The sequence below is a fragment of the Squalius cephalus genome (assembly GCF_949319135.1).
Source record: "Squalius cephalus genome assembly, chromosome: 14".
NCBI lineage: Eukaryota > Metazoa > Chordata > Actinopteri > Cypriniformes > Leuciscidae > Squalius > Squalius cephalus.
The window spans coordinates 8,381,091-8,453,179 of record NC_137135.1 but is presented as its reverse complement, the minus strand read 5'-3'; the positions used below and the strand labels follow the sequence as shown (position 1 = coordinate 8,453,179).

General features: G+C 39.3%; 2 protein-coding genes across 6 annotated transcripts; one reads left to right on the top strand and one right to left on the bottom strand.

The window, feature by feature from the left end:
• The first annotated feature begins 18,462 nt into the window (after positions 1 to 18,462).
• On the top strand, positions 18,463 to 37,981 carry hdac3 (histone deacetylase 3). Of its 2 annotated transcripts, none has more exons than XM_079891819.1 (15): positions 18,463 to 18,674; positions 20,864 to 20,946; positions 21,041 to 21,183; positions 21,417 to 21,498; positions 23,232 to 23,288; positions 23,422 to 23,477; positions 24,314 to 24,447; positions 25,349 to 25,429; positions 25,734 to 25,807; positions 25,883 to 25,947; positions 26,046 to 26,135; positions 27,859 to 27,917; positions 31,626 to 31,705; positions 32,280 to 32,437; positions 35,363 to 35,811. In XM_079891819.1, the coding sequence occupies exons 1-15, from the start codon at positions 18,620 to 18,622 to the stop codon at positions 35,430 to 35,432; spliced, it is 1,287 nt and encodes a 428-aa protein (XP_079747945.1). In that variant the 5' UTR covers positions 18,463 to 18,619; the 3' UTR covers positions 35,433 to 35,811. The 2 variants fall into 2 exon arrangements, with proteins under 2 accessions (XP_079747945.1, XP_079747946.1); XM_079891820.1 differs by lacking the exon at positions 35,363 to 35,811 and adding an exon at positions 37,932 to 37,981 and having other exon boundaries at positions 18,484 to 18,674.
• On the bottom strand, positions 35,983 to 69,846 carry myot (myotilin). Of its 4 annotated transcripts, none has more exons than XM_079891817.1 (17): positions 69,781 to 69,846; positions 66,183 to 66,235; positions 64,496 to 64,643; positions 62,173 to 62,229; positions 61,939 to 62,080; positions 61,421 to 61,444; positions 61,187 to 61,306; positions 60,259 to 60,415; positions 49,736 to 50,479; positions 49,241 to 49,385; positions 49,043 to 49,147; positions 45,899 to 45,936; positions 44,368 to 44,497; positions 43,915 to 44,122; positions 40,870 to 41,035; positions 39,709 to 39,842; positions 35,983 to 36,693 (listed from the first exon to the last, which is right to left on the bottom strand). In XM_079891817.1, exons 2-17 carry the CDS (start codon positions 66,188 to 66,190, stop codon positions 36,572 to 36,574), a joined length of 2,448 nt encoding a protein of 815 aa, XP_079747943.1. In that variant the 5' UTR covers positions 66,191 to 66,235; positions 69,781 to 69,846; the 3' UTR covers positions 35,983 to 36,571. The 4 variants fall into 4 exon arrangements, with proteins under 4 accessions (XP_079747943.1, XP_079747941.1, XP_079747944.1 ...); XM_079891815.1 differs by lacking the exon at positions 69,781 to 69,846 and adding an exon at positions 69,075 to 69,259; XM_079891818.1 differs by lacking the exon at positions 69,781 to 69,846 and adding an exon at positions 69,075 to 69,216 and having other exon boundaries at positions 49,043 to 49,144.
• Between the last annotated feature and the right edge of the window lie 2,243 nt (positions 69,847 to 72,089).

Below are 72,089 nucleotides of genomic sequence, written 5' to 3'. Positions count from 1 at the left end.
TTCGATTTAAATATTTACTATATCAGTTTTACTGAATGACCACGGCCGGTTATACCGAATGACCATGTCTGCTGCCCTTGACATTATGAATATTTAAGACAATAAACAGACACAAATAGCTTCAAAAGCACATTTTATTGTTAATATACACTCACCTAAAGGATTATTAGGAACACCATACTAATACTGTGTTTGACCCCCTTTCACCTTCAGAACTGCCTTAATTCTACGTGGCATTGATTCAACAAGGTGCTGAAAGCATTCTTTATAAATGTTGGCCCATATTGATAGGATAGCATCTTGCAGTTGATGGAGATTTGTGGGATGCACATCCAGGGCATGAAGCTCCCGTTCCACCACATCCCAAAGATGCTCTATTGGGTTGAGATCTGGTGACTGTGGGGGCCATTTTAGTACAGTGAACTCATTGTCATGTTCAAGAAACCAATTTGAAATGATTCGAGCTTTGTGACATGGTGCATTATCCTGCTGGAAGTAGCCATCAGAGGATGGGTACATGGTGGTCATAAAGGGATGGACATGGTCAGAAACAATGCTCAGGTAGGCCGTGGCATTTAAACGATGCCCAATTGGCACTAAAGGGCCTAAAGTGTGCCAAGAAAACATCCCCCACACCATTACACCACCACCACCAGCCTGCACAGTGTTAACAAGGCATGATGGATCCATGTTCTCATTCTGTTTAAGCCAAATTCTGACTCTACCATCTGAATGTCTCAACAGAAATCGAGACTCATCAGACCAGGCAACATTTTTCCAGTCTTCAACTGTCCAATTTTGGTGAGCTCGTGCAAATTGTAGCCTCTTTTTCCTATTTGTAGTGGAGATGAGTGGTACCCGGTGGGGTCTTCTGCTGTTGAAGCCCATTCGGCTCAAGGTTGTGCGTGTTGTGGCTTCACAAATGCTTTGCTGCATACCTCGGTTGTAACGAGTGGTTATTTCAGTCAAAGTTGCTCTTCTATCAGCTTGAATCAGTCGGCCCATTCTCCTCTGACCTCTAGCATCAACAAGGCATTTTCGCCCACAGGACTGCCGCATACTGGATGTTTTTCCCTTTTCACACCATTCTTTGTAAACCCTAGAAATGGTTGTGCGTGAAAATCCCAGTAACTGAGCAGATTGTGAAATACTCAGACCGGCCCGTCTGGCACCAACAACCATGCCACGCTCAAAATTGCTTAAAGGGGTGATGAACTGAGAAATCAAAATTTCCTTGAGCTTTTGACATATAAGAGATCATCATACTATAATAATATCCTGTAAGTTTCAGAACTGAAAACTAGTCCAATAAAAGCTTTTATAGACATCAGGCTCAGCAAACGACTCGTTTTTCAAAGTGGGGAACTATGACGTCAAAGAGGATAAAACACCGCCTCCACAAAAGAAGATCAACGCCTACTTCAACACGGCCTGTTTTGCCCCGCCCACCGATTCGCCCAAACATGCTAAATAACATAGGATGACATGATAATTGCTAAACCGGCTACTTACAAGCAATAAACATGCTGTTTACTAAATATTGTGCAGCGCCTGTTTGTGGAAGAAGACAGTCTGCATAAGCTTCCTTCGGATTCCAGCATGGTTAAACTTTATTAAATCAGTCAATCACAATTTCCCGACACGGATCTGCCAGCAACATGTAAGTAACCATGTGCATTCTAATGCCTGATCTGCGATCAGTTATTTCTGTGTAATTATTCAAGTTCAGATATTTCTCTTAAAATCGTTCAATACTGTTTATGCATCAGTGACTAAACGATCAACTTCACATCATTTCTCGTAGTATTATGAAAATAATCTTTTTTAAACTGTTATTAAATTATATACAGAAAGCGATCAAAGAACGATCCCTTTTAATCGCCCAAGCTGTCAATCAAACAGCACAGCGCGAGCCGCGAGAGCTTATCTGGACACTTGCCAAACTCGTGATGAAATAATGACACTGTTACACTAGTCAAGTCAAGTCAAGTCATCTTCATTTATATAGCGCTTTTAACAACGTAGATTGTCTCAAAGCAGCTTCACAGAGATAAGCGTATAATTTAAGGTAACAGAGATTGTTTTGGCTTTATAGCAGAGTTAAGTTATTTTCCATCTAAAGTTAGTTTTGATTGATTTGCTTCCGTCGCAACGATCATTTGTTATTAAATTAGGGGCCGCTAAGACGACACCATTCCCTCTACACAGACTTTAAACGCGAACCTGTGAGAAACGCTGATGGCGTTCACATGCGCATTTAGAATGGGTTCTATAGTTATGTGCGTTTGAAAATACGCAGGTTTGGAATTCCCTACAAGCCAAGCCTAAACAAAGTACTACACTACACAACGAAGCTCTTACTGTGTATTCACATCGTGTTTGCATTGTGATTTGGTGTAGCCTAAGCATTTGTGAGAGTGCAAAAATTGCATTGCAATGATAAGATCTTTATTCACGCGATCAACAGACTGTCTGTCATCTGCTCAGTCAGTGCTCATCATGCTGCAACCTTTCATGTGATGGAATAGATTTAAATATAATGCTTTAAACGATACTTTTCACGATTTGTTCATCTCGATAGCTGTAATAGTAAAAACGTAGTAAAAGTTTTGGAGAGAGTTCATGTAATACTAGCTATTTTATATGCAAGCATGTCAGCCAATCACAGCAGTGGGCGTTTGCACTGCAGTCTCACAGCAGACACGCCCCTTAAAACGGAGCATTCAAATCTAAGGCTGAAATCAGGCTGGGAAAAATGGCTTTTATTTATAAATTATGACAATTTTTGATGTAAAAATAATACTAACATTATAAGGGCACCCCAGGCAACATTATAAAATAATAAAACAATCCAGTTCATGACCCCTTTAAATCACCTTTCTTTCCCATTCTGACATTCAGTTTGGAGTTCAGGAGATTGTCTTGACCAGGACCACACCCCTAAATGCATTGAAGCAACTGCCATGTGATTGGTTGATTAGATAATTGCATTAATGAGAAATTGAACAGGTGTTCCTAATAATCCTTTAGGTGAGTGTATATTAACAATATTGTTATTGTTAATAATAACAATTATTAACCCCCCCCCCCCAGATTTTTTATAGCGCCAGATTACAATTTGTTATTTTATTAAACAAACTAAATAGCCCTTAAGTAATATGTTATTTATCTTATTTCCACGATGGCATGTCTTTTCTGGCGCGCTTGTTCCATGGCGGATTGCTATTATAACGGCGGATTTGCCAGACGCACACCAGGAGCGGTTCACAGCCGAGGAGACCGACATTCTCGTCAGGGCCGTAAAACACAGAGAAGTGACATTGGGGATGGAGAAACACACTCAAATTAGCTTCGGTTAAACAGGCGTATGATAATTTGGGTAGATGTGTAAGCTAGATTTATGCCTATTTTTTCACATCTTCATGGACACAACAATGATTTTCCTCATGTGTTAATATTTTTCCTTGTAATAATGTATGATTTGCAAAAATGAATGATTTAGCTGCTTCTGTGTAGATGAGACAATCAAAGTGTATGCGTTGTGCACAAGCTACATTGATTATGGCCAAGCATGCGCCCTTAAAATAGCATATGAATAACATGCGCAACACGCCTGACTGACACTAACTGACTTTAGACTAGGTTTTTCCTGGTCAGTGGCGGAATTGTTTTCTAAACCTGCAAAATAGCACCAGGGAACGTTTGCGCCAGAACACGCCTCCTCTTTTCCCTGATCCGCCCCCGGGAGCGCAAGTTCATTTCCAAATTTACCGGCGTGCGTCTGTGGAGGGAAAATTCTGCTGTGTGCGGGTGCAAAATAGGAATTATACATGCATCGGTGTACAAAGTCAATTGCGCTGGGTGCAAGATAGGGCCCTAAAACATTAAAGCATTTAATTGGTCTTGGAACAAGTGTTTAAATTGTTAAACAATGAGCTGCTATGCTATAAATTCATGAAAAATGTTCGGATTTGAAGATATCCCTCTCTGTTTGGGTTGCTAGGGTGCTCTTAATGGTTGCTATGGTGTGGCTTATTGGCTTCATGATGATCTTGAAAGACTGATTGATTGCCTGAGTAAAATGAGCCCACCCCCTTGTCTCTATGACACTGTGCTGCAAAATCATGTTCAATACAAAATCCCTATGCAATTTACCATAGTAGGATAAACATCCAGGTTTTTTGGGCATTCCCTTCTCCATAGTATGTCTATGGGGTACTTTCAGGCACCTATATTATTGAATATAATCATATAAATAATAAAAACAAATTATACCTTTCCCTTCTTTTGGCGAGCATCTGTTCTTTTTTAACAGGATCAGCATTGATCCTTGCCCAGAAGTGATATAATTATAAATCTATAAAAAGGTCAAAATTCAGTCAAAATTATATTTTAAATTTTATAATAATATACTCTGCACATTTTCTATTAATAAAATGTTGTATTTATTTATTCCAGATATGTACAAATATTCCAGATATGTACAAATATGACCAACATACATTGCTGTCATTCGATACAACCAGTAAGTCATTCGTTATAACCAAAATTTCGGTTTAACTGAATGACTCTTTTGGTTATAACAAATGACAAAATCTTCATTCAATGCTAATAGGCTGATATCTAGCTTCCTAGCTTGTTAGTTAGCTAGCTAGCTACCAAAAGGACAATCAAACATTTTATATTTAGTAAAAGTTTTTAAAATATTACAACATTATCCATGTTTTATAGCGGTTGTACCGAATGACCTGATATTTGGGGACATACGTATGTGTCAGGATACAGGCCAGGAGACAGAGGTAAGTGAATCCAAACACAGCTTTATTTAAGGTGACAAAAGTGCAAGGTGAGTATTCAATGAATTTAAGTGCAGATTCCGTGAAGATGAGTCGATGTAGGGTGAAAAGCAGGTAAGCACTTTCACTTCAGATAAGTTGATGTCAAGCAATCACAGTTCAGTAATATAAGTCTCTTCTCTTTCAGATGCGGTCGGCAGCAAGCAAGCTCGGATGAAACACTGGAAACTCGAAGGAACACAGGATCTCAGGCAGCATGGAATCTGACAGGATTTCTGAAGACGGCACAACAATGACATAGAGGTTTGTGTTTCAGGTAAGTATACATTACATCTTGGAGTCTTGATGCATCAGAGGAAAAGGAGACAACGGAATGTGATCTGTTCCTGTTGGAGGCTTGACAATGAACTGGGGCATTGGTGAGTGTTTTATAGAGCTTGATGAGGTTACTGATTGGGAACAGGTGCGGGTGATTAGTAATCCGGAGTGTGAGTGCAGGTGTGCCAAAGAGGATCCTGGGTAATGTAGTGCAGAAACAGACGGTGAACGTGACAGTACCCCCCCCTCCCCGAAGGAGCGTCCTCGCGCCATATAACATCCAAAGGGGTGGGAGGGTGGGCATCCTGGACTCCAGGACGGTCCAGGCGGAGCAGGCTGGTCAGGAGACCAGGGCGGAGCAGGCTGTGGGCATGGCCAGGGCGGAGCTGTTGGACCCTCGGGCGTCCAGGGCGGTGGTGACCCTTCGGGTGGCCATGGTGGTGAGGACCCTTCGGGTGGCCATGGCGGAGATGACCCTTCGGGCGGCCATGGCGGAGATGTTTCTTCAGGTGGCCATGGCGGAGATGACCCTTCAGGTGGCCATGGCGGAGATGTTTTTTCTGGTGGCCATGGTGACACTGGGAACCTCGTCGGAGAGACCTCCGCGGTCCCCCTAGCAGGTATACTGCGCCCCCCCCAAATTTTAATGGGGAAATTGTCAGGTTTTGACACATGGCTGGATGAGGCAGGGGGCGAAAGCAGCTCTGGGCTGGACAGGACCAGCGACGAAGGCGGCTCTGAGTTGGACAAAACCAGCGGCGAAGAGGGCTCCGGGCTGGACAGGACCAGCGGCGAAGAGGGCTTTGAGCCAGGCAGGACCAACGGCGAAGAGGGTTTTAAGCCGGGCGAGACTAGCGGCGAAGGAAGCTCTGGGCTGGACGGGACCAGTGGCGAAGTAAACGCCTTTGGGAAAACTGGCTCTGGCTCTTGCTCGAAGACTGGCTCTGGCTCTTGCTCGAAGACTGGCTCTGGCTCTTGCTCGAAGACTGGCTCTGGCTCTTGCTCGAAGACTGGCTCTGGCTCTGCAGGACTGACGTGAAGCTTTGGCTCGGCAGGACTGACCTGAAGCTCTGGCTCGGCAGGACTGACCTGAAGCTCTGGCTCGGCAGGACTGACGTGAAGCTCTGGCTCGGCAGGACTGACGTGAAGCTCTGGCTCGGCAGGACTGGCGTGACATCGAGGCAGGGCTGACAGGGCGAGAACTCTGGGTACGTCCTCCGGAGTCTGGCGTGCCTGACGGGTCCTCTTCCTCTTACGTCGGTGAAGGGGCGTTGTAGGGAGTGGTGGCTCAGCTAGGCAGACGATGTGATCAGATTTGGCTGGGCAGATAACAGGCTCGGTGGATTTGGTGGAACGTGGAGCAGATCTGCGAGCTCCCCGGACGGACATCAGAACGGGATCAAACACTTTAGACGCCAGATCAGCACTGTTTGAAATCAGTTTTCGTGCTCTGGGCCATGTGATCTCAGCCACTGGTCCGGAAAGGATACGGTGTTCAGCGGGGAGTGGTACTGTGGGTTTGTCTGGGTTGACTGTGAGCAGGTTCGGCGGGGCTGATGAGGTGAGGATCGGGCTGGACGTGGAGATCGGACTGGATGTCTCTCACAGTGAATGATGAACCACACACCCACAGCGTGCGGTCAATGAGTTTGATGAGAGGTAGTTCGAGATCATCCAGCAGCAGCATCTGGGCGAGTGGATCATCCAACCCGGTCCAGAACTCCTGTTGAAGGAATTCCTCATCTCAGCTCCCATCCTGGTAAAGGTTAATGTAAACTTTAGCAAATTCCTCCAAAGTTCTACCGTTCTGGTCGAACATAGTGTATTCCATGGGGTTCGCGGAAGCACGGTCTGCGGGCTGTGTAGGATCCATAACGGTATGCGGTCAAGCCTTCTGTCAGGATACAGGCCAGGAGACAGAGGTAAGTGAATCCAAACACAGCTTTATTTAAGGTGACAAAAGTGCAAGGTGAGTATTTAATGAATTTAAGTGCAGATTCCGTGAAGATGAGTCGATGTAGGGTGAAAAGCAGGTAAGCACTTTTACTTCAGATAAGTTGATGTCAAGCAATCACAGTTCAGTAATATAAGTCTCTTCTCTTTCAGATGCGGTCGGCAGCAAGCAAGCTCGGATGAAACACTGGAAACTCGAAGGAACACAGGATCTCAGGCAGCATGGAATCTGACAGGATTTCTGAAGACGGCACAACAATGACATAGAGGTTTGTGTTTCAGGTAAGTATACATTACATCTTGGAGTCTTGATGCATCAGAGGAAAAGGAGACAACGGAATGTGATCTGTTCCTGTTGGAGGCTTGACAATGAACTGGGGCAATGGTGAGTGTTTTATAGAGCTTGATGAGGTTACTGATTGGGAACAGGTGCGGGTGATTAGTAATCCGGAGTGTGAGTGCAGGTGTGCCAAAGAGGATCCTGGGTAATGTAGTGCAGAAACAGACGGTGAACGTGACAGTATGAGCAAGTGAAAACATGAATTTTTCTAATAGTTAAGAGAGAGATAATTACTTTGCTTCACAACCATGCGGGTTGCCTTTGCAGGTGTCTGAATGATGTCACATCCTGTCACATAATATTGACCACATGACTTGATCCAAAATGAAGCCCTTTATATTGGTTACTCTGAACGACATCAATGAAAATCATTTTTCCGGACATTCTTTCTCATAACAAAGCAATGACTTCTACACATAATTTTAATACCATTTTGCACTATGTTGATATATAATGTAATAAAATCATGCCAGAATAAAAAATATATAAATGTATTAAATTTTAAGATGCTTTAATCACAAATGAAATTGCTGTATTGGCCTTCGGATCTTTAAAATACCTTTATATGTAGTAATTAAAACCATTTGGATTCAGTAAAAGAGATCAAGTTGTACTACCTTACATACTTTGGATGTTATATATTTGTTTTTTTATTATTATTAAGGCCTTTGAACATTGACCCATATATACAGTATATATATATATATATATATATATATATATATATTTTTTTTTTTTATGTAATGCCTGAACTTTGTATTTTGAGTACTTCTTGTGTTTTTTTTTTGCCTCTTTACGATGACTCGCTTAATTTAGTCCTCATTTGTAAGTCGCCTTGGATAAAGGGGTCTGCTAAATTACTAAATGTAAATGTAAATGTAACTAGCGAGTGAATGGATAGAGACTACAGCGGTAGGGCGCATGATGTTCATGGGTGTCCAAAAATCCGACTTAAATGGGAAAGTCGAGGAGGCATGGATTTTTGGTGCATGTTTGATGGTCACTTGGGCCATATGTCAATGGCAGAGCACATGATCGACACCGGTAGTGCGAAGCCTGTAAATTTGCCACCTTACCGTACTTCCCCTGAGAAAAAGCAGATAATTGAAAGCCAGATAAAACAAATGTTGGAGGAAGCAATTATTGAGCCGTCATCAAGCCCGTGGGCTGCGCCGGTCGTGATCGTAAATAAACCTTGTGGAGAACCCAGGTTCTGTGTTGATTACAGAGGTCTAAATCAGCTCACACTGAAAGATTCATATCCTCTACCCAGGGTGGATGAATCATTAGACTTTCTGTCCCGTGGGAAATTTATTACAACTCTGGATCTATCTCGAGGGTATTGGCAAGTGTCTCACAATCTCACTGTGGCCTATTTCAGTTCAAAGTCCTTCCCTTCGGGCTCAGCAATGCCTCTGCTACATTTCTAAGGGTCATGAACACTGTCCTTGCTGGCCTGATTTATAAATGCTGTGCAGTGTACTTGGGCAACATTGTAATAGCTTCACCGACCTTTGAACAACACCTTGAAGACCTTCGGGAGGTTCTGTTGATACTGCAGACAGCAGGTCTCTCTCTAAAGCTGAGCAAATGTCAGTTCTGTCTAAGTAAGCTCATATTCCTTGGCTACTGTGTCACACCAGAGGGTATATGACCAAACCCGGCAAAAGTAAAGGCGGTGACTGAGTTCAGAACACCAAAAGACATCCCTGGCTGTGCAAGTAAAGCAAAACCACTTTTCCGTCTGATCCGGAAAGAAACACCGTTCTGCTGGGATGAAAGTTGCCAGGCTGCTATGGATTTCTTGACGAAGTGTCTCACGTCAGCACCAATCTTATGTTTTCCAAATTTCACACGGCCATTCTATGTACACATAGACGCTTGCAACCTGGGTCTTAGTGCGGCCCTGATGCAAAAAGACGACATGGGACGAGATGTTGTTATGGCTTTGGCAAGCAGAACTCTACACAAGGCTGAGAAACCCTACTCGACGCCTGAAAAGGAATGTTTAGGAGTGATTTGTGATCTGGAGTACTTTAGACCCTATATAGAGGGCCTCCATGTGATGGTCTACACAGACCATAATAGCCTGAGATGGCTGATGAACCGCCCAAACCCTTCAGGACGTCTAGCGAGATGGTCCTTACGCCTGCAGGACTTTGAGTTTAGTATTTTGCATAAGCCAGGTGTTCAAAACAAGGTTCCAGGCGCTTTGTCCCGCAACCCAGTTCAATGCGAGGCTGCCCCAATAGACATTCAATCCATCCAATGAAACAGCTCAAATTCTACGCGCCTACATCCATCAGAGGTACTTTGTTAAAATACTACCATGACCACCCTACTGCTGGACACCTCGGAATTACCAAAACTTTGACCAGGCTAAAGATTAGGTTCTTCTGGCCAAAAATGACAGAGGATGTGAAGAGATACGTTACCTCATGTTTCATGTGTCAATTTGACAAAGCCTAGTCAAAAGAAAACAGCGGGTCTGATGGTCCCAATCAAACCACAAAAGCCCTGGGAATATACTAGAGTAGACTTTGTGGGCCCTCTCCCTCGGACGCAGACTGGAAATGAGTATATTCTTGTGTTTGTTGACTACTTCTCAAATTGGGTAGAAGTAAATGCAGTCAGTTTCGCTCTTCGCACTGCGCCACATGAGAGTACAGGCCTGTCACCGTCAATGATGTTGTATGGACGTGAGCTTGAGACTCCACTTGATTTGGTCACACAACTGAATGTTGATGGAGTAGATGACCCGGATGTAACATACCCAGAGAATTTGAGAGCTTCCTTACAAGACGCTCATGATCACGCCAGAGTAGCTCTAGAGGAAGGACATAAACGTAGGAAACAATACTATGACCTAAAACGGCATTCAGTTTCTTATGTTGTGGATGATCTGGTTAGTGTGAAAACACACCCAAAGTCTAATGCAATAGCAAACTTTACAGCCAAGCTGGCTCCAGTATACTCTGGTCCATACAGGGTCTCCAATGTACTGTCTGATGTTAAAGCTGGAAAAAGTCAATACTGGAGAGGATATTGGTGTGTTTCACGTTGTGAACCCTCAGCCCTTTCACTCATGGAATACTGCTTTGTCCAGACAGAAACTCTCTGATAATTGTGACAATGGACAATCATGGGATGAAGGTGCCTCTATGCAAAACGGGGCTAGAGAATCTGATGATACTGCCTTAAGTGTTGCTAGAGACTGGTTGACCGAACTCCCCAATGACGTTTCCTCAGAAAGCTTACCTGAACAGACACTTGACGGTGCTGTTTTTGCAGACACATACCCCTTTTCCACCAAGGCAGAGCTGGTGCTGGTTCGGAGCCAGAGCCTAGTTTCAAATCGGTTCTTTGTTTTTCCACCGCCAAAGCACCAGCTCCGAACCAGTAAAACTGGTTCTTAAGTAGCACCAAATCATTGCAGGGTCTAGAACGGAGCCAAGAAAGAACCGCTTGCGTCAGGGGCTGGGGGCGGGGTTACCGTGACCAACAAGACGAATAGAAACCTCTATGATAGAAACTATGTGACCGCCATTTTTAAATAGCAGCTAGTCGAGCTAATAGCAGCTCGATTATATTATCCGTCTATGTAAGTTACGGCGAGCTGCACGAACGCGTTGGATTCCGATGTATTTTTGCAAACCCATGAGCATCCATAGTATTGCAATGTCCGTTATTGTTAATGGCTTGTTCGAGATGCATCGGATCGGCGAGGACCGATCGGAGCTGCGGGAGTGTTTGGAGAGCATACGACTCCTTGTGCTTTTAGATCGCTATCGCAGTGCTTTGATGTCATGCGGCGATCGATCTGCGAGAAGCCGATGCATCTCGAACAAGCCTGGCGTGTTTGTGTTTGGCGCTACCGCACTAGCGGTTGCTGGGCAACATGAGACGTATACAGTGACGTAAGATCTGGCTCTGTTGTGGCTCTCTAGCCGGTGGAAAGGCAAACCGGTTCTTAGTAAGCTCGTCAGTCGAACCAACTCTGAACCAGCTTTGGCTCTGGCTCTGAACCAGCACCCGGTTCTTGTTGGTGGAAAAGGGGTAACAGAGTACTCTGACATGAGACGTGACTTTGACACTCACAGATTTGACACAAATGACCCGTTCAAGGGTACTGACCATTACAACTTGAGACCAAGACAGATCCCCAGAATTACTTCTGACTGGACAGATAATAGGTGGACTAACCCATATCATGCACGCAGAGAGATGAAACAATGGTTTTGTTTCAAATGTTGACAAATGACAAATGTTCAAGGTTTGATGTTTAAAAAAAAAAAAAAAATGTATTCCATATGTGGGTGTTGCACACAGTTGTTTTGTTTTATTGAACCTAAGTGCAATGTAAGGATTTGTGGGACTGTACTGGTTGTGCATTATTTATTTTTTTCTCACCCTATAACAGCTTTTCAACTGTGGCATGTATGTATGGTTGTTAAGTGAAACAGTAATGCTCCTTGGTTGTGTACAGCTGGGGTCAGCCTTTATTTGACAGGGTGGTAATCTGTCACAAGTAGAATTAGGTACTGCATCTTAAGGTGGAACGGACTCTGTTTCTCCCCCTCACTCAGAGTGGGCAGTCGGTATGAGGAGCATGAGCTGTGAACATCGCATGTATGCATGCAAGCCCGTTTTATATTTCTGTTGCTCTTATCCTGCTTTTATTTATATTCAGTAACGCAGTTGTTAGTGGTGTGTTTTGCAAACTGCCCGTGTGTGTGGGATCGACGACGACGCTGACAATAAATCACTACTGTGGAATATCAGTTACGTCTTACGTGAGTCTTTGCTTACACCTGACTACAACCATTCAGGCAAGCTATCCGCCCTTTTGTGAGAAGAAAGGCGTTACAAGGTGGCATGAGGGCTGACTGACCAGGTACATAGTTCTAAATCAAATGGATCTGAGGGGTTTCACAGATTATAAAGCAGAGCACAGACAAACTATTAGTATAAGTAAAACAAAATGCAGAGTGGGTAAAAATGCATTATATATTGTTTTCAAAGGGCACTCTTCCAAGTTTGGCAGTTCAACCATGGACCTGTTTCGTTGCACTGCATTTCTTTGTGGCAGGAAGCTACCCAATGGAAAAAGAAGGTTTACAGAGGAGCCTTGCTCTGTTGGAAGATCGTGGTGTGACTCTTGACTGGATTGTCCTGACTATCATCCTCAAATCCAGAAATTCCTAAGGGAACACAACATCACCCAATTTTATGTTTGGCACATAGAGAAAGGTATGTTACCTGACACGTTGTATAAAACTTAATAACCTCTTTGTTTCACTTCTTGTAAAATTAAAAATACTGAAAATATGGAAGTCTATGTCCACTATGTCAGTACAAATTCTCATGCTTAGTACTTTTTTAAAAAAAAAATCCAATCTCTGGACATTACTCAAAATATTGTCTGTGTAATGGTGCTTGTCTGAATGTACGAAGCAGGTTGAGAACATTTGCAAGTTGAAAAACTGTAATAAAATATGGAAGTGGATGCTCAGCATTAAAAACCACATATATTGGACTGTGGCATCTTCAATCACTGGGCCTGAAAGAATTGCTTAATGGACCTCGATTCTAATCCATGTCCAGGACAAACATACACATGAGGACCCAAATTTTCCATCTTGTCTACATGCTCAAAGGAAAAGCAGAGACAGGAGCAAATGGCTAACTTCCTGTATGATATCTAGAAAAGGTTTGAGCTAATTCTGAACATGAGTAAACAAAACGCAAGGACTATCATTCATAGTAAATCAACTGCAAGTACAGTTCATTTTATTTGTGAGTCATAGAATAAAAACACATTATCCCATTTCTAGGAACTCAGGCTGGAGAAAGTTCTGGCAAACAAGAAAATTATGAAGGAAGTCACCAAACTCATCACCACCAGACTTTGTCCTTGGAGGTTTTTCAGTCATCCTATGTTTTGCCCTGAAAAAACGTGGTCTTTCCATTTCTTGGAATGTTGTGCAGGTAAAGTAGTTCTTGTAAAAATAACTTGCACTACTTGCACAAAAATTTGACAATGCACGGTCAAACCAGTGAAGACAGAACCAACATTAAGTAAGTAAACTCTGTGTTTATTTATAAAATATAGTAGAAATTTACATTCTAGCATTGCATGTTTTCTTATAAGTTAGTTTATAATAGTCAATAATAACTATTTACACATACATTAATATTGTGCAGGGTATGTGGATGTTTCCTTGGATGGCAAATATGCATAGTGATTCCATCCTGTGTGGTGCTGAGGATTCGTCAGGAGTTTCCAGAGAGCCAGGGCAGCCATGTTCAGAAACATTCAGGTGCAGTCTCAAAGTTGTAACTTCTTCCTGAGTCTCTCCATTATTGTCCGACTCTGGTTTGAACATATAAAGCTGAACTCTACTACTGGCAATTTCTGACATTTTGGCTGACATTATGACATTTTGACATTTTGTTGTTGCTGGAAAATCCAAAGCACGAGCTGTAAAGGCCCCACCCTCTTCTGGAAAGGGGAGGGGGAGCAGCAGCTCATTTGGATTTGAAGGGACACACACAAAAACGGCTTTTTGCTCACACCCAAATAGGGGCAAATTGGACATGCTATAATAAATGATCCGTGGGGTATTTTGAGCTGAAATTTCACAGACACATTCTTGGTACACCAGAGACTTCTATTACATCTTAGGTCCCCTTTAAGGCTTTAATACTGGCTTTCAGAACTACCACTGGAACTGCATCTCCCTACTGCAGTTCTCCCTTAAAAGTTTACACTCCCTCCTGCCTGCAAAGTTTACTGAATGAGCGACATCTTGTTGTTTTTTCACAAGGCAAAAGGTTACTCTCCAAAACTTTCACCCTCTCTGGTGAAATGAGCTGCCAACCTCCACCCGAACCGCTGTGACCATCACATCTTTCAAGAAGCAGCTGATGACACACCTCTTTCACAAGCACTTAACCACCCCACACACTAAAACCAATGCAATTACACACACACACATACACACAAACAAACAAATAAAAAAAATCTGCATTTCTAGCTTGCTTACTTACTTGTTGTATCTAAATGCAGCAGTGCATTCACAGGAGGATATACAACGCAGGAGAGAAACAACCATTATCCAAAGACAAGAAAGGACAACTGAGAACACAAACTGAGGGCTATAAATACACTGGCCAACCAAGGGAGAAAACTATAAACAGGTGTGCAACTAAATCAGTAACCGTGGCAACAAAGTGGGGAAACAGGAAAAGAACAAGTTGAAGCAAACTAAAAGTCCAAGAAAACAGAACATAAACCTGAAATTACACCCTTCATGTCTCGTTGTACACACATCTAGGCCTACAGGCCTGGATCACCTCTGTGCCTTTAAGAATAACAAATTATTTTTCTTTCTTTCTTTCTTTCTTTCTTTCTTTCTTTCTTACTTATTCTAGTTTAATACAACACAGGTTACCCAAAGTGCTTTACAATTACAAACATCAATACATAAAGAAGAGGAAAAATATATGTATAGCCTATACTGTATATTTGAAGAGTTCAGATGCAAAAGCCTCTAAGCACTCAAAAGTGCCATCTGAAATTTTCTTCTAGAATGATCATTTTTATCAAGCTTGTATATATAAGTTAAGTAATTTCACTTAAATGGCAATGAAAATTAGCTATTAATTGTCGTTTGAGTGAAATTACTGAACTTAAATATACGAGCTTGATAAAAATGACCATTCTAGAAGAAATTTTCAAATAGCACTTTGAGGCTTTTGCATCTGAACTCTTCATATATATATATATATATATATATATATATATATATATATATATAATAAATACAAAAACAAAGCAAGACATAAAACAGACACAGTTGCAATCAAACCCCCTTCAAGGATATAATTGAATAGCGAGGGGGAGATCATTCCACAGTTTTGAACCCGCTCGCGAAACTGCTCTGTCCCCCTTTTGTTTGTATTTAGTCCTACGCACACATAAAAGATGATGATTCTCCGATCTCAAGGATCTAGGTGGAGCATATAATGACAGTATATTGGACATATACATAGGTAACTGATTGTGAAAAGCCTTAAAAACAAGTATGAGAATCTTATAATAATAATATATATATATAATAATATATATAATATATATAATTCGGAACCATACAGGCAGACATTACAAGGAAATTAAAAGTGGTGTAACAGAGTTGCAGACTTGATCATCCTAGCCGCAGCATTTTGGACTTTCTGAAGGCGGGCTAGAGATCACCTCAATTCCATAAAACAGGGAGTTACAATAGTCCATACGAGTGAATACCAGAGCTGCTTTCTCAAAATCTGTGACTGCGAAAAATGGTTTGGTCTTAACTGAAAGGCGTAAATAAAAAATAAAAAAACAGATCTCACCACTGAGTTTATCTGACTGTCCATTTTTAAATTGCTATCAAAAACAAAGCCCAAATTTTTCACATTGGATTTCACAAAGCCCGACAAAGGGGTCGATTTCAAAGATTGTTTCACATTATCGCTGCCAGGGCCAAACACAATTACTTCAGTTTTATTCTCATTAAGCTTTAGAAAAAAAATTCAGCCATCCAGTCCTTAATGTGCTGTAGACAAGCTGATAAAGCTATAATTGAATTGTATTTAACTCTCTCACTGGTACATAAATCTGAGTATCGTCCGCAGAAATTGCCCTTCTGACAAATAATAGGGGATTGGAACAGGAAAGCAAATGTCTGTTCATTTTCAGTCCTAAAACAGAGTTTACCGAGTTTACAAAACAATGCTGCGTGCTGGGCAAAATCCGCTCGTTGTACGTGCGCACGTATGACGGTATTTGTGACATTTGTGACAGCACGCCTCCTCCCAGAAGGCTAATTTGAATACATCTGAATGAAGTCCCTGTCAGACATAAACCAGATTTAGAGACAGATGCTAGAGAACCCAAATGCAGGTATTTATTGACAATAAAACCTTGCTATTTTTTATGGCTCTTTAAATTTAACAAAGGATTGGAGTAAATCTGTGGCGAATTCGATTAATTGGACGTGGTTTGCAAAGACACACGTGTCAGCTGAAAATGAATAGCAAAACCAAACAATGAGATCAAAAGAACCAGCATAGCTCAGAAACAGGATTGTGTTGAGGCACAGATCTCAGGAAGGCTAAAAAAAAATCAAGAGTCCTAAGAGGGAAGTCAAGTCACATTTATTTATATACTGCTTTTTACAATACAGATTGTTTCAAAGCACATTTACAGAGATAAGTAACAGGAAAATAATGCAAAAAAGTTCTCCTCTGGCCAACGAAGGAACAGAGTATGATTATGATTCAGGCAGCATTACAGGTCAGAAGTCAGATTGGATGGGAACAATCAGAATATTATCCAGAGCATTATAAGAGCACAGTGGCCTTTTTCTAATTCTTAATGGAAGGAGTTTGGAAGAACCAGGGCCCTTCATTAAGCTGGTTGTCACTGTGTTTGACATCAAGAGATCATAAGTGGAAATGGGAGAAACTCACGGCAACAAGTGATGATAATAAAATCACAGATCTAAGGTTTATGGCAAGACTCAAGCCTCTCCTCAGTAAAGACACAAGAACACCTGCTGGAAATCTGAAGAAAAAGCACCTAAAAGACCCTCAGACTGTGATAAACAAGATTCTCTGGTCTGATGAACCTCATGTCTGGAGGAAACCAGAGACTGCTCATGACCAACGCTGACAGTCACCAGATTACAGTATGTCACTTCTCAGACATTCCCCGACCTGACAAAGGGCGATTCAACATGTTCATTCAACGAAAACCAGAGCCGAACAATGCAGACATACTGTAGGTGTTGCCTTCTGTGGGTGTAGTTTGAATTGGCCTTAAAACATTAAAAAAGGGACGTTTTGAACGTTCAGAGATAATGTTTCCATAACTTAGCTAAATGTTTTTAACCTATTTTTGTTAGTTGGGATCAGGGCTATTGATAGAGGAGAGAAAGGTGGTGGAGAGGAGAAAGCTGAAAATGCCTGTCCACTGACGGTCCCCATCCAACCTGACGGAGACGCAGAGGATCTGCTGAGAAGAATGGCAGAAAATCCCCACATCCAGATGTTTTCAAATTATATTCTTTTTTTTTTAACTGATCAGTTTGATCACTGAAAGAGGTTTTATTTGGTTATAAGTGTTAAAATCCTTAAAAAGTATTTCCATTAGCATTGCCATTGGCATCAGAGTGTGGCCTCTTTTTGATTAAATATATATCAAATAGCATGACAAAACAGTCACAATATATTTTTTTTTTTTGGGGGGGGGGGGGGGGGGCAAATCTTGCAGACATATATAAAACATCTGATAAAATCAAAATAAAGTGCAAATATTGGTAACACTTTGCAATAAGGTTTCATTAGTTATCATGAAGTAAGAATGAACAATTCTTCTGCAGCATTTATTCATCTTTATGTAAATTTCAACATTTACATTATTAAAATCAAAAGTTGTATTTGTTAACATTAGTTATTGTTGCACTGTGAACTAACATGAACAAACAGAACAGCTGTATTGTTATTATTAACTAATGTTAAGAAAGATTAACAAATACAGCAACAAATGTATTGCTCACGATTAGTTCATGTTAACTAATGAAGCGTTAGCCTATAACCAAATTATTATTTTTTTAATTGAAAAAATGTATTTACCTGCATGGCATAACCATTCCACAAGGGAACCATAAACATATGTTATTAAATTATAGAAATGTTGACTTAAAGTCTCAGGAGTTGGCTACCTAAATATTTTATCTCAAAGGGGTTCAGCTGACAGATGTTTGGGAAGCCAGGCTGAGGTTTCGAAACTGGACCAACTGGACCATTCTATCCAGCCAAAACTCCCCCCTTTGATCAATATTAATTAATAGTAATAATGCTAATAATAATAATAATAATTGTTATTTTCGTTATTATTATTCACAGTTTTAAAATGCCATTTGTTATGCTACTGCTAGTGCTACTGTAACGAAATGAAATGTGTATTTGCTTTACTAGTTGTCAGGTGGCGCTGTGCTCCGTAATCTCCTCATAGCAGCAGCGGCAGGAGCCACGAAGAAGACTGAGTGAGTTCTTCCGGTTCTGTAATGAAGATGGCGACAGTTAGGTGCAGAAAGTAAATAAATAATAATAAAAATTTATTCCATTGTGCCAGAAACCGCCCTTTTTATTTAGACTCTGCGACGAAATGTCGACCCGAACGGCATATTTCTACGACCCAGACGTGGGGAATTTTCACTATGGTAAGATGTATCTGTGTCTGTTAGCAGATGTGGCTAATCAATGAACACACTGCAAATGCTCACTGTTTACTTTTATAAGTGTCGTTTGATAGATTTGATCTTAAACTGGTATGCCAGAAAATCACGCTATATATTTATTGCACATGTGTGCACTATACAGAGTAGGAACCAAAAGTCTGAAGAAAAAAAAAAGCTTTTATTGTGCATTTCATTCATTTAATACAGCATTATAATTGTCATTAACACGAAAATATGTCGTAGCAACACTAAAGCTGACATTAAAAACCTGATGATCCTGTTCAAATAATCTTGATTGGACAATATTCAGAAGTTTTCAAATATTCCAAACATTCCGTCATTAGTTCACAGTCACTGATAAATTAATATAGTCATGGTGGACTTTTAGAAAAATGATATTAAGTTGAAATGCAGTTGTTCACATAAAGTAAGAAAGATTGTATGTAATACTATTTGTGATTCATTTGTAAAACCTGTTTTAAGCCTATAGTGTATTGTAGGACATGTAATATATTGTTTATAAGAGGAATGTAAGAATTAATAACTGTATGACCTTTATCACAGAATTTGACAACAGTAAATCAAATCCGGTCCCACTTTATATTAGGTGTATTTAACAACTATGTACTAACATTTGCCTGCATGAAATTACAGCTGTAATTCATTTCTGTAATTACGTCTATAATTGGGTGAAAATGGGTTTTCAAGTTAAGTTATCTTTTTTTTTCTGTACATTTGAATGTGTTGTTTACAGTTGTTCTGAGAAACATAAATAATGTCTAACATACATTTTTTTCCCACAGTTTACAGAAGACAGCCACTAAAATGTCATTCAGTTTAAATATAGTTTATATACTAAAAAATATTGTCAAGAATTTAGAAATAAAGACAATACAAATACTAATTAATTGTATCAAACTTTATTCTTTGCTAATATCCTTCAAACTACTAGGTTTTACCCATTTGTCAGCAAGACGTTTAAGAGGGAATAAAAATCATGTAAAATCTAATTTAATTCAGTAGGTCCACATATTCTTAATTTATTATTTTACAAATAATTTAATAAGTACGGCTGAGAATAAGTACATTATTTCATTTTTACATAAATATATCTGTTACAATGAATGATCATGGTTTGTTACTCTCAATGGCGTTTTGTCAAAACTCGTATTGTCATTGTTTCCATTATTGCAATGTTTTTAGTATTAAGTCTGTATCATTAAATTAGTTCTAATAATATTCCTTAGAAGATTGTTTTTGTACAAGCTATTGTTACGCTGAATTGATGATGTCCCAGACTGTCGAATGATCTGTTTTGTTAACACTTTATTTTAAGATGACGTAGTTACATGTTACTATGTGTATTTACTATACTAATAATAGTAAATAATACACAATTACGAGTAACTAACCCTAACTCTATAATAGAGTTAGGGTTAGTTACTCGTAATTATGCATAATTTACTATTATTACTAGTAAATACATGTAGTAACATGTAACTACGTTACTAATTAATATTACTCAGTACTTAATATTACTCAGTAACTACATCACCTTAAAATAAAGTGTAACCTCAGTTTTTTATATGATTTCAAAATGGCTTCTTGATCCTGTTACTCTGAATAACCTCTAACAAACTGCGTATTCGGGACAAGTCACCTGGTTATTTCAATACTTAAGAAAAACAATAAGATGTAGTCCTTTTAATAAATCACAGCCAACACTTGTTTGAGCATGCAAAGAAAACAAATACGTATTTTTTTTTAACTTATTATTAAATGTTTTTATTAAATGTAAAAATGGTATTTTGTGTGTTTATTTAAAGATGTAATGGTAAACTCAAAGTTCGGACCGTTACACTAAATGACAGTTTTGCAGTTTGGTACATTATTTCACCCATATTTTGACATTTTATTTTAACAAAAGTTATTTGAAACATCAAAGTAGACACTTAACTTGCTTGTAATAAGTTAACAGTTATTTATTTACATGTAAAGGACACCAAATGAGATGAGTGTAAGTACAAAGTGAAAGCATCCTAATAGACAACCCCAGCTAGGCAACACCATTGTGAATGAATGTGATATTTAGGGGCAGAACATAAGGTGAACTACAGAAAGCACTTTTTTATTATTCTCAACTCTGTTTTTTGTGTGTTTTTTTGCTCCAGGTGCAGGACACCCAATGAAGCCTCACCGACTGTCCCTCACACACAGTCTTGTCCTGCATTATGGACTCTACAAGAAGATGATGGTATGATCAGTCTGTTTAGCACTGTTTATCACATTTCTCTGACAAGAAGCGGTTCACATCAGATGCTCATGAGCAAAGCTCTCTCTCTGTACAGGTCTTCAAACCATACAAGGCATCCCAGCATGACATGTGCCGGTTCCACTCGGAAGATTACATCGACTTCCTGCAGAAGGTCAGTCCAAACAACATGCAGGGCTTCACCAAGAGTCTCAACGCCTTCAATGTAGGAGATGACTGGTGAGTTTTCCCATGTGTATATGCCTTTAAAATGAACTATTTTAAAATCATTTCATTGTTGAAGTATTTATAAAAATTTTGGCTTAAGATTTAAAAGTTTTAGGTTATGAACCAAATGTATTTTAATGAATGTGAAAGTAAGTAGCAACTCTGCTTGGTTTAATACATAGGTCTTCTTTTAAATGTTTAATTAAATAAGACTTTTCTAATAGTTTGTCCTTTTTTGTTCTTAGTCCTGTCTTTCCAGGTCTGTTTGAGTTTTGTTCGAGATACACCGGAGCCTCCTTGCAAGGAGCGACTCAGTTAAACCACAAGGTCAGACAGTGGAAATGTTGCGCTTACACATGAATTGTATATACTGTATGTATTATTAAATATATATATATATATGTGTATATATATGTGTGTGTGTGTATGTATGTATATATATATATATATATATATATATATATATATATATATATATATATATACACTCACCTAAAGGATTATTAGGAACACCTGTTCAATTTCTCATTAATGCAATTATCTAATCAACCAATCACATGGCAGTTGCTTCAATGCATTTAGGGGTGTGGTCCTGGTCAAGGCAATCTCCTGAACTCCAAACTGAATGTCAGAATGGGAAAGAAAGGTGATTTAAGCAATTTTGACCGTGGCATGGTTGTTGGTGCCAGACGGGCCGGTCTGAGTATTTCACAATCTGCTCAGTTACTGGGATTTTCACGCACAACCATTTCTAGGGTTTACAAAGAATGGTGTGAAAAGGGAAAAACATCCAGTATGCGGCAGTCCTGTGGGCAAAAATGCCTTGTTGATGCTAGAGGTCAGAGGAGAATGGGCCGACTGATTCAAGCTGATAGAAGAGCAACTTTGACTGAAATAACCACTCGTTACAACCGAGGTATGCAGCAAAGCATATGTGAAGCCACAACACGCACAACCTTGAGGCGGATGGGCTACAACAGCAGAAGACCCCACCGGGTACCACTCATCTCCACTACAAATAGGAAAAAGAGGCTACAATTTGCACGAGCTCACCAAAATTGGACAGTTGAAGACTGGAAAAATGTTGCCTGGTCTGATGAGTCTCGATTTCTGTTGAGACATTCAGATGGTAGAGTCAGAATCTGGCGTAAACAGAATGAGAACATGGATCCATCATGCCTTGTTACCACTGTGCAGGCTGGTGGTGGTGGTGTAATGGTGTGGGGGATGTTTTCTTGGCACACTTTAGGCCCCTTAGTGCCAATTGGGCATCGTTTAAATGCCACGGCCTACCTGAGCATTGTTTCTGACCATGTCCATCCCTTTATGACCACCATGTACCCATCCTCTGATGGCTACTTCCAGCAGGATAATGCACCATGTCACAAAGCTCGAATCATTTCAAATTGGTTTCTTGAACATGACAATGAGTTCACTGTACTAAAATGGCCCCCACAGTCACCAGATCTCAACCCAATAGAGCATCTTTGGGATGTGGTGGAACGGGAGCTTCATGCCCTGGATGTGCATCCCACAAATCTCCATCAACTGCAAGATGCTATCCTATCAATATGGGCCAACATTTCTAAAGAATGCTTTCAGCACCTTGTTGAATCAATGCCACGTAGAATTAAGGCAGTTCTGAAGGCGAAAGGGGGTCAAACACAGTATTAGTATGGTGTTCCTAATAATCCTTTAGGTGAGTGTATGTGTGTATGTGTATTATATATATATGTATATATATATATATATATATATGTGTGTATATATGTATGTGTGTGTATATATATATATATATATATATATATATATATATATATATATATATATAGTGCAAAAAAGGCCTTAAAAAGGTTTTGATTTCAAAACCCTGCAAATACCCTGTATTCGAAATCTAAAATATGTCAATAAAAAGAGTATTTTTAAATTAAAAAAAATGTAACAAAACAAAAAAAGAAAGAAAAGAAAACATGATTCGTGGTACAGATTAGTACAGATCTTGAACTCTTTGAATTCCTGCATTGTTTTGATGAAGACTAATTCAGTTGTTCACTGTATAGATATGTGACATTGCCATAAACTGGGCTGGAGGTTTACATCATGCAAAAAAGTTTGAGGTAAGCATCTGATTTCTCTTCACATCTTTCATACAAAGATGAAGGGGGGGGGGGGGGGGGGCAAACCTGCACTTTGGAAGAACATCATAAATTATTTTACATGATTCTACATGATTTTATTTTCTATTTTCAGGCGTCTGGATTTTGCTACGTGAATGACATTGTCATCAGTATTCTTGAACTCCTGAAGTAAGTGAGAGATGGGCAGGAAGTGACATCACACCAAATAACGAGATACTCCTGATGTTTTGCATTTTAATTTGATTATTTTTGCTGCTCACTTACACCCGCGATTAATTCTTATTTTAAATGCAGCATTCAAAATGATTCTGAGACTATTTATAAAAGTATAAGGCAAACTTAAATCTCTCTTTAGTTTTTTTGGAATGAACTTAAATAGTCTTGCAGGTGTGGCAAATAAATTCATAAAAATACAGATATCCCATGTAGTTTCTCAATTGTTTTGTAGCGAATAAAAATGAAGTGTATTTCTTAGGGCTGGGCGATTTAAATCGTGATATTGTTATGCGCATCTCGTCAGTAAAGCCGGTTCCTTGATTAGTAGTAAATCGCCATCACCTGCTTTCAGATGGAGCGGCATTTACTACAAAGAGCCGTAGTTAACTGACAAGCTGAGCCATATCGCATTAAAATCACGGACGTATCGCCAGCGATAATTAATGCGATATGGCTCAGCTTGTCAACTCGGAGTATCAAACGAAACTGCAACCTGTTTGTTTTGTAGCGAATAGGGCAGACATAATAACATCGGCTCAACCAGTGACATGAGTTTGAGGTGAAGTGCCTGTTTGTTTGACCAGTGCTAGTGCCTGAAACTTATTGCAGTTATTTTTGGTGATGATAGTGGTGTGGACATGACACACTTTTAATATGACCTTGTAAAAACTGCATCCGTAATGGTAGAATTAGCTAAATGCTTTATGAAACAGTTTATATGGAGTAAAGCATGAACACATGGTCTACAGCTCATCTCTACATATCTTTCCTGTTTCTGTCTCTGATAGGTATCATCCACGTGTGCTCTACATTGACATTGATATTCATCATGGTGACGGTGTACAGGAAGCATTTTATCTCACAGACAGGGTCATGACTGTATCCTTCCACAAATATGGGAACTACTTTTTCCCAGGAACTGGTATGGATGTTCTTACTTTCTGATATAAGTCATCTATACAGTGTTGTGCACATTGTTTTAGCCAGGGTTTAAAAATGGAGGAAAAAAATCAATCGGTTCTCTCCGAGCAGAATCAGTATTTTAACGTTTCTGTCATTGAATTCCTAATTGAAATCCAAACCGATTTGCTTAGAATAAATATCCGATGATTAAAAAATAAAAAAATAAATAATAATAATGTTTTGCCTATACTTTATAGAAGAGCTGGAATGTTAAAATGTTATAATGACACATGCAAGTGTCATAATACTAATTTGTTTATTATTATTATTTTTATTTATTTATTTCCTTAATACCAGCGGTTCTACACTAACCTGCAATTTTGGCTGGTTTCAAAGCACAACATGCTGGATATAATCTGCCATTTATTTTCACTTTAATGTAATTGCTTCAGCGGTTGGTGACATATCGTCGGGAAAAACTCCTGAGATCCAAAAGCTAATGCCAGCGACTTGTCTATGATGACTTTTCACTCACAGTTCATTCACGTCAGATGCATCAACGTCACGTTTGCATAGGCCGTACTATTTGAATTCATGATTGGTTGACTGCCAAATTAAAATATTAAATTCAACAATAAAATTACGTTATTATATATAACCGGTTTATGGTCATTTCAAAGAAGCATTTCTGTTCAGATTGATTAAACTTGATTGTTTTTGTTTATGTTCCTATTAAAATTTTGCTCGTTTCCGGTTTTTGTCTTCATATCTTGAACCGGTTCAGAGCCCTGGTTTTAGCTGTTAATCACACATTCATATGGAAAGATTAATTCATGTAAACAGCTTAATCTTCACAAACACGCACTGCGATTGAAACACTATACTAATAATACACTGTTTTTGTTGTTGCATGTGTTAAGGTGATATGTATGAGGTGGGAGCTGAGAGCGGTCGCTACTACTGCCTCAATGTCCCACTGAGAGACGGCATTGATGACCAGAGTGAGTTGATTTATGGCCTAATATTCACATTTGAGTCTTTATACAATTAAAGCGTAGTTTGACTCAGATCATGTAGTTGTAATAGCAAAGCCAAAGACTGCTGTTTTACTGGCTGATATATGGACAAAAATATCATATATTCAACCAGCTTCACAGACTGAGTAAAGAAACTGTGTTTTGGGCAGGTAGTAAAGAAAAAGAAGCCGTATGTGCGAAAACACACTAGTTTGTGGGTAAAACGGCTACATAATATTGATTTCATGCAAACACAGAGCAAGAGGATTTATTTCTTTTGTATTCTCAGGCTATAGACAGCTGTTTCAGCCAGTCATCAAGCAGGTGGTGGACTTCTATCAGCCGACCTGTATCGTTCTTCAGGTGAGAGCACGATCTCTGTCAGTCTTAATAGTGTGCTGTTGTATTGGTTGCTCATCTCTCTTGTCTCGTCTGCAGTGTGGAGCGGATTCTTTGGGATGTGATCGATTAGGATGCTTCAATCTCAGCATACGAGGCCATGGGTAAGAGACTCCATACCCTCACATCAAACTACACACAGTGTTCTGAAAGCTTGAACGTTAAACTCCTTGATAACCTCATTTAAAACGTGTATTTGTAGAGAATGTGTGGAGTTTGTGAAGGGCTTCAAAATCCCGCTGCTTGTGCTGGGTGGAGGAGGCTACACGGTGCGAAACGTTGCTAGATGTTGGTGCGTTCATTATTTTATTATTTCATCTACATTTAGTATAAATCATCAAAAGAGAAAAAAGTTCATTTTAAAGGGGTCATATTATACTTCTGTAATCTATCTATCTCTTCTAGACTCTCTCTCTCTCTGTCTGTCTGTCTGTCTGTCTGTCTGTCTGTCTGTCTGTCTGATGTCCACTTACAATGTATTTTCACCAAAGTCTTTTTGCTGCTGCGTCTTTAAAATGTTAAATGAGCAATAGTGCTTTCTGTTGCCAACACATAGGCAACTCGTTTGAAGAAATTTTTAACAGAGTTTTTAGCAAAAATAAGTTGTACACACCTGATATAGTTTTACCATTATTTTTTCTTGCCATGAATATAGCCACAGAAGCTGGCATGGCATTAAAAACAAACACACAGGCTCTGGGTTTGCTGTCAAGTCCAATAACATTTTGAACTTCCTGTTTAATAATAGCATGATTGAAAAGTCTGAATAACCAAAGTGAAAATTCATTGCCATTGGCATATACATTTTATTACTTTGCATCACTTTCCACTGTTACCTCTAGTTTGCTCATATTACAGTCTTGACTCTCTCCCTCGTTAAACTACTAGAGGTGGGCAAAATTAGTAATTTAGAAGATTTCGTAATTAGAAAATTAGTAATTTTTAAGCAAAATCTTTACCATGATATCAGTAATTTTCAATCACAGTAAGGAGCACCGTCACAGTATAGTAATTCTTCATGGAACCAGAGATGATACTAATTAAAATGAAAGCCATACGCTATATTTCGCAATATCGTTGCTTAAATGACTGCAAATTTAATGTTGAAAATGTTAAACTCTCATCAGGCTCTGACAACCAGCTATGTTTCACTTAAGACAACTGAATTATATCTTCTTTGATCTTTTCTGAGAATTGTTTTCTCTCACTTACAACAAAACAAGCCATTAAACAAATATTTAAAATATAGGCTATTGTTGTTTCTACATTAATTTGGAGATTAAATGTGAAATTATTACAATATGAAAATATATCAAAAACGTTAATGATAGGTATGATTAATTGTGAGTAATTACAGAAAATGTGCAATTAATTAGTTGATTTTTCTTTTATCAATTGACAGCACTAATTAAGAGATTTAAATATTCGTCAGTATAGCTCTATTTAGAGATTTAAATATTGTTTGGTTTTAGTTCTAAGCGAGAGTAAGCAATTATCAAAAAGTGTTGATAAAAACAAGACCGCTGTTTGAGGTGAGAAGTCTGATGCTCGGACACACGCCTGAGTGTTAAAAAGTAATTAAGGGATTTAGATAATGGTTGGTTTTTATGAAAGAAGGCTTCGCCAATACCAATACAGCTACTGCTACTCTCTATGAAATTGAATTTTCCCCCTCAATTTTAGCCATTAAATATATATAAAAAATGTACCTTTTATTTCACATATTGCATGTGAAAAAAGTGCAAAGTGTTTTAAAAACAGCCCAGAGAGCAAACGTTTCAGCCATAGATTTCTCTGAAGAACGCTATGAGATGAAACGTCTGTTTTTAATTTTAACGTAACTGAAACGTTTGCTCCTTTTTTTTCATTTTGTTTGCTTTTTAGTTTTCATAGTACATAAAGGTTTTTCAATAAAAAAAATATGACCCCTTTAATCTCTTGAGTATATAATGTCTTTGCTGACTGACTGTTATCTTCTGATATTTTCATTAATGCATCATAGCTTTCATTTTTAGGACATTTGAAACATCCTTGCTAGTTGACGAGTCCATAAGTGATGAACTACCATATAGTGGTAAGACAGCAACTCTGAAGAAAAGATATCTAGAATTATTCCATGTTTCTGTTCTTCTGTTACATATTATCTAGTGGTTGTGTGAATTAGTGTCCTCTAGGTCAGGGGTTCGCAAACTTTTTGGGGCCAGGGATCCCTGGAAAATGTGTTTTTTTATTACAGAGTTCATGATTATAAGTTAATGTGGGTGAAAGTAATGGACACAATATGCTTGTTTTATTGACACAAAAGGCCTCCATCTGTAAATATGGACGTTTTAATAATACAGCAACACCAGGTCAAACTTAAGTTGTTGAAAAAAAACTTTGAAACATCAAAAATAATGTAAAATACCGGTAAATAAAACTCATTTACAAATATTATTATATACAAGTATTTTATTCCCTCTCATGTTTATTTTATAAAATAAACATAAATTATATTGGCATTCATTAAGGTTATTTTATTCATTAAATTCAGCCTAAACTAATTTATTTAAACTGAAACTGGCGTTGAACTCCTCTCTCATTCAGCACAAATACAAATGTTTCCATATTCACATGTATTTGGACGCTAAACTATTATCTATCATGGCAATAATTAGGGCTGGGTATTGACACAAATTTCACGATTCAATTCGATTTCGATTCACAAGCTTGCGATCCGAAATCGGTTATTTTGGATATATATCAGGGACAGTACATGGAAAATTTTCTCAAGGGAAAAAAATCTCTATAATGCTGTGAACTATACATGGGAGTCAGGTGGTACAACATTACTATAATATTGAAGGTTAAAATTACAGTGAGGAAAATAAGTATTTGAACACCCTGCTATTTTGCAAGTTCTCCCACTTAGAAATCATGGAGGGGTCTGAAATTGTCATCGTAGGTGCATGTCCACTGTGAGAGACATAATCTAAAAAAAAAAAAATCCAGAAATCACAATGTATGATTTTTTTAACTATTTATTTGTATGATACAGCTGCAAATAAGTATTTGAACACCTGAGAAAATCAATGTTAATATTTGGTACTGTAGCCTTTGTTTGCAATTACAGAGGTCAAACGTTTCCTGTAGTTTTTCACCAGGTTTGCACACACTGCAGGAGTGATTTTGGCCCACTCCTCCACACAGATCTTCTCTAGATCAGTCAGGTTTCTGGGCTGTCGCTGAGAAACACGGAGTTTGAGCTCCCTCCAAAGATTCTCTATTGGGTTTAGGTCTGGAGACTGGCTAGGCCACGCCAGAACCTTGATATGCTTCTCACTCCTTGGTTATCCTGGCTGTGTGCTTCGGGTCATTGTCATGTGGGAAGACCCAGCCTCGACCCATCTTCAATGCTCTAAATGAGGGAAGGAGGTTGTTCCCCAAAATCTCGCAATACATGGCCCCGGTCATCCTCTCCTTAATACAGTGCAGTCGCCCTGTCCCATTGGCAAACTTAAGACGGGCCTTGACATGTGCTGGTTTAAGCAGGGGAACCTTCCGTGCCATGCATGATTTCAGACCATGACGTCTTAGTGTATTACCAACAGTAACCTTGGAAACGGTGGTCCCAGCTCTTTTCAGGTCATTGACCAGCTCCTCCCGTGTAGTTCTGGGCTGATTTCTCACCTTTCTTAGGATCATTGAGACCCCACGAGGTGAGATCTTGCATGGAGCCCCAGTCCGAGGGAGATTGACAGTCATGTTTAGCTTCTTCCATTTTCTAATGATTGCTCCAACAGTGGACCTTTTTTCACCAAGCTGCTTGGCAATTTCCCCTTAGCCCTTTCCAGCCTTGTGGAGGTGTACAATTTTGTCTCTAGTGTCTTTGGACAGCTCTTTGGTCTTGGACATGTTAGTAGTTGGATTCTTACTGATTGTATGGGGTGGACAGGTGTCTTTATGCAGCTAACGACCTCAAACAGGTGCATCTAATTTAGGATAATAAATGGAGTGGTGGTGGACATTTTAAAGGCAGACTAACAGGTCTTTGAGGGTCAGAATTCTAGCTGATAGACAGGTGTTCAAATACTTATTTGCAGCTGTATCATACAAATAAATAGTTAAAAAATCATATATTGTGATTTCTGGATTTTTTTTTTTAGATTATGTCTCTCACAGTGGACATGCACCTACGATGACAATTTCAGACCCCTCCATGATTTCCAAGTGGGAGAACTTGCAAAATAGCAGGGTGTTCAAATACTTATTTTCCTCACTGTAACTGATTTGTATACAAACACTTCATACACTCAAGGAAGTTTTTATTATAATAGTTAATAATAGTAGCCTTACAATTACATAATTATATTTCTACTCCAATCCGTTTTTGAAATAAAAACATTTAAATGATGGCTGTCATAATACATGTATGGATTTATTCAAACATGCATTATTGAAGAACATTAAAAATTATAATGAATATGTTATATGGTTCGTATATTTAGCAAAATGCTCCTCGCGAATTCATTTTTCCAGCTGACTAATGAGTTTATGGTCAGTGACTATGTTTTTTCTGAGGTAAAGTGACGTTATGTGACCAGCTGTCTTTCCGCATTTGAAACACTGGTTGAGCTGACATGAGACATATGGATTTCGATAAGTTATACTGTATCTTTTAACATACCTTCTGATGTTCATTAATGTTTACTTGTTGCTGTAACTGGTATTAAAGTGGAGGAGACGCTTCTCTTGAACCGAGGCACTACAGCGATCTCTCACGGTACATTAAACGGCGCCAAAATGTTTTTTTTTTTTTGAATTTCGCAATAAAATGGACTTAATTTGAAATCTGTGACTTTGTTTCATATCAAAAGTGTAAAAACACAAAGCTTTTTGCAATTTTTTGGATGGGAGGTGCGCTTCATTCATCAACTGAAAACAGGATAGACTAATCGATTCTTGGGATTTAAGAATCGATATTGGTTCATAAAAATAAGAATCGATTAAAATGGAGAAATCAGTATCTTTTACCAAGCCCTATAAATAATGCTTTGTACTTCACTCATGTTCCAATATCCAAATAAAACGGCAACCTTCACATGCGCGAAAAATATGTTTGAATAACACCAGTGCGACGGTAAAGCGGTTGTCACGCTGACAAATTGAGCCAAATAAATTTATATTTTTGGCTGATTGGATTTTTTGTTTGATGATGAATAGTTGATGATTTTTATTTATTTATTTATTTATTTATTTTAAAAAAATTACATTTAGCAGCAGAAAACGTATTTATGAGCATACAGAGAGTAATTCAAAATCATTCATTATTCAAAACTGTAAAGGGCCTATTTTGTACTTTTAAAAATATGTACATTCAAACTAACAGAACATTTTGCTTTTGTAAAATAAAGAAAACAAAAGGATGCACTTTCTGCCGTTTCAGGCTCTTGGTCTCCTTGGACTGTTTTTAAAGCGTCACAAAAATGAACCGAAACTCCGCGTATACTTGCCTCGCAGACTTGAGAATTACATCTGTAAAAACCTTTAAGTGTTTGTTTTCCTACATTAAACGCATTAAATAAATCACTATGGAATGTAAATCGCACCACGTTTCAGATGATAAAAAACACAACCTATTGTCTGTAAAATACGGTTTCACGCACCGGCTATTGGTTGCACACCCTGCTTTGAGAACCCCTGATCTAGGTTACAACACACTGCTTTAAAACTGCCACATATTACTTTTGTTTGTTGATGTTTGTAAAATATCTTCTCATCTCTGTATTTGTCCTCTGCACAGAATACTTTGAATATTTTGCTCCAGACTTCACACTTCACCCAGATGTCAGCACAAGGATAGAAAACCAAAACTCTAGACAAGTATGCATTATTTTCCTCATTTGTATGTGTCTACAAACATGTCTTTATATTTACATTTGTCTTGACATATACAGTAGGGTCCGAAGGTCTCAGACTCTTTATAACCTGGAAATAAACAAGTTGAGGATATTAATGTAAAACCAATAATAATGAAAGATCAATTAAACATGTTTTGGATTCAGATGCAGCACAAGATGATCTTTGGAAGAGACTGTACTGCTGTCAATAAAGCAAAAAAACAAACCAAATACTAAACTATTCTCAAATTCATGTGTATTTTTTAAATTAAACTTTTCATTTTTGTATTAAATGATAGTAATGCATAACAGAAGCATTTCCGCAAGTTTACGTCTGAATTTTAGGTTTTTCACATTAATCTGACATTTGAATATTTTCAAGGGCAGGCTCACCCAAATGGGGTTTGTTTCTGATTTCATATGCAGAAATACTTCTAAAGGTTGGAGTATTTGTTTGAAACCTCAGGTGGAGCTTCAGGTGAACATTTCAGTGGTGTTCAGGAGATCGTCTTCAGCGCTGTGGCCACTAACCAGTACTTTATTACCTCTTTTTGCAGTATTTGGAGCAGATTCGTCAAACTGTGTTCGAGAACTTGAAGATGTTGAATCATGCACCAAGTGTTCAGATCCATGACGTTCCCTCTGATTTGCTGAGTTATGAGCGGCCGGATGAGGCGGATCCCGATGAGAGAGGATCAGAAGAGAACTTCTCTAGGTGATTATCAGACTAACACTATTCTGAAGTCTTCTGCTCACCAAGGCTGCATTTATTTGAACAAAAATACAGTAAGAACAGTCATATTGTGAAATATTATTATTACAATTTAACTGAAAATAACTTTTTTCTATTGTAATATATTTTAAAATGTAGTTTATCCTGTGATGGCATTAATCCTGTCATTACTCCAGTCTCAGAAATCATTATATCAGAAGCATTTCTGATTATTATTAATGTTGAAAACAGCTGTTTAATTGTTTTTGAAACTATTATATCCTTTTTTCAGGATTCTTTTATGAATAGAAAGCCACAGCATAAAGATAATTTATTTAAAAATATAATTTTATTTGAAATAAATGTACTTATTTGAAATTGAATTTTTGGGAACAATGTAAAAGTCTTTACTTTCAGTTTAATGCATTCTTGGTGAATATTTTTTATTTTTATTTTTTTTAATCAAAATAATAATAATTGACTCAACTTTTGGATAAAAATATTGTCATTTTGATCATTTATTTGCAGAAAATTACAACTGTTTTTAGACTTTAAATAATGCAAAGAAAGCAAGTTTAAATCAATATTTGGTGGAATAACCCTGATTTCCAATCCCAGCTTTCATGTGTTGGCATGTTCTCCATCAGTCGGTCACATTGCTGAGGCACATTTGCTTTATGCCACTCCTGGTGAAAAACATCACCCAGTTTGTCTTTATGTAATGGCTGGTGAAGCTCTTGATCGCGTTCCTGAGGTGTTCAGTGCTTCAGGTCTGGAGATTGTGATGGTCATGACAGGGTCTCAATCTGGTGCTCCTCCATCCTCAGCTCGATTGTCCTGGCTGTGTGGATTGGAGATTTGTCCTGCGGGAAAAAACAATCCTTCCAGTTTGGGAACATTGTCAGAGCAGAAGGAAGAATTTTTTTCCAGGATAACCTTGTACGTGGCTTGAGCCATGGAAGTGAATCAATCAATCAAAACTAACTTTAGCTGGACAATAACTTTATTCCTGAGCTGCTGTAAAGCCTAAACAATCTCTGTTACTTTAATTTACTATTATCACTGTAAAACTGCCTTGAAACAATCTAAATTGTTAAAAGCACTATATAAATGAAGGTGACTTGACTTGACTTGAGTCACACGTCCTTCATAAAGACAGATCTTCCTGATTCAGGTTTCAGCTTTGCCCAACACCTGGGGCCTCATGTATAAAACTTTCTGTAGTTTTCATCCTAAAAGTGTACCTACGCACAAAAGACAGAATTTGCGTGCGCACAAACGTTTTCAGATTTATTAAACCATGTGTGCGGCAGAACCTGCGCAAAATTCCCTCTATAAAACCCAGTCAGCGGAGGATAAAAGCATCTCCACCCGAAACCATATATGGAGATTACAAAGCCTAGTTTTAATATGCATAACATCATCTGCATATTATTTCCATGCATATTCCCATCCACGTGATACCCACGTGATAACGCAAGACATTAGAAAAATATGAGATACAGACTATGCTGTCACATTACATTGCTGAAAATCATTCAGGAGGCTATACTATTGCCTTGTTTTAGAATAAATAAATAAGTATTGTATAAAATACATTTCAGAGAAGAATTATTCCCAATCGTTTCCACTGGCCAAATAGTATTTTATTTTTATTTTTTACTATTTTAGTACTTTTTGCTTTACACAAATCAAATTTATGCAATTTTGCCCACAAGGTAAACACATATATTTTAGAATGTTTATATATTTTTAATGGAAAAAGATGGGCCTTATTTTTGCATTGTAAATTATTTTCTTACTCAGCACATCACTGACAAAACATTTTAAAAATATAATGTGCATATCTTACCGTTTCCTTCAAACTCTATCCTTCAAATACGTGGTATCTTTCATAATATTTGGGAAGACCACAAAGGGGTCATAATTAGGCGACTGTCTAGAAGTTGTACCAATGGACCGTTCTGTCGCCGAGCGAGTGCGCATCATTGATCATTATTCGCGTGAAAATATTTCGGCTAATTAGAATACAATTAAAGCGGAATTAGGCCTATCATGCGCCAAGCAATCCTCGCTGTAGTTAAAACATAACACAGCATGCCACAGGAAAAGTGTTCAAAAGCACCGCATCCACTACAAATATTTCTAATTCAATCAATATAAAAAATATTGTACCTTCTAGATAATGATTTCAGTGCTTAACTCCATTCATGAGAATATTTCATCTAAATGTGGAAATGGATCATCATGTTTACTTCAGTACTTTGCTCACTCCAGTGAAAGAGTGCCCGTATTTTTTTTATAAATCCCGAGATGTGCGTGGAAAAGTGCATACACAAATTCCAATGCCCTTTTTGTGTGTACACAACGTTTCTACATCAGGCCCCTGGTCCTCTAAAGGTTAGACGGAGACCTGGAGAGTCCTACAGCCCACAGTCTCTCACACACACTGTGTACTTTGGTGGAGGATTGGTGATGTTCTGGTGCTTCTTCAGGAAGGCTAGAATCTGGCATAAAGTTGCCCAGCAGCAATGTGACCGACTGATGGAGAACATGCCAAGACGCATGAAAGCTGGGATTGGAAATCATGGTTATTCCACCAAATATTGATTTCTGAACTCTTCCTAAGTTAAAACATTAGTATTGTGTTGTTTAAACATGAATATAAACTTGTTTTCTGTGCATTTTTTGATTTTCTGCAAATAAATGCTCTAAATGACAATGTTTTTACTTGAAATTTGGAAGAAATGTTGTCATTAGTGATTAAAATAAAACTTTAAAAAAATGTTTTACTCAAACACATAGATATACAGTAAATAGTAAATCCAAAGAAACCTCCCATTTTGCATTGGTCTCTTAATTTTGACAACTGTCAGCTGCTTGACTGCATATTGAATATCCTGACCATCTACATCTGTTTCCTCACAGGCCTGAAGCTGCGAATGAATTTTATGATGGTGACCATGATAATGATAAAGAAAGTGATGTGGAGATCTGATGAAGAATGGACCTGACTTGGGTCTTTAGCTATGAAGATGTCCATTCCTTGCCATATCTATAGTACTTAACTGCGTTGTGATGAGTGTGTGAAAGCCAATTCAAATTGTTTTTCTTCATACGCACTGTAACTGTAGTTTTCCCTGTGTAGAACTTTTTATTGTCACAACAGTATTTCCTTTTTATCAAAGTTTAGCTATAAAAGGGAACTTCACACTGAGTCCTGTGTACGACAGATACTGTGTTTGTATTGAAAAGGATCAGAAATCATGTGATGAATGAGTGTATATCCAAGTGCTTATGATTAACTGCATATTTTTGTCTTGGCTTTTTCATAATTTGTTTATAGAATGTTTCTGTAATAAATCTGTTGGAAAAGAGCCTTTCTAACTTCTTCAACTTCCATCTACACAGTCTAACCTGAACAACTGCCCATAAGTGTGCTAGATCCTCCTCAATGACAGTAGTTCAGTTGATTATGCTGTTTTTGTATTGTATTATCTTAACATCGTTGCAGTTTTTTGACGTGATAGTCATAGAAAAACACCTCAGAGATAAATTTATAGTATTCTCACAAAGAAGTTTACTCAAATGATCATGTCACATTTATAACACAAATTATATCTGTGTTCTTGACTGTAATCAATATATTTGACTATATCCTTTGTTCTAGTAGCAAAAATTTCCTTTTCAAAACATATAACATCATAGTGTAGGTCAGAGTGTATCAGTGACGACGCTGCACACATACTATATTCAGCTTCCACGGCTGAGAAACATTACACCAACACACATTACAGATGATAAAGAAATCAAGGCATTATTCTAATTTATGTAAAACTGAAACAAAAAAATAAGATACATGTTTCCTTGTATAGGGGGTTCATACATATGTAGCTTTACATGAAACTGGTCATCATCCATTTTTCTAACCAGGCAAACAACTAGTGTGTTGGGATGAGGCTATTGATTCCACTGGAATAGTAAACTTTTTCCAATCATTCCTTGGGAAAACATCAGAGGCACTGGCTAAAGTGAATTTGACTGACTAAAGAGAAAAATGACACTAACTGGGTCATTTACAGAGAAATATCCCGCATAACGTCTCCAGATGCCCATCTGCACGAGTCCGGCGCGTGTCTACAGTTCCTCACTCTCGTACAGAGGGGCGGTGTGGCGAGGACGAGGCTCGGTGCTCAACCTGGAAAACTGGCTTACGATGGGAAACGATCTGGCAGGAGGGGTAGTCTTGTTCATTCGAGCTAGAGGAAAATAGGCATTGCTATTTAGGGCTGAGAGACAAAGCAATAAACTGGCAAATTCAGGTTAAAAGAAAAGAATTCAATATTTGAGTAGATAACATGCTATTCAGTGATATCACTGTCCTTCAGTATGCATCTAAAACTATTTGAAACAACATTTTACTCATTTTAAACATGCAATCTTATGAGATCACATTAAAGGTGCAGTAAGCGATTTCTGAGAGGTGCTGTAAAAACTGAAATCAACACTCAACACAATTTTTTTTTAGATGTCTGATCTGTGTGTGTGCTGAAAAAATGTTGTGTTTGTACACAGACCTGGCTGTGTAAATAATAGGAGAAAAACCAGTGGCTTGGACTGAGTACCAAAACCATATTGTAGCCTATCAGCAGTAGGGGGTGTGTCCACTCATGATGGGGAGGAGAGAGAGTGAGCCTATCAGCAGTAGGGGGTGTGTCCACTCATGATGGGGAGGAGAGTGAGCCTATCAGCAGTAGGGGGCGTGCCCACTCATGATGGGGAGGAGAGTGAGCCTATCAGCAGTAGGGGCTCATGATGGAGGAGAGAAAGTGAGCCTATCAGCAGTAGAGGGTGTGTCCAATGATGGTTGAGGAGAGAGAGTGAGCCTATCAGCAGTAGAGGGCGTGTCCAATGATGGGGGAGGAGAGAGAGTGAGCCTATCAGCAGTAGAGGGCGTGTCCAATGATGGGGGAGGAGAGAGAGTGAGCAAGCGGGACATTTGTAGAAAGACTGTTGAAAGATGGCTGAGATATTACCAAAGAGGAATAGGTCAGAGGAATATACTGTAACTGGAAAAATAATTAGGATAAAAGTAAAAAGAACTAGGACCTGCATTAATACTGGAAAAGCTACCAAATATTGAAAGAGACCTAAGCGGGAAGGCCTGCAAACGGACACCAAAGTTGCTCTGGTTCTGCTTTATACGTGAGTAACTTTGGTTTTGCATTTGGTAACTTGGTAACGTGAGTAACTTGGTTTTGACGTTTCACATCAACCAAGATATGCTGTTGTTGTTGTTGCACTGCAAAACTCTGTCTCCTCTCAGTGCTGCTGACAGCGCTAAAATGCCTCCTCCTGAAGACAGGGATAGCTGAAGGTCAGAGTAATGGGAGTGTAGAAAAGTGAATTACTACAACAGAAACTGACCTCTAACCCTTCCTCACACCCTGACAGACAGCTTTCCCCAATGATAAAGATCTTTCTCCATCTTTTTCAGCACGACCCAAACTTTGTGAACTCCGAAACAGGATTTCCGCTTATATCTTGGTTAGGTGGTGAGGAACCAGAGCTTCAAATTTGGGGGGGATGAGAGGTCCCTTCAGCCCTGTCCGAACGCCACCGGCCACATGCTCCAGGACCCCCCTCTCACTGAGCTATTGCCCTCCTAAAGATTAAAGTTTGATCGGCTATATGTCAATAAATAATGTAAATATTTTTATTTATACCAGCATATTTATTTATATATCATGTTTTATAACAGTATTTAACATATGCCTAAATTTTACGTAAGATTCATCTTCATCTTACGAACTTTTATTTTGAAATGTAATTTCATTTGGTGGAAGTGAAAGTCTTTGCATGTGGAGACTCTGGCCCTTTTTCAAGTTGACGCCCTGTTTTGGATTTCTCTGGTCTGCAGCTGTATCTACTTGAATGGTCCGTGCACATAATTTATGTCAGTTTTTGTCATCAGGAGTGGATGATATCCGCGCACACCATCCGCGTGCAGCCCAATGTTTGTGTTCTCTAGCGAATAGTGCGCTTACAACAGCACGTGCGAGTGACATGAGCGCTTGAAAACAAAGTCCACTAGATAGTGTCCACTAGATAAGAGCTGTGCGTGTAAACCTCACTCCCCTGATCTCAAGAGGTGCACCAGCGACTGATGCTAGAGGTTGCGGTCTTTAGCCTCCTTGATAGAGCGCCCGCCTCCCACGACAGAGGCCACAGTTCGAATCCCGCTTGGAGTGGGTTGAGTAAGACCGGTTACACGCACACGCCTAACACATTTTTCGAGAGGCTGTTCACTGCAGAGCTAATTGGTGTCACTTGATGTCCAGCTCCTCCTTGCTGGACGTAATGGGTGGCGCTACATGGTCCCACCATTTTTTAACCCTACCCATAACCCTATCGCTAAACATAACTCCACCCATTAGATCCACAGAGGTAGAGCTGGACTAGGTCAAGCTCCAACCATTACATATTGAGAGGGGGACTGGATGTCATTTGGCTCTTTTTAAAAGGAGGGGAACGCAGAAAATGAAGTATACTCCGGACTTCGTTGATCGCTGCTTGTGTTGCATAGCATGTTCGTTATTTCAGGGCCAGAGCAATGAAGGGAGGGGTGTGTTTCTTATGGGTAGGGGTATGTTTATTTGGGTGTCGATTTCAAATGAAGGTTTATGTAACAAAGTTCGGGAGGAGCACGGTCAGGTAATCAACCAATCAGCACAAGAGGAAGCCGGTATAAATATAGCCTTCCCTCATCATGTCCCATGACAGTTTCACAGCAACCACCACATCACCTCACTCTTGGCTGGTTTTCTATCCCAGTCAAGGGGGGGGGAGCACTCGGTTCGGGCCAAATTTCCCCCGGACAGCATGCCAAATAAGCATAAATTTACTATATCTGATTTCATGTACGTGTGAACTCAATATCAAATATCAAAAGTTTTTCTCAGAAATCACTTACTGCGCCTTTAATTGAAAGACAACTTGGAATGTTTGTACTTTTATAAATTCATTTGTCAAACAGGGCTATGTAAAATGTGATTAAAAAATGGAAAATAAATGGTGACCATTTACAGCACCTTCCTACACAATTTACAAATCATTATGCATTCATATACTTTTTAACTTTATCAATAAAAAATGTTTTACTATGCCAATGAAAAGCATCTAAGCAAAAGTTCAGAAAAAAGCAAAATAATACTCACTCACAAACTTTCAAACAAGTGTCAAGATAAAAAGCTAAATAGAGGACGTGCACTTACTGGCCACATCCAGCCTGGCATTGCATATGGACATTCCCGCTTCATTAATGGCGGATACAGTGTACCAGCCTGCATCAGACTTTATCACCGGATCGATGATCAGGCACTGCTTTCCTGAACTGTCCTGAGAAAGACTGACATACCAAACATGCAAATGTCAACAGAGACTGCTTTATGAAGCTTTCATCTAACTATCATTTACTGTACAGACAATTAGGCTAAAATTCTCAAGATTCTCATGGAAGAATCTCTAACATTATGACCATGGGAATATCTTCAATTAAAATCTATGGGAATGTCTTTTAAAAGTTCAGAATCAGGTCATTGTCTTGATTTCTCTCTGATTTCAGTAAATGCTTTCTGAATATATATTTTTTTGTGCACTAGACTGGAGGAAAATTCAAGAAAGATCATAATTTATGCAGCAAAATTACTTATTTTATGTAATATAATTGAGTACCATTCAGTGTAGGTGAATGGAGATGGTCAGCTCTAAGACATTATTAACAGATTAAGCATTTGTTCTGACATTTTACTGACATTAAGATGCGCTGTGACAGATGAGAGGATGTGAATGCAAATGAGATTTGAGAGGAGGAGGAGTGGACAATTGTTAGTGAATACGGATTTAAATGTTGTCCTGTTCCTCACACAAAGCTTTAAACTTTAAAAGACTGGGAACGTAGCATGTGAGTCAGATGGACTTCATTTATGGTGCTTTTGTTTTGTCTTTGTACAGATAAATAACTTTATAATATAGCGTTTGTGTTCCCAAGATGAAAGAAAGCCATAGGTGTGGAATGACTTAGTGACTAAATGAAAGAATATTTTTCATTCTTTGTGTGTTTTCTTTAAGTAGTTGTCCCAAAAGCACACAAAATGGATCAAAAATTGTCATTTAAGTGTGTAAAACTGTCAGATTGCAATGTGTAGTAGCTGAAAAAGGGTCTCAGAAAGAACAGTATTTAATCACAGTACTCAGGAAATAAATTAACAACCATGGAAATGACAGGTGCAAATAATGTAACCACAGGAACAAATGAGGACATTTTCAGACCCTAACCCTAACCCTAATGAAGGAAACAGGGCAGGGATACTGTATAGGAACTAAGAGAAACAAAACAGAATATCAAAATAAGTGTCCATAATGGTGACACAGACCTCATTCTCATGGGGTCAATCCGCAGCATTTCCTTGTCTTTCTTCCAGTACAGCTGAGGGGTTGGAGACGCAGTCACTTTACACTCGAACCTGACGCCGTCTCCCTCCAGAGCTCGAGAGTTCCTCATCTTCACCACAAACGTGGGAGGACACAACTGTTCGTGAGCTGAGGAGATACAGTCAACAGTTACATGTATTTTCACAATCATTGTGTCATATAATGTCTGTGGAACGGTGGCCACTAATGTATTGTGTTGCATGTAATTATGTTGTATTAGGTAAGACAGTGGTTATTGTTTAATATGCAGGGTAGCCCCTCCTTGAACTGCCACCTTACTGTGGTGGAGGAGTTTGAGTGACCGAACGACCCTAGGAGCTATGATGTCTGGGGCTATATGCCCCTGGTAGGGTCTCCCAAGGCAAACAGGTCCTAGGTGACGGGTCAGACTAAGAGCGGTTCAAAAACCCTTATGCTGCCTATAAATTTGAGGACTGTGACGTCGCCCCCCATGGGGTCCGGCCGGGCTCAGCCCGAAGGAGCGACGTAGGGCTGCCCTCCCGTGGACCCACCACCTGCAGGAGGGACCGTAAGGGGCCGGTGATTAGAGGATCGGGCGGCAGTCGAAGGCGGGGGCCTCGACAACCCGATCCCTGGACGTGGAATCTAGCTCTAGGAACATGGAATGTCACCTCTCTGGCGGGGAAGGAGCCTGAGATTGTGCGTGAGGTTCAGAGATTCCGACTAGAGATAGTTGGGATCACCTCCACGCACAGCTTGGGCTCTGGAACCACACTCCTTGAGAGAGGATGGACTCTTCACCACTCTGGAGTTGCCCATGGTGAGAGGCGGAAGGCTGGTGTGGGTTTGCTTATAGCCCCCCAGCTCAGCCGCCATGTGTTGGAGTTCACCCCGGTGAATGAGAGGGTCGCTTCCCTGCGCCTTCGGGTCGGGGATAGGTCTCACACTGTTGTGTGCGCCTATGGGCCAAACGGCAGTGTAGAGTATCCGGTCTTCTTGGAGACTCTGAGAGGGGTGCTGGAAAGTGCTCCGACTGGGGACTCTATCGTTCTACTGGGGGACTTCAACGCCCACGTGGGCAGCGATAGTGACACCTGGAGGGGCGTGATTGGGAGGAACGGCCCCCCTGATCTGAACCCGAGTGGTGATCTGTTATTGGACTTCTGTGCTAGTTACAGCTTGTCCATAACAAACACCATGTTCAAGCATAAGGGTGTCCATCAGTGCACTTGGCACCAGGACACCCTAGGCCGGAGGTCGATGATCGACTTTGTGGTCGACAATCCCGCCGTCACGTCTTCCATTGAGGAAGCAGAGGCTGAGGGCTTGGAGGTGGACTCGTCCATCACCCAAGCTGAAGTCACCGAGGTAGTCAAGAAACTACCCGTCCCCGTCGTGGAACACTGGACCAGCTCTATACCCTCTCCAGGGTGCTGGAGGGTTCATGGGAATTTGCCCAACCAATCCACATGTACTTTGTGGATTTGGAGAAGGCATTCGACTGTGTCCCTCACGGCGTCTTGTGGAGGGTGCTCTGGGAGTATGGGGTTCGGGGCCCTTTGCTAAGGGCTATCCAGTCCCTGTACGACCGGAGCAGGAGCTTGGTTCGCATTGCCGGCAGTAAGTCAGACTTCTTCCCGGTGCATGTTGGACTCCAGCAGGGCTGCCCTTTGTCGCCGGTTCTGTTCATAATTTTTATGGACAGAATTTCTAGGCGCAGCCAGGGGGCGGAGGGTGTCAGGTTGGGGGACCACACGATTTCATCTCTGCTCTTTGCGGATGATGTTGTCGTGCTGGCCCCATCAGACCAGGACCTTCAGCATGCACTGGGACGGTTTGCAGCCGAGTGTGAAGCGGCTGGGATGAGAATCAGTACCTCCAAATCCGAGGCCATGGTTCTCAGTCGGAAAAGGGTGGTTTGCCCGCTTCAGGTTGGTGGAGAGTTCCTGCCTCAAGTGGAGGAGTTCAAGTATCTTGGAGTCTTGTTCACGAGTGATGGAAGGATGGAATGGGAGATTGACAGACGGATCGGTGCAGCTTCTGCAGTAATGCAGTCGCTGTACCGGTCTGTCGTGGTGAAGAAGGAGCTGAGCCGCAAGGCGAAGCTCTCGATTTACCGGTCAATCCACGTTCCTACTCTCACCTATGGATAAAAGGATCCGAAAGGATAAGATCCCGGATACAGGCGGCCGGAATGAGCTTTCTCCGCAGGGTGGCTAGGCGATCCCTTAGAGATAGGGTGAGAAGCTCGGTCACTCGGAAGGAGCTCAGAGTAGAGCCGCTGCTCCTCCACATCGAGAGGGGCCAGCTGAGGTAGCTCGGGCATCTTTTCCGGACGCCTCCTGGACGCCTTCCCGGGAAGGTGTTCCGGGCATGTCCCACCGGGAGGAGACCCTGGGGAAGACCTAGGACACGCTGGAGGGACTATGTCTCCCGGCTGGCCTGGGAACGCCTCGGTGTCCCCCCCGGAAGAGCTGGAGGAAGTGTCTAGGGAGAGGGAAGTCTGGGCATCCCTGCTTAGACTGCTGCCCCCGCGACCCGGCCCCGGATAAGCGGAAGAAGATGGATGGATGTATGGATGGATGCAGGGTAGTTACCAATGCACAAATGCAGTGGAAAAACAAATCATGATCAAAATGATCAAACATTCCATCATCTGATAAAATGACTGGAAACCCTCGATTTTTCTTCACGTTGCAACCTGAATCTATGATGCTTTAAATGTAAGATTTTTTTTTTTTTGGTTTGTTTTTTTTTCCATCAAACTACACTCTATAACCCATAATGACAAAGCAAAAATCTGATTTGTGAAAACATTGCAAATTCAGTAAAAAAATTCAATAATTATATTGCATAAGCATTCAAATCCTTTTCTATGGCAGTGTTTGCTATTTAATGAATCTATGAAGTATGCATATTTATATGAAATAAATAAAGAAATAAAAAAAATATTACAACACAAGCACACTATTAGAGAAGATATAACTTTACTCTTAATGTTATACAGGTAAGAAAAGACAGCTCACCAATCACATCCAAGCGCACGGTGAAGTGGCTCTCTCCAGCACGGTTCTTTGCTACACATTCATAAACACCAGCATGATGAATGGTCACTATCTCAATAATGAAGGAGTGGACACTTTTCTCACACACCAGCATCTTATGGTAATCATCAGGTCGGATGGGTTTCCCATCCAGATACCAAGAAATATCTGGGGTTGGCAAACCAACAACCTGCAGGAAAAAATAAGGAAAAGCGAAATGTTTTTCTCAGCACTCTGCCTTCCATCATGTTTTCACACAAAACCTACGCTGTTTGAAACTGTTTCTAACTTTGCTTAATGCTGAATGGTATTTACAGCGAGTTTTTCAAATCATGATAATAAATATACGGTTTTAATGAGAAGTAAAAAATTTAAACCGAAATCGTCGGGAATTTTTTATCATGGTTTATAAACCGGTAACTGTTTCATCCCTACCTTAAAATCAATCCTGCAGAATCGTCCCTCTTCAACAGTAAAATCTTGTGGCACTTGTATAAAACGAGGAGCAAAACACTTCTCTTGGGTGGTCTCTGTACTGTCCCCTCCAGAACGATTTCTTCTGGACCTGCACAAAAAAATGGTGGAAATTTAGGGAGCCCCTAAAGGGACATAGTGAAAAATATGAGATGTGAGGGAAAATAAGAATTTTGCGTTCCCCCGAGAAACTTTGCGTTCGCTCGCAAAACCTTTGAATTTACTCGAGAAACTTTGCATTCACTCGCAAAATGTTTTGAGCTCTTTGCAAGCGAACGCAAAGTTTCTTGAAGGAATGCAAAACATTTGTGAGAGAAAGCAAAAGCATTGACAAATAATTTTTCCAATAATTTTTTCAATCCAACCGTCTCCATTGACTTTGTATTGCGTGAAGCTGCCTGCTTTATAACAAAAACAAAACAATGTCTAAAAGCTGCTTTGTGACAAGGTGCACAGCAAACAAGCTAAAAAACCCAGAACTAAGTTTTTATAAGCTGTCGACACCAAAAAACAAGCGTTTAAGGACACAAAAGTGGATACAGGCAATAAGACGTGAAGCATCAGCTGGAACGAATGGGTACATTGTGGGATCCTGACACTCAGTATGCACTATAATACACAACGTGTGCAGTAAACATTTTGTCACTGGTAAGCCAAATATTCAAAAATGAGTTTATATATTATATTACTGTAAGCTAAGCAATCCCTGTTGCCAATTACGTTCCCCTCCAGTGGGCGTAGTTCTCAGAGTAATATGACACCTTGCGCCCTGTTTCAATTGATTGTATCCACTTTTGTAAGAAAGTCAAAAATGACAAGGAGGCAGCTTCACACAATACAAAGTCAATGGAGGTTGGACTGACCCCCCCCCCCCCCCAACCCCCCGTGGGCGTGGCCTAAATAAATATAAATATAGGAGATCTTAAATATATAAATATAAAAAGACATTTACACATTGCAAAGTTAAGTTTATCTGGAAAAACAACAGTAGCACAGTAGCAAAGTAACAAAGTCTGCACATGTCTCGGCTTGTGCAAAATGAAAAGTCATTCAGGTTACTCTTTGATCATTTTGATGGTCCCCATAAGACATTCTGCTGACTATAAGTAATGTTGCTCCTACATGTAAACTAACTCTCATTAGAGTATTAGTAGACTGTTAGATTAGGGTTAGTAAAATAAGTTGACATGATGTACTTGCAAAGTTACTTGTAGTCAGCAGAATGTCTTAAGGGGAGCATCAAAATAAATTTATGGCAGATATTAAGCAGACCGTCTACTGATAATCTAGTGAGAGTTAGTTGACTTATAGGTACTTCTAGTCGACAGAATGTCTAAAGGGAACCATCAAGTGTTACTGTCATTCGATATTTATTGCATTCACAAATGTCAGCCAGTATTCATTCAGGTGTCAGAACTGTTAGGTCTACATGCACTCATGAACTTCAGATGCAAACTCCAAACTGATACTCCTAATGCAAAATGACATTTACCATATTCCTCCAGGGTGGTGGTCTTCTGGAGACCCTGGCTGTTAGAATAGTGCATATAATAATTTATTTTGAATAATATTAAACATAAAATAGACAGACAAACTAAGGGAACTGAGGCCTTATAGTGTATGTACACGTGTGGTATTATAATAATAGCATCATGATGAACAGGATAGCTGAAGAGAACATGGATTGTACACATGCTATTTTAGGCCCACGTAGAGGCTGTTATCTATTTGCTCTGGCTTAGAAAATTCCTGCTTTAGACAACTAGAGTGATGGTAACAAATGGGAACAAAGTATAGCTGCATAAACTGCCACTCTTGAGTACCAGGTGTTTTAGCTTCGCTTGTGGCATTATTTAAGTATACTGTAAGATTAATCATGTAACATGGATTCTATATAACACACAAGATCATGAGCACTGAGGGTATAAAGCCATTGCCACTGCATAGCATTTCGTCTTTTGAAGGCACATGTTACAGAGTGTTGTTTGGATTGATCTGCTTGTCTTTAAGTCTTTACTGAGTCTTTGAGTCCTAGAATATTACGTTGATTATTGGATTGAGTTTGGACTTAGTTCTGTTTATGAATGTAATAAACTTTGCAAATGGTTCCAAAAACTGTTTACGACACTGACTTGTTACTGTGCGCATCCATCCACTCTCAGTCAATTGAGTATGAAAGTAACTGTAGTAAAGTAAAATGAAATAAACCCAGGCCTTTATACTTTATACTTTGCCTTAATCCTGCCCACTTTAATCAGGTGATTGATCTGTTTTCCTGCTCTCCTTTCAATGAGGAAACAAAGGACAGGTCAATCGGCCATCACCAAGAGAGGTTAAGTCACAATGACTATGTTTACATGTGCACAAATAATACAATTATTCTCAATAATCAGAGTAAGGACTTAATAGCAGTAAGATGTTTACATGACAGAGCAAACCTCTTCACTCCTGTATACATGCAATTTTCATTATTCTGATTATGCTAAGAATTGGAAGGTCCTTCAGGGTGTCGTGGAGGGGTGATGTGAACAAGTCGCAACATCTAGCTACTTGTGTGCCTCAGGGCTCAGTGCTTGGACCACTTCTCTTCATCTACATGTCATCACTAGGATTTGTCATTCGCTGTCAAGTATGGCTGCCGTCGCATCATCCAGGTGAATGCTGCACATTGGTGGTGGTTGAGGAGATTCCCCCTTCTATGTAAAGCACTTATAAAGCTGAGAAAAGCTCTATATAAATGTAATGAATTATTACTATTATTATTCAGAAACATGGATTTTCCTATCACTGCTATGTTGTTGACACACAACTCTACCTCTCATTCCAACCAGAGGATCCGACGGTAGCTGCTCGCATCTCAGCCTGCCTGACAGACATTTCTTGCTGTATGAAGGACCACCACCTTCAACTAAACCTTGCAAAGACAGAACTACTTGTGGTCTCAGCCAACCCAACACTTCATCACAACTTCTCCATTCAGCTAGGTTTATCAACCATAACTCCATACAGGACATCCAGAAACCTTGGAGTTGTGATTGATGGTCAGTTAAATTTCACAGACCACATTGCAAGAACTGCCCTGTCCTGCAGTTTTACCTTATACAACATTACAAGGATCAGGCCCTTCCTATCAGAGCATGCTTCACAACTTCTTGTCCAAGTGCTTGCTCTATCCAGACTGGACTATTGTAATGCTCTCTTGGCTGGTCTTCCAGCTTGCACTGTCAAACCTCTGCAACTGATCCAGAATGCTGCAGCTAGAGAGGTCTTTAACGAGTCGAAGAGAGACACACATCACACCTCTCCTTACAAAATTGCACTGGTTGCCAGTTGCCGCTCGCATCATATTCAAGGCACTGATGTTTGCATACAGAACAACCACTGGCTCTGCACCCCTATACCTAAACTCATAACTTCAGACCCACGTGCCCTCCAGAAACTTGAGCTCTGCAAGTGAACAGCGCCTTGTGATGTCATCCCAAAGAGGCACAAAATCACTTTCACTGAACTTTACCCAGACTGCTCCAAGCTGGTGGAGTGACCTGCCCAACTCAACCCAAGCTGCCATTTTCAAGAAAATGCTGAAAACGTATCTTTCTCATCAACACTTGTCTAATTAATCCCAACATTTACTATTCAATATATTTTTATTTAAACTCTCTACATGTACTGTGCTAGACTGACTGGGACTAGTCACAGTACTTGTACTGTATATTGTTGGTTTGATTGCTTCTATTGCTCTCCTCAGTTGTAAGTCGCTTTGGATAAAAGCGTCTGCTAAATGATTAAATGTAAGTGTGGTTATTTTTACCGCCATTATTTGCATACCCCACAGCACCAATGATGCATACAGTAGGCATCTTACTGGTCAATGTTTTAATTTACTTTCATCAAATGCAAAACACTTTTCTATGGACGTTTTGGATATTATTCTGAGCCGTGATGAACATAGCAATGCCCCTGTAACTAAAAATGTCTATGCTGACGGGGTTTTTTTTCTCGCACCATCTCTGGATGAAGATAAGGAGCAGGGACTGCGCAGCCAGTTGTGTTGACAGAGTTCAGCGATTCGGAGCAGAGGGAAAACTTCAGAATAATGTCACAGAGTTCACTCATGAAGATGTGAACAACACATGGCATTCGTGTGCGTCTGAGCACATGCGCGCCTTGGTCAGAGTGGTAATAATGCAATTAATTAAAATCGGCGTACGCCACTTAGTTTACTGCGATAATGGTTGCTAGGATTACGAGTTTAATCATAGTAGTTCAATTGGTGTATTATGTTTACATGAGGTAAAGTTACAATATGATACATTTACATTATGAGTGTACATGTAAACAATGACATAGACTGAAAGAAAAAAATAGCTGTAAAGTTGCGGGTCCATTCATAAAGAATTGATCAAATTAACTGAAAAGAAGACTCTTGAAGATTTGAGGGAGTCTCTTCAGTTATATGATGTGGTTGTCAATCTCTTTCCCCAATCCAACTGTCTGTGTATAAACACAGTACTAAGTGATACAAACATGATGCTGTGTGAATATAGCCATAGCCATAGAACAGTCATCTTGGATTGCACAGAGACTTGGTATTTGGCAATTACATTAAACATCCAATAACTGAAAACGACAATACCTCTGCAGGCTGTGAACTGAAGGAGTTTTCAAGATCAAATACTGAGGCAGCACTATCTGCACCCAACAATCTTCTAGCCATCCGTTCCTCATAAGACATCTTCTGCTGTGGGGACAAAAATGCACTTATTCTTAGATTTTCAGTGCAGCACTTTTTTACCAATAGACAGATCAGAAACTCAGGAAAATCTTTAGATACCTGACTGTTCCTTTGTTGAGGAACTTTGTTTCGTAGCTTCTTTTCAAGGTCTTGGATAAGAGCATCTTTTGAGCCCTGAATGTCTTCATCTGTGGCACGAGACGCTGGTCGGGAAACAGTCTTCTTCAAGATCGGCTTTGGCAAGCTATGAAAAAACAACACATGGGAAATTTGCATTGCTTAAAGTTTGCTCTTTTAAAGCTCTGAGATTTTAGTTATATTTCCTATTTCAAAATATCAACTTTATCAAAATTTCTCAGATGTTTCTCTTAAAGCCCTTTAAGTAAAATAAAAACAAATTTTGACAGAGCTACAAATTGTGTGTGGATTACATCACTCAGACAATCAATTTGGTCTTGGAAGTTCTGGATGAGAATTGTTTGAATTTTGATTACATATCTTGGCATATCTGAGCACATTTTGAATTATAGTTCAATTTTCAAAAATCCTCAATGCAGTTCAAATTTCAGAGAATTTCTGTGATAACACACTTACATGTTGGGTGTGTAGGTAATCTGAGACACAGGTGGGGGCTGTTGAGGTGGAGCAGGTGCTTTCAGGGAATTTGGAGATATCCGAGGCTGGACAGTTGAAGGAGCGGGATTCAGTGACTGACTGAGAGGAGACAGGGGTTGTTCCTGGGCCTTTGGCGATGGGCTGTGTGATCGAGGGGAACGCCTGGGAGAGGGCGATTGAGGTATGGAAATGCATTTTGCCTGGGAGCTCGGCAGTGAAGGCAGAACAGATGATAGGAAAGCTGCTGGCGACAGATTCTCACTGTTCGGAGTAGCCCGTGCTTTAGGAATCAAAGTCATGCTGGAGCACATTGATGTGCGAGTGGCTGCAGGCTGAGTCGGGCTCACCGACGGCGCAGTGGTTGAAGCTGGGCAGCTGAGATTGTTCGGCTTGTTGATCTCATTGTCGGGTGTGTGATAACTGGGCAGGGACTGAATGAAATGACGAGGACGATCATAATTAAAGGTGCTGGGGGGGTAAAGTGATGGCGAGAAGGTGGGCAGGTCAGCCACATTCATGGCACTGGCTCTGGGTTCCACTGGTTTACTCAGCTTGCTGGTGGAAAGGAATGGATGTGGAACACTGTTTTTAACCCCTGTTGGTGGAGGATCAAGTTTGATCATTGAGGAGAGCTGTATAGCTTCAGTCACCTGACTGGCAGAACTCTGTTTGCCTTCTGTGTCTGCAGGAGACTCAACCTTTTCGATGCCAGAGTCCAGTACCCTGTTTGGAATGAAATATTTGGCTTGGGTTACTCAGGTCAAAAAAAAAATGGACACACACATACTGATGATTTGCAGCCAAGAGACCTAATTCAAACAAAAGTGACATGAGTGACATTAGACCATGGTATAGCAAAGTTTAGTATAGTTTAACTTTATGTAAATGAACATTGTTGCCATATGGTGATATTCACATATATTAAATTATTACTGAATTAATGTGACCATGGAATCAAAATGGACAATCCTTTTTTTTTTTTTTTTTTTTTTTTTGTGGGACATCTATTTTTTTTATAATTATTATGTTATCTGTGCATATCATGATTTTATTTTTTTTTATTCATGTGCACTCATAATCTTTAATAAAAAAAGACTGGATGACCTGTCACTCACACGTGATCGACCAATAGCAAACCACAACCATCCAATCAATTCCCCATGGACAAAATGAAGCCCCGCCCTACATTTGTTCTTGTTCCAGCCATTTCACACGTCGGATATACTTTACAATAGGGAAAAAAAGACTATCGCAACTTCCATTTAATGCTGAGCTTAACCTAAAGTACAAATAAAAATAAATATAATTTACATTATATAATCTTTTTTACCCTTGAATGAACATGACAGTGGTTCGTAACATTGTATACTGCTGGTGCTGGTGTGTCCCTGTGAGGAAGCCATGTGGCTAAAAAAAAGTGTCATGAGGCAGCGACTGACAGACATGGCAGGTGCAGTTCATTTACAGCTACACTGGCACTCAGTTACCCTGTTTGGAGGTCATTGTGAATAAGAGTCTAAGTGCACTAAGTGACATTTACTAATAATTTAGAACAATGTATAAATGTGACATGGTGAAATCACTGCTCAATTTAAAAGCAGGTTTATATTGATATTGATATTCATATTATTTTATTTTATTTCCAAGGAAGGTTTAAATATATAATAATAATCAAGCAAAATATTTATTAAATAAAATAGACATTTTAACGTTAACAGCTGTACCATTCCGATCAACAATAAATGTGTTTCATTGTGGTTACTCTCCATAATGTTAGTACATTCCAAAAACGAATGAAATAATCAGCATTTCCCTTTTGCTTTATTGACAGCAGCACTCAAGCTGACATGAACCAGTCCTGATGATTATGTTATCCAGCATGATTTGAGAATATTCAAAAGAGCATCTTGGGTTAAAATTGAAAAACATTTGAGCATCTGTTCAAAGAAGTTTTGAGTCAGTCTCACAAATTTACTTGTTTTATTAGTGAAGAAAGAAGTGCAGAAATCTTAATAGAATCTAAAATGTTTCTTTGCTGTACAAATCAAACATAGTTATTTTAATAATTTGCATGTTTACATACAAATTTTAGCCTTGTACATAATGACAAAAAAACTTTCTTTATCCCAACACCGGAAGCAAATGCTTAACAGAATATATTAAACACTTTCTAAACTAACAGTGCATCCTATATGACACACAGCAATGAGTTAAAGGTCAAAAAGCTTCAGCGATGAAGTCATCATATTGTATGACCAACAGGGGTCAAACTTACAGTTTATAAAGCAAAGAAGACGTGTTATTTTATGTACTGAAAAAGGAAAGCAAAATAAGGACTGTTATGCATTAACAAGAATGATTACATTGAAATTTTGGATAAATAAAGTTGTTAAAACAGATATATTGATTTTCTAGTCATTCTGACTGCAAGAAAGTGTAAAAGATTATAATTCAGATTAGAAATCTTGTGCTTACCTGCTCTTTGAAATGATTTTGCTAGCCAGTAAAGTTGGTTTGAAAGGTGAAGTGCGATTCTTTGGCATCTGTTCACTCAATGAGATACTGGTGGGCTGTTTATCTATAGAAAACTATGTGAGCAGCAGACATACGCCCCCTCCATTCCTGAGCAACCACCCATTCAACACACGGATAATACACACTGTAGAGATAGAATACCGAGTAAATCTGCTCACTTGATTTATTCTTGATGTGAAGTGTTAGGGTTAGCTGCAGTAATCCACAATACAACTGACTTTTACTGAACAACAGTAAAAAACAAGAACTACACGCTATAAAATAACGTTAACACTAGACAAGGAACTAAGGAAATCTCAGGGCTTAAATACACAAGGAGGCTAATCAACAGAACTAGAGAGGTGCAAAACATAATCAGTAACCATAGAAACAAACAAGTATTGGGACACAGGCAAACAGGAACAGAACCAAAACAAAACACAAAGAAACTAACATACTTGTGACATTACACCCCCTCCCGAAAGACGCGTCCTCTGTAACTAAATAGCAAAGCCCAACAGAGAAGGGAGGGTGGGGGCTATGGAAGAGGACGTGGAGCTGGAGAAGGTTGTGACCAAGGAGGGGCTGACGGATGGAAACCACCAGAGGAGATGATGGAGGGAGGACCCAGATGATGACCAAGAGCACAGCCAGGATAAAAGACCGCAGCGAAACCGATGGTTTAAGGCTAAGGGGGAGCCATGGTGCTGGAGGACTGAGGCGCAGCCGGTGGGACCGAGGACCAAGGAGGAGCCCGATGGAGCCGAGGAGGTGGAGGGACGAGGCTCAGCCAAAAGCCATGAAGCCCATGGCGTAGGGAGGGTGACGATTGACAAATGCAAAGCTAGAAGAACAAGGGAGCCCAGTGAAGCCGTGAGGACAACGGTCTCAGATGGAGCCGACTGTTTGACGGGCCGAGATGGAGTAACGGGCTTGGCAGAGACAAGGGGTTCACGTGCCAAGGCGGAGCTCGTCACAGGAATACCCGAGGCGGATCCTCGCAGCACAGTGGAGTAAACAGAGGAGGAGCCGAGGAACTGAAGAGAGCAGTGGCACCATCAGAGACGCAGGAGACTTGTAGATGGGTGGCAGTGTTGGGCAGTAACGCGTTACTAGTAACGCGTTACTGTAACTCAGTTACTTTTGACAGTAACTAATACTGTAACGCATTACTTTTTAAATAAATTAACTCCGTTACCGGTACCATATGGTGCGTTGTCCGTTACTTTTTAAAATTAATTACTTTCGTGAGGAAGAAAATACTTCAAGTAGGCTATACGGTAGGCCCTATGTCTAGTTGTAAAGGTGTGTGAGTTTTATCATTTTAATTTGCACTACAAAGAGTGTATGTGTATGTATATTTTTTATTTTTTATTACTGTTTATTTATTTTTGGTACATTTCTTAAGCATCATTTATTTTTAGACTTATTTCTTGGCCAGTTGTTGACTGTGCAATAAATATTAAAAGTTCTAAACCTTCTATTGTTTTGTTGTTCCTCTATAGTAAAGATAACATTTTAATATTTAAGGTAATAGGTGTCTCTCACAATGTCCCACACCAAATTAACATTAAAATAGTGTGAATTAGTGTACAATATTTTATAATAATAATTTGTTCTATTTAGTGTCCATTTAATTCATTTAACTTTTTTTTTAAGTAACGCAATAGTTACTTTCCCTGGTAATTAGTTACTTTTGTAATGATGTAACTCAGTTACTAACTCAGTTACGTTTTGTGAGAAGTAACTAGTAACTATAACTAATTACATTTTTAAAGTAACTTGCCCAACACTGATGGGTGGGACCAGCAAAGACACAGAAGACTTGGAGCTAGGCGGGACCAGCATCAACAGGAGACTGATGAATCATATTGTCCAATCCATCAATCATTAATGTAGAAACCTGGCACAGCTAACCCTCAGCAGCAGGAGTATGGTCGGGGCTCCACTCCATGCCCTCATACTCCACTAATATGTCCACCTCGACGGACGTTGGTGCACACACACCTGGTTAGCATCTCTGTGGGACATGGGTTCTGGGACGAAGATGGCCTCAGTAGTCTCTGGCACGTTTTCGTCATGGAGTCTGCAGTCTACCAGGCTGCAGTGGGCTTAGGCTCTTGGTCTGTGGTGAGTGTGGCTGAAGTCTGGCTGGGATCTGGGTTTGGAGCAAGTGTGCTGCACAAGTCGTGAAAAGTGAAGCCAAAACGTTTTGATCGCCCCCAGGTGGCTGGGTCCAGTATAGGTCATAAACCCGCCCTCTCCATGTAATCCAATGGGATGTGAGACAAACTAAATCAAATTACACTTCAAATAATTTTTTTTTTTTTTTTCAAAGATGGTTTCTGTCATTTTAGGTAGCTTTTTTATCACACTGATGCAAGTTCAAGTGCTTGTTTTTTAAACTTTCCGGGATATATAAAGGAGGAGATTGGAGCTTTAACTTTAATTTCTACATTTCCATAACTGTTTATTTCACACCGACATAATGCGTTGTTCTGCAGTAAACTGTACTAACCGATTCTGTGGGAATGTGGGCAGGGCCTTGATACCACGGCTCCACTTCACGCTCACTTGATATCAGCACCATATTGGGACATTGGCGACTTCACTTTTCCACAATGGAAGAGAGTGAAGTTGCTTTGTGCATCTTTTTTTTACAGTCTATGGTTTGGAGTGGGGCTGGCATTGACCTCATCCATGAGGCAGATGGTGAAAGGAGAGTCATTTTGCCCCAGCACCCACTCTTGGCACAGACACGTCCAGGGGCACACGTGCCTTGATAGTGGGTGACGCATGCCAGATCTAAAACTGACTTAATGAACACCAGGGAAAACCAAGCACTACATGCTATAACAAAGTTAACACTAGGCAAGAAACAAAGGAAAAGTCAGAGCTTAAATACACAAGGAGACTAATCAACAGAACTAGAGACAGGTGCGTAACATAATCAGTAACCATGGAAACAAACAAGGATCGAGAACACAGGCCAACAGAACAGAACCAAACCAAATCACAAAGAAACCAACATACTCGTGACATGAACTCTGCTGTCTAGCTAGTACCTGTTTTTGATGGTAACTCTTTGATGGTAGCCTCATAGCCAACTGTTAATTGCCACATGATAGTTTTGATAAGCCTTTGACTTTCAATACAAACAGAACAGAGAAATCTTGAAAAAGAAACCATCTATTATCGTAGCTTGTATTATATTCACCTTTTTCCTAACAGCCTACTGCATTTTAGATTATGGGAGGCACTTCCAGTTTGGGAAAGTTCTACTCAAAAAGACTGAAGCAAATCATTTCAAAGGTTGAGCTACAAATAATCTTTATTGGTCAGTTTGACTGAATGAGCTGTAAAATTTCCTTATTGTTCTATTATCAGACAAGAATATCTATGCTAAGAGCTCTGTTGTTATTTGCTGATGCTTTAACATTTTTACATTTTCTTGTTAATGTTCGATGGTTGAAGGGTGAGTAGAATAATGTCATCTCATTGTACCTCATGGTACCCAGTTTTTGAAAATGCTTATTATTGTGTTCATAGAGCGAACCTTTCTCTGATTGTTTACAGTTTAATGGAAGTTGCATAATTTGTGAAAAGTGTCATGGAGTGTAGGAAAAAAAGGTGGATAACTCAAACAAATGAGTTAGTGACATTACAACTCCAGGTGAATAAATTTAACATATTTTTATCTCCTGCTACAATCTTTTCTATAATTTAACTTGACTTTTGAACTTTTGACTTGAAATTTTGGAACTTTTGTCTATATTTCTGATCTCATCGCATTGCAAATCTCATTTATTTGTGAAATCAAGAATGATTACATTTATATGTGAATTAACTTTCTTGTTTTTAATCTATACAGAACTGTATCAACTATAACTTTATAGTTAACAATCCCCTTGTGGGATCAATTCTTTTTGTAGATTATATAATGTAAAATTAACAAACTAAAGCATATAAACTGAGCTCAATTAAACATCCCTATGTCAGGGTTATGTTTGGTTTCTTGTTTCTTTCTTTCCAGTGTCTTTGTTCCTTGTGCTTCTTTTCAGGTTGAATTTAGGGACTGTTTACACAACACCATTTTCAACTAAAATCGGAAAAATGTTATGTGTTTTGGCCATTCATTTACATTGCCTCTCCTATTGAGCTCATTTGTTGGCTACTGTAATCATTAAAGTATTCCAACAGCGACTGATTTGGCTCAGATCATTCTCCTTATGAAATAATAATGAAACTATCATTAACACTGCAGTTATATGTCCTTCACTAGAATGCAATCAAATGGCTTGAATGCAATCAAATTAAAACGCATATGTTTTGTTTCTGCCCTCTGCACAGGATTTATAATTTCTTTTCTTTTTTTGCGACAACAGAAGTGTGTGACCGAGCACACGAGCAGCTTAGATGAGAAAAACTTGAACAGTGGCTGCAAGGCTTTTTCTTCTGGACTTCTTGGATTTCTTTACTCCCTGTCTGACAGCAAATGACCCTAACCCTAACCAAGCCAAGAAGTCATCTGCACTTTCCCACTTTTTTTTTTTTTTTACAGATGTCTTTGTAGCATTACTGTTCTTTCCAAATGTGATTTTAAATCTGATCTTTGGTTGACCTCTGACCCAGACACACACAAATTATTCATTATATTTAATGAATGATCCAGCAAACTCACTCTCCCAACAAAGGTCTATGAAACTTCCCCCAAAACTAACATCCCAAATAAACACACTGGCAGAACCCGATGCCCTGTTACAGGACACATTAAGACTGATAAGACTTTTTACGACCCCAAAAGGAATTTGCAGAGAGTTGTGACTCTCACTTAATTCTTGCTGAGAAGGAGAAATAAACCCTGTTAATCCTATATATTCTATATATAACCACTTGAGAAATGTATAAACACGCATCTAATTTTCCCATCTCATGATTTTCCTTTTATGTGGTTTGGCTTGATTCATTCAACTTTTATGTGGTTTGTATTCATTCAACTCTTTTGGATTAATGTTTCAGACTTGCATACTTTGGTTAACCAAAATCATGTGTAGCATGTTCAGTCTCTATAAACTCCAATCTTCATCCCCCATTTGTCAATTTACAAAATTACATTTTGCTAACTTTGTGACACATTAGTATTATAAGAATCTTGAAGATTCTTTTGCTAAACACCCAATCAAATTACATGTTCAAAGGCCTGCTTGAACAAAGGGTCATAAAGAAATTCCCTCCAAAGGGAACAACTTCTTATTGGCTCACAACCCTCCAGAGGGTGTGACATCTTCACGCTTTAAAAAATCACTGATCACAAGATCACCTCTCTTAGTCTTTTAGTCTCTTAGTCTTTTAGTTCCTTTCTGAAATCCTGATGTGAAGCTGATGCTGAACTACAAGTTCCCTTTCGAAAGGGAACGAGACACTGCGTCAGAATGCTATGGGGAACGCCTCCGCATGAACCGGTGTCTGAAACGTTTATCTAATCACGCCAATCCTATTGGCCGGCGACAGCCTATGGCATCATCACTAGTGCGACCCGGAAGTATATAAGGGTACATGTCAACAACTTTTTTGTCTTCAGGGACGATGTTTTGTTTGTTGGCTTCAATCTGAAAACTTAAAAAATGTAATCATGGCTTGTGAAAAACGCTTCAGGACGTGTGTGCATCCGTGTCTAAGATATTGACACTTGATGACACACAACTTGTGTGTTTATTGTTTGGGCTCAGAGCATGCACGATCAGTTCCAGAGGGATCTCTGTGATTTTTTCCCCCGAGAAAACTCCACTCTCGTCTGCTCTCTTCTCGAGGGAAGAGAGACAGACATCTGTACCAGGCAGAGACTGGAATCGTGTTTTTTTTTCAGAAGGAGCTCGCTGAGGAGGTTGAGAGAGTTGGTAATCTCTCACACCCTTCAGAGACTCGCAAGAGTGAGCTGCAAGATGAGGATGTGTTGTTACTAACATCCTCTGAAATCCTGTGTTACTAACATCCTCTGATCCAGCAGCGAGTGCTCTGCTGTGTATAAAAACAACCAGCCCAAGAGAGCAGGAGAAGGCTGATGAGGCTGATGAGGGTGAAGAGGATATTCAACCCAAACCCTCACAGCCACCCTACATATGTTAAGCTGTTGAGTGCTATGGAACGTGCTTCAACGAGGCTTCTGCTGTCGTTGGAGCGCGTGAGGGAAGAGACCACTCGTGACAGACTTCACGAATGGTTTCTTTCCAGCCATAAAGCTCCAGCTCTCGTGAGCCTTCTGTTCCTACCGGATCTACACAAAGGGATCAGAAAGGCATGGAAGAACCCGTATTTAGCGGGCATTCATTGCCATCAGCGAACTACGCTGATGTTGAGGGGATGCGCGAACACGGGTATGTGTCACTGCCCCAATTGACGAGATGTTCGCGAACTATCTCACAATTGGAGATCGACACTGAGTGCCCCGGCCCTGCCTCTTAAGCCACTAAAATATGACAGCAAGCTTAAATGGCAGGGCATACGCGTTGGCGGGTCTGGCTGGTGATGACTTGCACACAATGACAGTTTTGCAAGCATACCAGGCTGATCTGCTGACAGATTTGAAGCATTTACATCTCTCACCCCAGGCGCTTCTTGCATCAGCCTGAGGCTGGACCTATTATGAGTTATTCCTTCAATTTAGAACCTTTCTGTAGGCCTGGCGTCGGGTTTGGTAGTAAGTGTGCTCTTTCCGTGATAGGCCACCATTTTGTGAATGTAGCTTAGGCCATCGCTCTATGGGCAGCAGAGCACCAAATAGACATTTTTTGTGTGAGATGACTTCCTCCCTATCGGGAGTTATTCTACTGAGGCCACAGGTCTGTCAAGCTCCATATATAACTACATCGTCAAGCATTGGCCCTCTTCGGGCCACCTTGTTAGCCACCTTATACTTGAGCAGCAGTTCTCCTCTCACTTTAGAAAGTCGTTGAGATTATAGCTCTGAACTTCAGTCACTTTATATTCGTGTGTCAGCCCTCATGGTCATGGGGCCGCCTCAATTTCTGGCTTAGGCTTAGTAATGAGGAAATTGGTGGCAGTGGCATTCTCGCCTTGAGCCTCTCAGTATCTGAGTGTAGGCTCCTTATAGAGCTAGAGTATATCAGGATAAATTATTCCTGTAAATCTAGTTGTTCCTAGTAATGGCCTCCTCTTACTACAAGAGTCTGATGTCTCCACAAGTGAGGAAAAATATGTAAGAGACTCTGTTTAAGAAACAGACAGGTTGTTGGCAAGACTAGGTCATTAAATTAGACCAGGTCAGCCTCCCTGGTGGCATGTGGGGTTGACTTCAGAAAGTGACTGGACGGGACTCCTTTGGACCCTTAAAGGAATCCCCCAGTCGGGCTGTGGTATCCATGCCCTTGAGCTGGCTCTGGGTCTAATTCAAATGGGCGAGACATGCAAGTATCAAACTTAGTCTCATTATTTGATACATTAAGTATCCTTACCCCTTTTTAAAGAAGGGCGTGTTAGAACTAAACTGATGGTTTGCTCAAGGCTGTTGATCTGCTGAATTTCAAACAATGCTACAACTTTTTGCTTTTCTGTATTCTGCTTCAGCTCTCTTTCCCTTGGTAAACTCTATGCATGTATGTATGTGTATGTTAGAGTAGTTTAAATGTTTAGTCTAGTTAATAAAGTCTTGTTCATGTCACACGTAAAGTTGTCCATGTCTCAAGCTCATATACTGGAGTCCCTAATCATAGATTTTGACTACAGGCTCTGAATAGTACAGTACAGTAAGAAAGACATTTCCCATACCCCGGAAATGTACATTTCTTACAATTAATAAACAATTAACACTGAGAGTTCACGGCACAAAACAGGTTAATTGATTGTAATATTAATTTTTCTACACTAAGTTAATTCTATTAACTGATCCAAATATTTATTTGGATAAATGTATATATTCAGGTAAATATTCAGCTAATTTGCTACACCTCAAATGCTGGAAAATACCCTACCGTGCTGCAGGGGTGGCAGTCTCTTCCTCAGAACTGTCAGGCCATTCTGGAGGAGGAATTAGTGTTTCTTGTAGTATCAAGGGATGCTCATCTTGCTCTAGTCCAGCTGAGCTTATAGAGGAAGGCTCATCCTCATCTCCCAAAACCTCCTCTAGGTCTTGAAAGAACACAAATATATTAGTCGGCATTTACTCAAGTTGTTCCAAACCTGTATGAGTTTCTTTCTTCTATTAAACACAAAGGAAGATATTTCGAAGAATGTGGGTGACCAAACAGTTGATGGGCTCCATTGACTTCCATAGTATTTTCTTTTCCCACTATGGAAGTCAATGGGGTCCATCAACTCTTTGGTTACTGACATTCTACAAAATATCTTCCTTTGTGTTCAGCAGAAGAAACAAACTCATACAGGTTTGGAACAATTTGAGGGTGAGCAAATGATGAAAAGTAAACTATTCCTTTAAACATTGAATGTAGTATATTTCTTCACTTGTCGTTTTAGATAAATAGATCAATTATATACATATGGATCAGTAAAATAGATCAGTTCATTAGTAGGCCCAAATGGAATCTGCTGCCTTGTTTTTCTGCCGAATTCCCATGGATTGGATTTAAAATTGGTACAATGTATTAAACAGTGTGGAGAGGAATGTATAATTGAATGAATAACAGGTGTTCAGGTTTTGCGTACTCTTTCTGAGGTTCAGATTGTGTGGGACCATCGGGATACATAAGGCTTTTGTGTTTGTTTTGTGTACAGGAGTCATCATCATGTTGTGTCAAGAATATTAAGCTGTGTTTTATTTTTGTGTTTTTCCATTCATGTGTTATTAATGTACTTCTGTAAAATAATAATATAATTATACATACATCATACATTCATTTAGATTTATTTGTAAGCATGCATTGAATCAAACAATCAAGTTACCTGTATATATTTCAAGCATGGCACTACATGTTGCTGTTCCAAACTGATTCGATGCTGTGCATTTAAATATTCCAGAATCTTCTGGATAAGCCTCTGTGATCACTAGGGTGCACAATTCCTCTGCAATAAAACAAACATATTCGTCAGGCTTTTAACTCTTGTTTGTTTATCTCTCAAAAGATGAATAAGTCCATCCCTTTATGCACTATCCATTTGAGAGATATGTCTACTCACCAGGAACAGAAGCTGAACTTGCCTCTGACAAGGACAAAAATAAAGTAAGAAACAGTTTTAGTTTATTGACTTGTATGGAAGGTGATTTATACCTATTATTATCTTTAAAGCAATAGTTCAAATGAAATGTCTTGAAAAATTAAACCTATAATATATGCTGGTATTTTCCATCCTTTGTATTCAGGTTAAAAATAGTGCACAAATGCCAAAGTGGCACTGATACCAAAACATTTTTGAACAGTGAATACACACAAAAAAAAAAAAAAAAAACAACACTCAAATTTTGGTCTTCACACAAAGCTACCTTACTTGGAATATAGTACACAAGTCATATGGACTTTTATGGTGCATTTTTTTTTCTCTATTCTTTTTAGAGCTTCCCAGACATGGTCACTATGATTTGTTATTGTATGAAAAGAGCTGTGTAAAGATTACTTTCATTGACCGCATTTTCATTTTGGGGTGAGCTATTCCTTTAAACAGAGAACATGTCAAATAATGCTACATCTTCCACTCACTCTTTCTAAGAATACGGAAGTCTGCCGAATCAAGGATTTGCTCATTCTCTCTGAACCAGGAGATCTGCAGTGGAGGAGTTCCTCTGATCCTGCACTCCAGAACCACCAGCTGCCCCTTCACGGTGCTCACGTCATGGAGACGCTGTCAGGACACAACCACATCAGAGCTCACAGTGTCAAATCACAACCTGATACTGATCCAGTCAACTTCAGGTTTATGTTATTGTTTATTACCTTGACAAATGTTGGAGAAACTCCAGCATTTCCTGAACCATGATTTGTGTTCTGAACCTGAACCATGACAAAAACACAGATCAACAATCTGTTTAGGCTGGAAGTATGGTTATATATATACAGTACTGTGCAAAAGTCTTAGGCATGTTAATATTTAACACCATTAAAACCATTTTTTTATTATTAACATGCCTAAGACTTTTACACAGTACTGTATATATATATTTTATGGCTCCTATATACTATAATGGCTCCTCCCCCTTTTCAAACAACCAATAGTGTTTAGTTTACCTCACAGACTGCAAGTTGTACATGAAAGTGAATCCGAGCACGTTGGATTCAATAGCAGAGGAATAAATTATAGCCATTTCATTCTTAACCAACATACAGTTGGAAAACTGAATAAAACTCGAGCGTTTGAGAAACCGAACACACATCTCCAACCCGTATCACTCCGTGAAGTGTCAACAGTTGCTTTGGCCAGGTGGTATTTATAGCATAGGGGGTGGAGCTTTAGACTCTAGAGAGCATTTTATTGGACAGAAGATGTGATGAGAAGCTGAAGTTCGCGGTGACGTCATAAAAATCCATGATCCATTTTAGTGGAAGTGAGAGACTTAAATTTTGAATGCTTATATCTCCTAAATGCGAATGTTGTCATTGTTTTGGAACACACTAGCTTATCCATAACCTTAAGGCTAACATATTCATACTAAAAGCTAAAAAACAAAAAAAACTATTGCCTGTCCTGTCCTGCCCTGCTTTAACGGCTAATGTGGCCCACTACTCATTATGCTTTGGTCGAGTAAAAATGGTGGACGCCAATGTGTGTGAGACCGTCAGTGCTTTATCACTTTTTAAAAATGTACACTTCTAAGTTTAATGCTTGAATGTGGAAACTGATGAAAAAAAAAAACTATTGTAGTTTTCAAAACTCAGTTTAGTTCTAACCTGCTCCAACACACATACCTGTAGTTTTCAAATGAGGGCAGGTTTACACGATAACGATCGATGCTTAAAACGGAGAAGTTTTTCCTTGAGTTATCCACGTACAGACAACACCATTGTCAAAATGATCACCATTCACATGGAACCGCGAAAATGATTAAAAGCGATGTATTCTGTAAACACTGTAGACTGAACACGTAATAAGCATTTGCATGATGTCATCGTCTTCAGATATTCACGTTTTTGTTGTTTACACGTTCAAAAACGTGCACTTTGAAACCCGTTTTCAAAAGTTTGCGTTTTCAGGCACCCAAAACTTCATTGTTGCGTAAACGAACGGCAAAAACACATTGAAGTTGAAAAAGGTGTTATGTAAACAGCCCTTAAGACTGAAGGACTTGATTAGCTGGATCAGGTGTATTTGATTAGGGTTGACACTAAAATCTGCAGGGCTGTGGTCCTCCAGGAACTGGCCGTTTACATGACACCATTTTATTTTTTTTATGTGCTTTGGCCTTTCATTTACACGACAGCGCCATTTTGGAGGCCTGAAAACGCAAACTTTTGAAAACGGGATTTTGAATACCGTTATTGTCTCCATGTAAACTACAAAAACATGGATTTGTGGAAACGGTTACATAATGAGCATGTGTGTTCAGTCTATAGGCGCATAGTTTCCTGACAAAGTGACATCGCCAACTACTGGCCTGACAGCAGAATGCAGCTTTTGAATTGTTTTAGCAGACCCGTGTGAACGTAGATCGTTTTGACAACGTTTTCATCTGTACGTGAAAAACGCGAAGGAAAAACTTTTTTTACATCAATGTCCTGTAAACGACGTGCCCTGAGTTTGTGTCTAAACGAGGAAGTTATCTGTGTTAATGTTAATGACAACAGGATGCATGTAACTATGCTACAAAATGGTTTGTGGTTTCAAGATAGTAGTAGTAGTAGGATACGTCATAACATACTCTTCTGCTACAATTGAAATATGAACTTTTTCTTCATGAAAAGAATACTTTTACATAATTAAATAAAGCAGGCAAAATGGGATTCAGAACCAGGTTAGATTTTTTTTTAGGGTAAAGACATCTCAAATCAAACTTTAGTGCAGCATTAGCAAGCAAGCAATTCATTTATAAATCACAAAGCATTACATAAAAGAGCAAACCCTGAGAAGGATGGTTTCTGTGAAGATTAAAGAAAGCTAATAATTTTCAGATTAAAGAAGTCGACCCTAAAATGGCAGATTGGTTCAAGTTAACTGTCCACAGTCCTTGACAAACTGTTAAGGCTTCACGTCATTCAAGTTACTTCAACAACTCTGATTACCTATAAAAACCAGAAATGATTTGATCTATATTTATGTTCTTACCATTTGAGGACTGATGCAGAGAGGCTGTACTAAAGTGGAGTGTCTCTGCTGAAGCACTGTTGAGGAAGATGATGATGAAGAGGAGGAGGATGTTTCACGGGAACATGATGATATAGTTAGGGACATAGTTGATGTTTTTTTCGGAACCCTGAAGAGTTAGAAAATAGCGTCGTAAAGTTTATGACAAAACAAGCATGACATAATGGTTCTAAGATATAAACATTTTAAAATGCACATATAACCATTAAAGCTTTAAGATGGAGAAATCTACAGAACTAATTGTTAAAGTCCTCCTGTAGTCATTAATTTTATCACTTAAAACTCATCTTTCATCACCAAAATTACATACTTAAATGTTTTTTTTCCTGACAAAATTTCTTCATGCCTTAAAGTAGCTTTCTGTAACTTGACACCCTTGCTTCATATGAATATGCTAATTAGCCCCGCCTCCACTTATTCACACCAGCTCACAGTTTCACTTGGTCAACTTACTGAGGCAAAAACGCGGCACAATGCTCCTTACAACGTCGGTAATTAACAAGATTAGTCTTTTGCTTGACTATGTTATAAAACAGCTAATAGTGTTTGCTAATGTTACATGAACCATGTTCCCGTTCGCCATCTCAGAGTCAGACCGCTGCCTCAGTATCCTTAGAAAGTATACAGTTCATCATAACATCATACACCCGCTATATTGCTAAATCTATCTGATTTTTCATATCAACAGAAAAATATACCAGGATAGCCTGGTTTTTCTTGACACTCCACTGCTTCAGAGCAGTTAATGATATGCTAAAGGACATATGTGATTGGTTACAAGGTAGTTTGTGACGTCAGAAACACCAGCAATTTCAAACGCGCTCGATTTCAGCGATCACTGCAGTTTTAAAGAGAAAATGCTCAGAAATGTTTTTGACTTATAAATTTGCACATGGTTTGTCTTCAAGCATATTTAAAACACCACATAGACATATAAACAACATTAAAAACTTGATTTTCATCACAGGGGGACTTTAATCAAATTTATAATAAATGACATTGCATTGTGAGGAACTGCACATTTACGTGTCATTCCATGTGTACTATTACAGAAGTTCTGGTCTATAACTAAAACTGTGCTGGTCACTTTTTTTTCTCTCAAAACAATAAAAACAAACACCATAAAAGTATATGAATGTGGAATCACACAACTTGTCCACAATACAGTATTTCAGTTACATTTTCCATCTTTCCACTTTCCATTTAATGCATCCCTGTTGCAGTGTAATTATACATTTAAGTACTGATTAATATTAATTAACTACACATACTTATTACAGGTTTATAGGATTAGTGTTTGATTAAGGGTTAGCGGCATGTAAATATGCATAATTTACAGGTATTAGTTTAAATGTAACGTGTAACAAGGACACATTAAAATATAATGTTACCAGTATTTTTTAAGTCTTTACAGTTGTTAAATGCAAGGGACACAATGAAACTACTTCTGGTGCTATGAAACCTTGAATACTTGTTCATTAACTGCATGAAAAAGGTAACCTGCACAGTTTTCATATTTTTTTATTTTATTTATAGTCCACAGAAGAAAGCAAGCCTGACGAAAATGTGAGTAAATATAGACAGAGTTGACATTTTTTGAGTAAACTATTATCTTTAAAGAGCATGTTTTTATCTGTCTGTCTCTTACTGTGCCATGTTTCCAGTATCTCCAGCGCGTGTTGATGAGCCCAGTAGGAGACACTTGAAAATTCAAGAAAAGAGAAATACTGAGTTAAGCAGGGCATGAGGGATTTATTATGTTTATTAGTATGCATACATTTGTTGAAAGGAAGATTTTATCTTAATGCACAATTACAATTTGCACTAGTGGTGGAATTTGTAATATGTTCTCGAGAAAGACTCTTTAATACACATCCAATACACAAAAACCTGTGGCATAAAGTAGACCCTAAACAACAATACCAAGAAGGATCATCCTGTAGTGTGGTGTAAAGTTGCAAATGAGCACGACTAAAAAAATAAAATAAAAAAAAAACTTTGTTTGAGAAAAATCTTTCTCTCTTTTCTGCACTCTCAATGTCTTCTCACTTCAAAGTATGCATAAGCAAGTTTGGTAAACAGATCATTGACTTTATCCTTCTCAATGCTCTGAGCCTAACCCCTTTACTGTCATTTCACTGGTACTCAATAGAGTGAAGCAACGAAACCTGAGCAGCTCCTGGGCTAATTTTGTTGTGCCTTCTGTGTGTTGCATTTAGAAACACATGGTGTAGGATAAATCTTTCACCCTGGTTTGGATTTGAAAGTGCCATCTCACTCAAAAATGCTTGTTGGTCTAAGTTAATAAAGTTATGACACACATTTCCACACAATTGAATAGATTGATTTGAACTTAAACTAGCGTTGTTGTACTGATGTATAAAATTAACCTTAATTCAATGAGATCACACCAATTTCATTTGACGCATTCTGTGAGCGTTATGGCTTATTGAGTACAGTATCTTAGTATATTCTATCGCCCTACTATCCATCACGCTCTTTAAGATCACAAAACTCTGGGCTTCTGGAAGTACCTTTGATATCTAAGACCACTAAAGGAGAGAGAGCGTTTTTGCATTTGGCTCCTAAACTCTGGAATAGCCTTCCTGATAATGTCCAGGGCTCAGACTCACTCTCCCAGTTTAAATCTAGATTAAAGACACATCTCTTTAGCCAATCATTCACATAATGCATCTCATAACCCTGTACTCCTTTTATATCAAATCAAAAGTACACGATTATCTTTGCTTGAAATTTTATGAACAGCAACTACTCTAATTTCTTTCCATTTGCTTTCTGTTTTATCTCGGGATGCCCATTCTGAGGTAACTAGAGAGTGTCAGCTCCAGTTTTTGATCTAGCCTCTTACAAAAACTTTACATGCCCAACACCTGTGAAGAGACGACTCCAACTCCTGAATCAACAGACACCAATGAAAACTTTTCTATATTGTGATCATCATGTTCACAACTTAATATATGATGTTAACTAACTGTGATTTGTATATGAACATTTCTAAAATACATTGGTCACCTCTGATAACAGATCACTCTAAATTGTAATGTGGACTCATGCATTTTCTATAAAGCTGCTTTAGGTACAAAATATCTATTGTGAAAAGCGCAAAACGTGAATTGAATTGAACTGGATTGAATGTAGCCACCCTCAGCCTAACCATAAGCCTTATTCTTCAGCACAATGGTAACCAAAAAAATCACTAGAAACTCTTTTAAATGTCAAACATAACTGAACATTAAACATTAACAGGTATTTCCCTTCACTCAAAACACATTAGCACTTACTTTCAAAATGTACACTCCTTATCTAGCCCTATGCAAAGCATACTGGGAACTAGAAATCCACTGCTCAGTTTCAGTCAATGCAATACAAATTATTCATGCAGTCCCAATACTGCTTGTATTAAGGACTGCATGAAGTATTAAGGATTAAGTTAACTTAACATTTGACAAATTTTGTTTTATTTAGCGGAACAAAATTGAGTGCAAATGACAATTAAGTAAAAATGTAAAGATTTGTGTTGCTTTAGCTCATTTTAGTTAAGTAAACTGAGCAAACAGCTAAAAAAGAGGATTTATTAAATACATAATCAGAAAAATGTATTCTCCGTGTCAGTTTCAGGTGATACTAATAAGAATTATCTTCTAGTAATTATCATTATTGTTTCCACAAATTACCTTGTGAAAAGGATTTTTATAGTTCCTTCATTCAAAAGTGAGGTACACCTTAAAAAATAAAAGGGTCCATTTACAATAAAAAGGATTTACAGTCTGGAGGGGGGATTCCATAAGGAAATACATTCCATGAAAATTCCATAAAGAACTTTTTAGAGAAACAACTAGTTATTTTGAAAATCGGACTGGTGCCTTAAATCACACAAAAGCTAATATGCTGTTGGAGAACCTAAAATGAAACATCAAGAACTCCAAAGAACCAAATAGAAACTCCAGATCCCATACAGAAAGATAAGAACAGGGTTCTGCAAAGTGCTGAAAAGATTCACTGAATTTTATTTATGTCAATTGAAGTATCATGATGGGATAATAAAAAATATTAAATTAAATTACATTTCCTTTTGGTTGATCAAAAATATTTAGGACTGCATTCTGATACACTTTGTCTGCTTACTACTTTAACCAACTGGATTATTGTTTTGCAAATATTTCCTCACAAAATAATCTGGATAGCCTTTGAATAGTGGAGTTTAAGCACCTACAGATGTTTCAGTATTAACACTGAAGCCAGATATAGTTTTTGAACAACTATATAATGTCTGTCTGTCAAACATGAGCAAATCCTCTTCGAGCAAATCAACATATATGTCTAATTACACAAATATCCATTCTGTCAGAGCAACTAATTATCCACCTCTCATGCTAAGAAAAAACATTTCTTTGCATGTGTCCCACCAGCGTACCTACTTCACAACCTGGAGCCTTACCAGTGTATCCTGTTAGCGTGGGCTAAATTCCAGTGGGTTGACAAAACCAAAGCTAAAGGATGTTAAAAGACAAAAACCCACCTTGTTGCCCTCTTACCCTCACAAAGAGAGTACACAGCAAATCTTTCTTGCCCCCCTCTTTGAAAGGATGTCTTCTACACGGTAAAAGAAATGGAGACAGGCACTAGACTGGGCTATTGGTAAAGAGATTCATTAGCTTAACTGCAGGTTGTCTGGGTAGGTATAAGGTGCAGTAAAGTGAGGAAGTACGTGTAATCTCACGTTACAGTCTATCCATCCAACACAGCTGACTCCACAGTAAACGGGTGAACCAAACACTTCGGTGTCAAATATAGATCACACTCATGCACTCGGCCTCAGGGATAGAAATAACATATGCAAGAAGCTCTTCCATTAATGATTGTCCAGCCCACTTCTAGGGGGATTGTAAGGTTGATTACTTACCACTATCACCAATCATGAAAAAAATATATAATATGATAATCAGAACCATCAAGCCCGATCATGATCCTCTTTTTAGCATTTAACGTGAATTATTTGGGTGTATTCCAACCGTCCATACACCTGTACATCAGTTCACTCATTTTTCATTGTCCACAACCTTAGTACTACACAAGTTTTTAGTCTTCAATATTGTATTTATATGTTCCCCTTATAATCCTACTGTTACACCTGCACTGGGCTCATTTGCCCACCCTCCATGAACTGCAGATCATACACACCTGTTTCTCATCACTTGCTAATCAAGTACTGCACATATACTCACCACAAACTCTCTCCCTAAAGACTCACTTCTCCCTGGCACTCGCTTCTTCAAACACTCAGATCTTCGTCAATCATCATATTCTCCTCTTTCACTTTCTCCTCTTTTTTTCAACACACATATAAACCACAATTAATTAATCTTGCTCTATTTGTTTATCAATACCACATGCGGATGAAGTTTTATTCTTTATACTATCTTGCGTCATAGTCTACAATACAATAGGTGTCATCATCGTAGAGTCTACATACATGTTGTACCCAAGTTTATTAGATCCATGTTGTATAGTGTGATTTCAGTCAGGACCACTTTTGTGAATAATACAATTTCTTGACAATTCTTGGATTTGGCGAAAGGCTTAGACTACAAGGGGCTCAGCAGCATACTAGACAGTTTGAGATACATTTCTGAGGCATAAATTCCCCTACACAATAATGTAGTTCAAAGTCATTGAGTTGGGATTAACCCCTTAAAATCAAGGGAACGTGGTTCCCTGAGCTAGTCTTCAGAGTCTGATCATGCATGAATAGATGAACTGTAGAAGAAAGACTGTACTTAAATACGTGGGTTAACTCTGAAATGTATTATCAATCCCCCAAAAAACTGAGTAAGTGGTACATTATGATGGATTAGCGAGTTGTGGGTGAATGTAGCATTGGAAAGCAGATGTCCATCGTCCCATTCTTTTGAGCAGAGGAAAAGGGATGGTAGAAGATGCTGTTGTGGCTGCTCCGATGCGGAAGGAGTGCGCTGTGTAGAGGTTAGAGGTTAGCTAGACCACAATATTGGCAAAGGAGATATAGGTGATGTGTGCATCTTGTCATGATGTCTTGTCAACAGTGGCTCGTTGGAATGTGAATGAGTGCGGTAGTTCAGGTGTTGGACCATGGAAGAGAGGGGACAAAATTCAGAATTAGTATGAGATATGGATAAGGAGTGTTAAAGGTAAACGTTTATCATTAATTGCTGGATTTTCCTTTTTAAGGCCATTCAGGAGGAGGGCGATGGAGGGATCTTTGAGAAGGCTTTGCGTCTCGGGAACCAGGTGGAATTGAATTCCTTATTCTAGTGCTTTAATGGATGAAGGCTGCAATTTTTTAGACCCAAAACAATGGATGATGAAGGCACATACTGTAGGGATTTTAACTGGAACAGAAGAAACTGCATGTGCAACACAGAATGATGAATAGTAAGACCAGGCAAAATCACAGGTTTTAATGTGTGTTTTCCAGTCCTAATCTCATGAATTGATTAGCTGAGGAGATCAGGTGCTCTAGAGAGTCATTTAGTCGAGCACAGTTAGTCTGAAGGGAGGGCAGCAGAGGCTTGTTGGGGAAGCACCTGGGCATAACCATCTGAATTCCTGGAAATTTAATCAAAATAATTAGTCAGCAATTTTATTATCTAACCCTGGTAGGTGCACTGCTCGCAAAGTGAAATTACCCAGTAATTACTGTAATTACCCAGACCAGGTAAGATGTCTGATGAGTTTATTAATGAAAGGAACAGAAGAGCGTCCTTATTAATAATGTTCCCAGTAGCTTTGTTATCACAGAACACTACGATTTGCTTTCTGCACCACCGCTTTCCCCAAATAATAGCTGCAACTACTATTAGAGTATAATTCTAGTAGTGCAGTGCATTGGAGATCAGATGGCAACTTTATAATTTTGATTGGCCAGGAATCAGCAAACCACTGGTCCTAAAAATGTCTCCGACCCACCTATAGAGAGGGTCACATCAGTGAAAAATCATAGGTCAGGGGAGGTAAAAAAACCATCTGTCGGAATCCGTTCCCCCACTCCTATTATGAGAGGTACTGATGTAATGGCTTAAAATATGCTGATTCTATTTTGTGTGTGGATGGAGCTTAACTTGCATCAGTTTAAAGAATATATTTATTTATTTTTCCTTTTATTATGATTGGACAGTATTGTAAAGTTCGACGACCCGGGACTTGAACTCGGGTTGCCCAAAGCTAAAAAAAAAACAAAAAAATGGTCAGGTCACTGACCACTAGGCTATTGAGGATACTAATTTGCTACAATTTGATCAATATTAGAACCTTATTGTGTAAGAAACATAGGGGGAACAGAATCCGACGGCAAATAGTTCAGCTGTCGAAATCCATTCCCCCACCCCAAAGATGTGATATGTTGATGTATCGGCTTAAAATGTGCTTATTCTATTCTGTGGGTGGATGGAGCTTAAACAGCATCAATTTGAGAAATATTAGAACCTCAGTGTGTCAGAAATATGGGGGGAACAGAATCCGACGGCAAAAAAAACAGCTGTCAGAATCCATTCCCCCA

Coding starts and splice junctions, on each gene's coding strand:
- myot (XM_079891817.1), bottom strand. Junction 62,081..62,172: donor TTTCTCCAACATTTGTCAAG/GTAATAAACAAT, acceptor GTGTCCTGACAG/CGTCTCCATGACGTGAGCAC. Junction 44,123..44,367: donor TCTGCAGGATTGATTTTAAG/GTAGGGATGAAA, acceptor TTTTTCCTGCAG/GTTGTTGGTTTGCCAACCCC.
- hdac3 (XM_079891819.1), top strand. CDS start 18,620: ATGTCGACCCGAACGGCATATTTCTACGACCCAGACGTGGGGAATTTT. Junction 31,706..32,279: donor AAAACCAAAACTCTAGACAA/GTATGCATTATT, acceptor CTCTTTTTGCAG/TATTTGGAGCAGATTCGTCA. Junction 32,438..35,362: donor TCAGAAGAGAACTTCTCTAG/GTGATTATCAGA, acceptor GTTTCCTCACAG/GCCTGAAGCTGCGAATGAAT.